General features: G+C 41.1%; 5 protein-coding genes across 9 annotated transcripts; 4 read left to right on the top strand and 1 right to left on the bottom strand.

Moving 5' to 3' along the window:
- The first annotated feature begins 9,015 nt into the window (after positions 1 to 9,015).
- Positions 9,016 to 12,448, top strand: cplx3b (complexin 3b). Its single transcript, XM_078258172.1, has 3 exons — positions 9,016 to 9,173; positions 11,898 to 11,985; positions 12,224 to 12,448. Exons 1-3 carry the CDS (start codon positions 9,016 to 9,018, stop codon positions 12,446 to 12,448), a joined length of 471 nt encoding a protein of 156 aa, XP_078114298.1.
- A 3,746-nt stretch (positions 12,449 to 16,194) lies between these two features.
- LOC144519952 (growth arrest-specific protein 1) lies at positions 16,195 to 19,965 on the top strand. Its single transcript, XM_078253501.1, has one exon. The coding sequence runs from the start codon at positions 17,248 to 17,250 to the stop codon at positions 17,998 to 18,000; it is 753 nt and encodes a 250-aa protein (XP_078109627.1). The 5' UTR covers positions 16,195 to 17,247; the 3' UTR covers positions 18,001 to 19,965.
- Positions 19,966 to 23,395: 3,430 nt separating this feature from the next.
- On the bottom strand, positions 23,396 to 42,019 carry ulk3 (unc-51 like kinase 3). 3 transcript variants are annotated; one of them, XM_078253473.1, is made up of 17 exons: positions 41,705 to 42,019; positions 40,845 to 41,010; positions 40,069 to 40,209; positions 39,606 to 39,726; positions 39,221 to 39,316; positions 38,737 to 38,880; positions 38,031 to 38,113; positions 36,757 to 36,912; positions 36,422 to 36,527; positions 36,239 to 36,279; positions 35,946 to 36,048; positions 33,729 to 33,793; positions 33,273 to 33,351; positions 31,292 to 31,332; positions 26,153 to 26,200; positions 25,855 to 25,918; positions 23,396 to 24,611 (listed from the first exon to the last, which is right to left on the bottom strand). In XM_078253473.1, exons 2-17 carry the CDS (start codon positions 40,947 to 40,949, stop codon positions 24,595 to 24,597), a joined length of 1,410 nt encoding a protein of 469 aa, XP_078109599.1. In that variant the 5' UTR covers positions 40,950 to 41,010; positions 41,705 to 42,019; the 3' UTR covers positions 23,396 to 24,594. The 3 variants fall into 3 exon arrangements, with proteins under 3 accessions (XP_078109599.1, XP_078109615.1, XP_078109605.1); XM_078253489.1 differs by having other exon boundaries at positions 40,845 to 40,989; XM_078253479.1 differs by having other exon boundaries at positions 40,845 to 40,950.
- Positions 42,020 to 42,673: 654 nt separating this feature from the next.
- On the top strand, positions 42,674 to 58,102 carry tars3 (threonyl-tRNA synthetase 3). Of its 3 annotated transcripts, none has more exons than XM_078253453.1 (19): positions 42,674 to 43,021; positions 44,070 to 44,156; positions 44,846 to 45,030; positions 45,323 to 45,446; positions 45,664 to 45,788; positions 46,101 to 46,218; positions 46,555 to 46,619; positions 46,728 to 46,806; positions 47,017 to 47,163; positions 48,421 to 48,519; positions 50,709 to 50,875; positions 50,970 to 51,132; positions 51,284 to 51,421; positions 53,430 to 53,507; positions 53,599 to 53,699; positions 53,828 to 53,932; positions 55,739 to 55,811; positions 55,947 to 56,061; positions 57,556 to 58,102. In XM_078253453.1, the coding sequence occupies exons 1-19, from the start codon at positions 42,701 to 42,703 to the stop codon at positions 57,702 to 57,704; spliced, it is 2,439 nt and encodes an 812-aa protein (XP_078109579.1). In that variant the 5' UTR covers positions 42,674 to 42,700; the 3' UTR covers positions 57,705 to 58,102. The 3 variants fall into 3 exon arrangements, with proteins under 3 accessions (XP_078109579.1, XP_078109587.1, XP_078109571.1); XM_078253445.1 differs by having other exon boundaries at positions 42,675 to 43,021; positions 44,843 to 45,030; XM_078253461.1 differs by lacking the exon at positions 44,070 to 44,156 and having other exon boundaries at positions 44,843 to 45,030.
- A 644-nt stretch (positions 58,103 to 58,746) lies between these two features.
- On the top strand, positions 58,747 to 67,426 carry tm2d3 (TM2 domain containing 3). Its single transcript, XM_078253433.1, has 6 exons — positions 58,747 to 59,057; positions 61,440 to 61,541; positions 62,450 to 62,610; positions 65,189 to 65,363; positions 65,872 to 65,947; positions 66,087 to 67,426. The coding sequence occupies exons 1-6, from the start codon at positions 58,952 to 58,954 to the stop codon at positions 66,250 to 66,252; spliced, it is 786 nt and encodes a 261-aa protein (XP_078109559.1). The 5' UTR covers positions 58,747 to 58,951; the 3' UTR covers positions 66,253 to 67,426.
- Positions 67,427 to 70,781: the final 3,355 nt, after the last annotated feature.

Raw genomic sequence — 70,781 nt, 5'->3', positions numbered from 1 at the left:
CACTGTCTATTTGTATTTTATATTGATGTTCTTACCATGCTTTTATGATCTTAACTGTAGCACTTTGAGATTTGCTCCAAATGTAAAGTGCATTACAAATAAAATATATTATTATCATTATTATTCAGTTCTAAGGCTATAGTGTTTGCTAACTTTAGCCACCATAAACTCTGACCAGACCAAGTAAGGCTGGAGCAGCAGAATCCATGAGAGTATTTAATTGATCAGGGGGGTTTTATTGCTTATGAATTTCACTTTCCGGACTTTTGAGTTATTTCTTAAGTTAAGTTAAGTCTCACAATAAAGACATCACCATAGCAAATGGATGGACCCAAAAGGAAACATGTCTTCTGTGAGATATGAAATGTTTACTTCTTGGTTTACCGGGATAAAGCCACTGAAATGCAGTCAGTCAATCAGTGACATGCTAAAATATGGTGTAACAGTAGCACAAGTAGAGAAACAAACCTGACTCAATAATGTCAGTTACTTAGCAATAGTAATCTAAAGTTGGCTAACATTATCTAACTAGCTAATCTTAGTTTAAAAAAAAAAGAGGACAATTCTGTTTTATTTTTTTAAAACATAGTCTCACTTCGACTTTTTACCAGCCCTAATTTTAAGGACAGCATGTCAAACACAGCCAAACACGCATCACATGTTAAAGGACATTAAAGACATTTACCAGCTAGCTAAACACTAATAGCCTCCAACCTGATGCTCTGTTGGCAGCATTTGTGGATGTCGGCAGTGTGATTCCATGGTACGTGAGGCTCTTCACCATCTCAACTGGCTCACTGTTGATGGAGATGTGGCAGTGGGGGGTACTGGGTTTATTGCAGGTTTCGATAAGGACTTCCTTATTCCTGGTGACATTCAGGAGTAGGTGGTTCTCTGTGCACCACTGAGTGAAGTGGGAGATGAAGTGCTGATAGACCATGACTGAGTTATTGTCCTTAAGAACTGCAAGTATGGCTGTGTCATCTAAATATTTGAAATACATTAAGTTAGCTTTAAATTAAAGTGGATGGATTTTTTAAATGTATACACTATTAAAACTGCAGGGTGTAGAAATTAGTAAGAGACTGTGTCCTCTCTTAATATGAAACTCAAAGCAGAGTTATTTAAAGTTTTTACAAATTAAGGACCTTTCTCCTAAAAACACCACATAGGCGTACACAAGTATGGGATTATCTACAGTATATTATGAAACCACAAATGTCACGAAACAATTTGTTGTGAAATGGCTTTTTGGAATTAAAAACCTTCATCATTCCCTGTCACTCCCTGCCGCCCCCTCTCCATTGACCTTCACCCCATCTCCAGCCATCTCAGCAGCCATTTTTCTCCTCTTACTTCCCAGCCTGCTTTATCTCATCCTTGTGTCCTTCGTTCACCCTCACACTGCCGATTGTTTGCATCTATTCATGAAATTTTCCGGTTTTCTCATTCCATTTAAGCTCAGCCAGCACTAACCCATTGTGCTCTGATGTTCCTCTCAGGCAAAAGGTCTAAATCAGGCAGGGATGACGGGGGAGGGATGGAAGGATGGAGGAAGGGAAGGAAGTAGGCTTGGGGTGAGGAAGGAGGATAAGAAGGAAGGGTTAGAAGAGGGGAAAGGCAGAGTAAAGCAAATGTGTGAGAGCAGTGAGGGAGAGGTGTAAAAGAAGTACGAAGGGAAAGAAAAGCTAAACAAGCAGAGACATTACAGCGCCTGAGCAGGCTGAGCAGCCAGCCATATGCTCATAATGTGGACTCAAATATCACCCATGACCTTTCCTGCTTGCCATCTTCCCTCTCCTGTCTCTCTTTCCTGTCTACTGAACTAAAAATGTCTCTTGTTAAATGACAATTTTTCTTATATACAACATATTAACATCTCTTTCACTAAAGTGTCATTCATCTTCACTCCCTACTACTAGTTGCTTGTAATTCTTCTGCTGGATACCAGCTGTGGCTAAGGGTCCTTTTAACCACTTATTTAAATGTGGATAAAAATCCCCTCATAATCATATGACGTCCAGCACACAAATTATATCACAGACTGTCTGTGTAGCAATTTAGCCCACTTTGTAACCCAGCGGGTACAGCATGGCAATAAAGCTGCAATACTTAAAAGGTTTAAACCCACCAGAGCTACTTACACTAATACAAGTTCATGCATTTGAATGCACAGAAGTGGAGCACGCTAATATTAATACTAGTCTGTGCATACATGGAGATAGGAGCTGCATTTGACGTAGGCTGGTTTCTTTAAAGGGGTTTTAACAGGTTGGCAGCAGTTTTACAGAAAATACAGAACACTTAATGCACTGTGTGTGGATTAAACAACACTTTTTGCATGCGTTAAGAACAGAAATATTACAGAGACAGATGTGTGTGTAAATGAGAGTATAATAAACACTCCAGTTTGCTGGAAAATTAATTAAATCAATGGCTGACATGGTGGCACACAAGATAAGATGTATGAATAATGTCTCTATTAACAGATATCTGCATATGAATGCAGATAAATACATTTCAAAAAGCTAATAAAAAAGCTATATCGTTATCAAACGATAGCCGATGGGTTCTGATATTACATTTTGCCGAATGCGTCCTGCATCTTTTGCTTTTCACACGGACCGTTTACCTGCATGCAACCAAAGCCGGCTCAAATGTGATTGGTCAATATTACTCAGACTACTGAAACCAGAACACTTCCGCTATCAAAATCTTGCCTACAGATTCTACATTCATATACAGATATCAGTTTGAGATTATAACAGCCTCTGCTCTTTGGAACCTAGATGCTGACTTTTGCTCTGATTCAGCCACAGGAGCCTTGGTGAGGTCGACCGCTGATGTTGGACGATAAGGTTTCTCTGTTGTGTTGGATGGCGGTCAGGCCTCTGTGCAGCCCGGCCAAGTTCTTCCACACTAAACTGTGAAAACTACCCTTTATTGTTCCTCAGTTTGTCCATTAGGGCATTGTCATGATGAGGAAAGTGCCGTCCCCATTTGGAAAAAAATATCACGGCATGCTGTAACATTAAGAATTCCATAAAATAAAAACAAGGGGCCTAGCCCAAACCCGCAAGGAGCCCCACACCTTAAGCACATATGGAAATGGGGGGTCCACAGCTGTTACGGTTAGGACCCTCCCTATCTGCTAACTCCCTGGTAAGCGTAGAATTTGTGTTGGTTCTTAAACTAGATTCTGTCTTTGGAGCCTGGTGAGAGGAGCTTCAGTTTGTCCTGAATTAATTTAACTTTATATCAAACAATTATGTTTGATATCCTGTTGTTAATTCTCCATCTTCTCTTGAGGCTTCTTCAGCAGATGGTGTTGTCCTCTCTGAAGAGTTTTTCAGTCTTAACAGCTATCAGAAACAAAAGTGTATTGTCTTTGTACTCAACAGCATCATGGAGAAGGTGATCATTCCACTTTGCGTGTTACAGCTTTTAACAAAAACACTGTTTAGCAAGTGTGCAAAGGACATACTGCAGTCTTACGTGTGCATTGTGTGAGTTCATGGCAAACATGTCTATCAGCAGCTCTCACCATTTATTTCAGTAATGACTTTTCTTTCAGATTTTTGCATTACACTCCCAGACACGTCTGCTTGCAATTTTGAAGGCAACTGTTCTGCAATGTTTCTGACCATTTCACAACCTATTTTAGCCAATTCTCTAAACATTTGTGTTTCATCTTTCTGCACGTTTTTTTCTGCTGGGAAATCTGTCGCTGAGTGTGTCTCTTAGTAGCTTCTTTTCACACTTTCAGCCATGCCAACATGTAATTCGAATCACAGTGTGGGTTCCTGTTTTCAGTTACCAATTTTTTCCAGGAAAGGCATTTTTCCTTTGTTGAAAGACAAACAAAGATATCGATATATGACAGCTTTATTTGCCTAGGTTTTAAAATATATGTCTCTTGAGATTTCTGCCAACACTCCAATACAATAGAGGGGGAATATAATTTAGTTTGAGCTGCTTGAAACACATCTTTTTCCAGAAACCTGGATAATCCACAAACCTCATTGTTTTAAACTACTTTCTACTGAAGAAGTAGTCCCTGTGAAAGTGGTTGACAGTTCTGTGGATTATTCAGACTAACTGGGACACAAATTCTGGGAAAACATGTAGCTGTGCATTTTTAAATGTAATTATTTCAGTATGGTGGTTTTATTTCTATTTGGTAACCAAGCCTTCAAGGGCAACAGAAAAACCTTTTTCAGACCCAGTTTAATGCAGCTTTAAATATCAAGTTCAAAAGTTTAAATGGTCTTCTTTTGCTCTGTTGCAGGGCCATAATATTCAGCTCATGAGGAAGTAGTTGATGTTAGCCGGGGGGACAGTTGCCATGCTGACATGTGGTGTAGTTCAACACCTCCTAGACAGCCTGCAGGGCATCAAACCACCGCTGCTGGGGTGACTCGCTTGCCACCATATGGTGCCGTGCTGCTGTGACCGCACATGTCTGTTCGATCTCTGGTCAGGACCTGACGCTGGCAGAAATAAATCTCAGCAAATCATCAGCATTGCCAAATGGCCTCAGATTCTTTCTTGATACAAAAACTAGTTTTGTCATTGAGTACACAGAGCACTTTTCACTTCTAATGGGATTAGCGTGATATTTTGTCATCTCACAAGGGGGGCACCACTCACACACTGCTTTCCTTAAGACAGGCATCCCAGTGACTTGCTAATGGCGCCATCTCCTCCTGTGTAAATTTAAAAAAAAACTCCCTCAATGCACATATTGTTTCCTGCAGGGCACATTTGTTTGATGAGTCTAATCCCTTGACTAAAGAAACAAAGGTGTAACATTTGATGATGTACATAAACCCATTTCTCCTAAACCCACACAGGCTCCTAATCCTAGAAGATCAAGTGTAATCAGGCTGGAAGTGTGACTGGGCGGGAGCCAGCATGATGCTTTTGCTTACGTTGACTCACTCTGTGAGCCCTCCTGCCTCAAAACAACCACAGTATGTCATGCTTCTCTAACCTTATGTTGCTTTTCAAACATTTCTCTTATTTTTATTCAAAGGCCAAATGTTCTCTATTTTTAACGCACAATATTTATTTGTCATCATCGTCTTACATCTGCAATGTTTCCCTACATTATTCATTACTTTTTTTCACCTATGATATTTTGACTGATGGCAGAAAAAAGAAAAAGAAAAAGAAAAACTTCTGAAGGCCAAACAGATGTTTATGCAATAAGGGAAGGTAACGTGTCAGGTTTGTGTGCAACCATGCATGGTCTTTACAGTAAACATCTGTGTGAAGGCTTTGCATGCACTTTGCATGCTTCATATATATGTAACATAGACCTTAACTGTTAATTTTCACAGTGCCGTGGGCAGTAAAGATTAACTGAGCACAAGCAAGAGCCAGGGAGCATTGACATGAGCCAATTTCTAAATCAGGTACTGTGAGTAATGTTGTTTTCTGTATTTGACCGTGAAGGTCTCATTTTACTGCCACATGCTCTTATTTAACAAACAGCAGATTCCTCTGATGTTCTCTTTTGCAAGAGAAGAGCTCAAACATATCCTGTAATGTGGAAAAATGTTACTGATTGTGACAAATTCTTTAGAGACTTATTCTTATTGTGTAATGGTCTGCTATAGCTTTCATTAGGCATTCATCTCTTGTGGAGAATTCACTTGCATTCACTTGACTTGTACTAAGTATGAATTGAAAATGTAGTTTTGAAATGCAGTGGAATTTTGCAGATATTTTGCAGCCCAGTATTCATGTTAATTACGCCTTGCAGTGGGTATCAGACTGTGCTGTCATAAATCTACTCAGGTGGTTCTCATGAACCATTCGTAACATAAAGCTACGAAAAGTAATGCACTATAATTCGTATTCCACGTATTTTTTGTCGTCACGTGACCGGCCGGCGGTCGCTGTAATATCGTAGGATATTATATGAATTGTTGTGCATACGTTTCCGTACGATATCATACGAACCCGTTCACGAGAATGAGTTAATCTACTGAGCCCTCTGACAGGCGACGCCATTCTCTAACCCTGACCTAAAACACCTTTAAATTATTTTTTCAATTCTATTCTCGCCCAAGCAAAGTACTTATATCTACATTAGATCTCAGCTAACCTACATTGGCTGGCCCTCCTGGCTTGATAGGCAGTTTCTTCTGAATGCTGAGTTGCCCAGCCTCCATCAATGATTATGTAGTTCCACTAGGCTCATAAGTGGCCCCTATTTAGCATCTCCTAACACAAGAATTGTGTCCCTGGACCTGTCTTACAAAAGCCAAACACTCAAAACTCTAAAGAAAGCTACCACTGTCCAACATCAGTCTCTGAGCCACATGCAACTAAACAGCATGTTGCCATTACAGACCAAACAAGCCTCCCCAGCACACAAAGCATACAGACTGTAATGAAAGGATCCTCTACCTCGTCATTATCGTTATTGTACTAAGGCACCATTAAAGAGACCACATTAATAAAACAAAAAATGTTTGAAATGAGGATGGCCAATTACTTCATGTCCTATGGTCCTGTGATAAGGTCCAGGAATTTTGGACTGGGATACATGATAACCTATGTTGGACTGCAGGGACCCAGGTTCCATTCAGCCCAAGATTATTTGTTCTGGGAGATTGGTCTATCCTAGTGGGATGGATAAGCACATAAGAAGATGGGTCCAGATTAGTTTAATGATAGCCAGACAGATTATTTTTTAAGGGGATGGAAGAATGAAGGGGTGCCGTCAATCCAGGAGTGGGCTCGTAAGATGGCTAGGGTGGCGGGGTTTGAAAAGATGTCATATAAACCGTTTGCCAGGTTGGACGTCTATACTAGAAAAGGGGGAAAGTACCTGAGCTTTCTGGAGGCCTCCTGAGAAGCTTTGTGCTGGGGAGAGACGCGTATGATGGGCTTATGGTGTTGTCATTAATATGTTTATTTGGTTTATTGTCTATTTTGTTGACTATTGTAGTTACTGTGTCATCTTTTGTTGATTTTGGGTGGGTGGTAATGACCAGGTTGTTAGTTTGCAGGGGGGGAGTGGTGTTCATGTTCATGTATGTTTTGTATGTTGTTTAAAAAATAATGTTGTAGAATTTAAAGAAGGGGAAGATTTGAGTGTGTCCAGGGCTTGCTCTGTTTGTTCATACCTCAGCTGATGACAGAGATGTCGCGAGAAAGGGGGTGGATGTATTTGTCATAGGTTTGGTGCCAATAAACACACAACACCTCTGTGTTAGAAGCTCTAACTGAAAAAGGACTTTCACTTTCAAGGCCTATTCGATTGTTCTGTGAGGCTCAACTGCCAGAACACGTCATCATGTGAAGGCTGCAGTCCTCTTTTCTGAAATGTATGAATTTAACCATTAAACTGCTGTGTGTATTTGACATCATCTTGGATTAAAACCTCCTGCTGTGTGTACCTGCTAGAGCACCTGTAGTCAGGGCTCAGTGATAATCCATAAAAATAAAAATAAAAGTGAGTGAGACCTGGGCTGGAAACAGATCCCATGGGGGTGAAAATCAAAAGCGAAAAGATATAATTTGATGTTGAAACATGCTGGTTAGGCAAATTCTTTCTTTTTATTAAATTTCACAAAGATTACAGTTTTGATCTTATTCACCACGTTATGTTTCAATCTATTCACCGGTGGCAGCTTTGAAGTTAGAAAGAGATTTTAAAAAGCAAGGCAGGTATAGGCTAAAAGGGCCTCGCTAAGCCTGTGACAAAAAGACACTGAGACGCTCTCTGTCTCTCCTGATCCACAGGGACGGGGAAAGTAGGCCAGGCTCTGTGTCAGACTGCTGCGAGGATCAGGATGCTGAAGTTGTTGACTTGTAATCAAAGTTCCTTTTCACACTGTGGATGTCAAGAATCTCACAGAGAGAGAGAGATTTAAAATATTCCTCAAACACACATACATGTAGGTCATATTTTTTTAGAAGTAAGGCTTTCCAGCGGAACACTGTCACAGTGTCATCCAGAACCACCCAGCCTTTTAATAAATCATCTTTTCTCGTGATGGAAGTTGAACTATTCACCCGCCTACCCCATGAAACTGAAACATGAGAAGAAATAGCACAGCAAATCCTATAGGAGGCCTAATAAGCATAAGATACTAATATTATAAATTCCACTGATACATGAGTCACTACAGGAGCATTATGGTGATGCAACTGGAGACAACATTTCTAATTTTAGTATATCGGCTCCAGAATGTTAGGGGCAGAGAATATTTACAAGGACATTAAATGTGCCTGGAGGATGAGGATGTGCTCAGATTGAAAGATACATTTACTTGCACTGCGCACACGCTCCATAATTTCGGTAGAAATGAGCTTGTTTGTGTACACCAAGCAAATCCTACTAGGGAAGACAGCGAATTTTCATTTCTAAGTGATTAGGCCAATAAACAGAGCTCATGCCTTGGGTTAATAGACAGCCATTTGACTAATTTGCAATTAGGACGCTTTTTGTGTGTTGATAAACTATGTGTTTAGGCTCCAGCGCGTAGATGACCCTGAGAGAGACAGAGGCACCAAAACAGCCAGGAGACACTGAGGCTCCTCACGTGTTGTTTGTCCCTCTGACTTCATCGTGAGTTATAATCAGACGGCGAATCACGGAAGCAGCCCACGATGCCGACGCGCGCCATGCAAGAGCACACTCAGTCCGGCGGTGCCTGTCTGGGATTGGGTGGAGGGAGTGGTGGCTGCGGACGGAGTCACAGGATTGGTAGAGTTCAGCGCCAAACTTGTTGACTCATAACTGAGCAGCTCCTCTCTATTCTTCACGGCGCGGAGCTGTCCAGGGCCAGTGGTGCTGAAACTGCCAGCTTCCAACGCGCCGTTGGAGTCATTTATTCCCCCCAGTTTGATTGCCGAGCCGAGCCTTTGAAAGTTACATGCGCTTTGGTTTAAGCGTCACTTAACGGATATTTATCCACCGTCACTGCTCTATCCAAGAGCGCATCAAAGCCTTCGACTTCTCAGCCGATCAATTAGAGGACTCTCCGAGGCGCAGCCATGGCTTTCATGGTAAAACACATGGTAGGAGGACAGCTGAAGAACCTGACAGGCGGACTGACGGAGGAAAAACCCGAAGCAGAGAAATCAGATGCCGCTGCGCAGGGGATGACTCAAGAGGAATTTGAACAATATCAGCAACAGTTAGAGGAGGAAAAGTAAGCCAATGATTGAAGATTGTGATTTTGAAGTTGTAATGAAAACCTATGTGTCGGGAAAGCTTGGCATATTTAAACAGTGCATTTGTGTGTGTAAATTGCAAATCGCTCCCAGTGCGCCGCGCGCTTTTTTACGCATCAATGCAATAACCCGAGCGCTCCACACACAGCTGCTCCTCTCGCCCAGGGAGCTCTCAGTCTCTTAGCTTCGGTAAATTGTGTAGCGCCGTTTTTGGATTCCTGGAATCATTCTTCCACGGAAATGTCTACACGGATTCGTGCCTGGGGCAAAACACGTTCCGTCCGTGCGGGTGAATAATGAATCAGACTTTGTGGTAAATAAAGTGTTTTTCCCCTTATTAGCATACTTTTATCATGCACATAATTTACTACTCAAGATGGTTGCGATTTATTCACATTATAAAATGTAAGGCCTCTATTATATCTGTAATTTAGTTTAGTTACATTATATATATATATATATATATATATATATATATATATATATATATATATATATATATATATATATATATAGCTGTGCACCTTTCAATTCTTGCATGCTTGCTTTTATCTCTCCTCTCTCCTGCAAAAGTGAATTATTTACATGTTAATGTTTCGCACTGGGGGACAATATAAGGGAACAACAAGGTCATTTGGCAAACAGAGTTCACCCAGCAGGCAGCAGCTCACTATTGACTAGTGTGATTGTTCCCTTAGAGCAGGACTCCACATGCATATCAGATGTTCACAGTCCTGGTCATAGATAAGATAATGTAGATTAATAATGTACAATAAAGAATTTAGACAAGAGTTTTACAGAAAAATGATAGATTCTGATTACATATTTTAGTAGTTACACAATAGGCATCTAAAGCAGTAAATGTGCTCTTTGCTGAGGAGCATACATATTATAAAGACACAATTTATCCGATTGTTTCCCTTCCCTGGTTCATTCCCATTAACACATTTGGATTTGATGAACACTTTTATCCAAAGTGCCTCACATACATTGTAAGCATGAGTGGGAAGTGAAGTCCTAACTCAGTATTAACACTCAGCTCAGCCCACTAAGCTCTACAGGAGGCTTGGCGAAAACACTCTGCCATCGTAATGTGACCTTCAGTAGAAGTGAGTTATTAGTCAGAGCTGCTAAACATGAGCATAGATCACCGAGAAGCCCATACTGTTCAGATTAAAGCAGAATAAGGTTGGGGGGGGGGGTTAGGGGGAGTGAAGTCCCCCCCCCCCCACTGGCATGTCACATGTAGACATTTTATCCCCCTCAGCAGCACCCGGGCCACAGTGACAATCCTGGTCATCTGAAGACATAAAGCTCTGCTCATTGGCTGCAAATGAGCGCTGCATTGGCCCATGTGCCATTCTGCATTTGGCCCACTCATGTTAAAACAAAGTGAACTCAGGCTCACACGGACAGCACCATGAATGCTGCATCTCCAGTTAAAACGCCCTTCCCCTGACACATTGGGTACAAACACTTGGTCCTCCAGTGTCCCCTCCGCCTTTTAGAGGGTGCTGCTGATTTGATCCTTCTGGGCGTGCAATGCAACCTCTGCCACTGTAGCTTTGAAGAATATCCTATATGGTGTTTGTTTTTTTAATCATAAGCACCTACTGTATTTCCCTGACTCTAATAAAATGTAGTCTTATGTCACTGTATTCATGCTATGTGTGGCCTCAGGCCATACAAGCAAGTTTGTTAAGCATTATGTCATGTTGTTGACTCATGATGTTTGAGGCATTTCAGCAAATTTAGCAATTTACGAGGGACAATTATGAACTACACTGAAGTCATAAATATTCCAGTGACAATGAGTGGAGAGAGCATTGCCAGCAGCCTATTGTCTGCCCTCTGCTGGAGGCATCAAATACTGTAGGATGGATTGTTTACAGTGAGTAACATTTGGTTTCTCCAAGACAGATGTGTAGAATAAAAAAAAATGCCTCAATACCTCCTGGGTATGCATTCAGAGTCAGACTTAAGGCAATTATGAAGATGGTATGAGTGTCATCTTTTATTTCTTAGATGGTTTGCCTTAAACTGCCCATTTTGCAAAGCTCTTTTTGAGGGTTTACAGCCTTAAGGGAGCTATGGAGGCAGACTGCAATGATGTGTGGGATGAGTTGACAGTAGGGGAGTAGTTGTGAGTTTGCAGTTAGTAAGTTACCACTAGTAGTCCACATCCCAAGAGGACTACAATCCCTCAGAGGAGCGCTGGACTGACAGGATGCTGCATCTGGGGCTCTTAAACATAAGCAGAACATCTCTTCCTGTCCCCCCCCCACCCCCACGGTATCACTGCTGCTGCTCCTTCTGCTGGCTCGACACTCTGTAGTTAGAGTTAAGATGAGACAGGATAATGCTAAGCTCCAAGGCCTCCAAGGTCCAAATCCAGCAGGAGCCTCATGATGCTCTTAAAGTAGAGATGAAACTGCACATGGCAATAATGAACATAGGTTTTCTTCATTTTCAGATACTATGTTTTGTTTGTAACATTTGGGGGATATTGACCTTAAATGAATGGAGCTTGGAGTTAGCGTTGCTATTCCAAAACTTCCCATAGGTGAAAGCGTGCACAGTTGGTTAAAAAAGATATTTACTAGCCGGCTTTATTTGGAAATTGAGTTGAGATCTAAATTTGTATTTTCAGTGACACTGAAAAATTCTTGCCCAAAAAAAATATTTTTCCTACTTTCTTGCAGACAAGAACGAGAAGCCAATTTTGCCCAGAAGAAAGCTGAGAGAGCCACCATTAGAAGTCATTTCCGGGACAAGTACAGACTACCAAAGGTAAACAAATCCAGCTAAAGCTCTGCTTTGTTAAAGAAAAGCAAAGGGAATGCATCTTTTGGATTGAAGGGCAGACCATGTCATAAAACACAAAAATGTCTCCTACAGGATCACTGCCTTTGTAAAACCCACACATTATTACAGCCAAGTACTATATTTCTATAAACAGTGGGATATAAAAACCTTGTTATAAATGTGTTGTCCTTCTTTCTCCTGTCCTCTTGTGTGTCTACCGCAGAACGAATTAGATGAGACCCAGATTCAGCAGGCGGGGGACGATGTGGTGTTGCCCACAGAGCTGGCCAAGATGATCGCTGAGGACAACCAGGAGGAAACGCACAAGCAGTCGGTGTTGGGCCAGCTGTCCAACATCCAGAACGTGGACATCGACCAGCTGAAAGACAAAGCCCAGGCCACACTGGACGACCTCAAAAAGCAGACAGAGAATTGCAGTCTCATGTGATCTGGCCAACTCCAAGTCCCAGAAGATTAGAGTTTTACTTGTACAAATATTTTTCAAAGGCAGAGCTGCTCTGGAGGTAAACATATTCTTATTGCTTTAGTGGAATGCCAGTTGGCAGTGCCACATAACAGTTTTTATAGCTGCGCAAAGTTAGACAGAGGCCCTGCAGGAAAGAAAGTAAAAGATGAGGAAGCTGAAATCTGAGGCTCGTCTTACTTACTGGAAAGAAAGAATTCTTGCCATAGCGTCATCGAGGTGAGCTAGTTTAGTTAGCTTTCCTGTAACCTTCAAATATCCTAAGAGTCATGAATGTCATCCATATTTTTATTGGAATTAGCTAACTTGCACTCTGAAAAACTTATTTGGCTCTTCCCATTAAGATTTAACCAATGAGATTATTTCCGTCTTTAGAGCAACTCCTCCTCGGAGAAATATTCCTCTATTTGCTTCCTTCATTCCCTAACCTCCCTTACTCTCTGTACCTTACATGACCAGTGATAACACAATAGGATTCTGCAACAGAGGTTTCAGGTGTGTGTGTGTGTGTGTGTGTGTGTGTGTGTGTGTGCATATGCAGGTTTTCATTGCTTGCCAACACACAGCAGATGATTTCACTGATGAACACATGGAACCTTCAATGAAATGAGAGAGGATCACTGAGATCAGCTGCTTAGTGGGAATGAAAAGTTTAAACACATACACACGGCTGACACTGGCTCATGTGAGGAGGCCATATGTGTGTTATGTTACATTTGGGAAATATGGAGGATAAAATGAAATGATGGAGCCATTCATGGGGGTGTTTTTATTCCACGTACAAAAGCACAAAATCTTAGAAATAAGCAATATCTATTTAGAGCAACAAATGAGGCTGTTTTTTTTTGTCATAAGTAGCTTACTAATGTTGGCCCCTTGGTGCCCTGATTAAAGCTTCCAGTGAGCTGCATTCATTTTAGTTTTAATCTTTTCCTAGACATATCATTATATAGGCTTTTCTTTATTTATTTTTTTAAAGCTTTTTTCGTACTTCAGCGTGCCTTGGACGTCCGTACAAGGTTGTCTTCTCTAGAGCCCCAACATCTTTAAGCTACTTTTACAAAGATGGGCCTTCTTGTTTGGTACTGCGGGAGATTTCTTACTTTTAGTTTTATTAAAAGCAACAAATTATTTGTGAGCAGGCAGAAATCATGCCTTAGATTTGCTGCAATTTGTAGGTTGTAAGAATTTACAGTTAAAGTGTGTATAATAATTTTGCTCCCAAATTTTAGCATCAACTACATATATAGGGGGCAAATCTGTGTTTGTACTGCATCCAGAGGTTTAAAAAAAGCAGCGTAGATGAGAGTAAATGCTTTTGAGTTATATGCCAAAGCCTTTGTTGAAAACACGTTGACCAACATAAAGGAAATGGCACAAATGTTTCAAACTGTAACTGGTGTAAGTATAAATCCACATACAAATATTTATGTTGTAATGTAAAGATGTAATGTATCTGCTGTTTGCCTATACTGTCAACAGCGGGTCGTTTTTGGCTCCGTTTTCATCGACTCCCTGTAGTGTTGTCACATCACGTTTGACCTGTCATCCATCTCATTGACCCTTGCGTCTCAGTGGTGCCGTTTTTGTGCTGGTGGATTTGTGTTGTTTAGCCGATGTGATACGTCAAGTGGTGTCTTTGTAAAAACTTGTCCTGTGGCTGAGAGTCCTGGTCGTACTGTTACACAAGACACAGTCACTGTGGGCTTCACGGCGTAACTCAGTATTCTGTCCATGTTGTTTTTCTAGCCAAATGTAAGTGAAGGCGTCGGCGAATAAAGAGGGGATGTTGTTGATGTTGTGTTACATCCATATACGCTACATTTTGACAGTGTTTGCTTTTATGGAGCAGTGGTTCTGTGGGGGATGTCAGCATTGATCTCATATATGTCCCCGCTTTTCTTTGGGTACTTTATGATTATAAAAGTTTTGCATCTTAAGAACACACATTTTATTTTAAAAAAAGAAATATGGGCAAATAGTTAGACTGTTTTCTCTAAGAGGAGTTGTAATTTTCTTGCTGCAGGTGCCACACTACTGCTGAATGAAAGCCTAGGAAACACTTAAACATTTCAGTATGGTAGTTGTTGTCATGTGATAGATGAACAATACATGCATAACATTTCAATAATATAAAGCAGAGGAAAAGTTGCAATAAGTCCTTTTATAATAGAGCTATTAGAGTCTGTCATGTTTGATCATGAAATAGTTGGAACAGAAGCCATAAAGAAAACTGTTTACTTTGTTTGAGTGTGTGTGACTTGAAATACTAATTTAATAACTCAATAATAACAATAATAATAATAATATACAAATGTTTTTTTGTGTTGTCATCTGTGGAAATGATTTTTCAAGAAATGGCTGCCATGACACGCTGTTTCTTCTTGTTCTTTGGCCATTTCTTTGTTTAACAGTATCACTATCATTCTGTCTCTGAAAGTATTTCAGTAATTTTTGAGTTTTAACTGCAATAAATTGATTTTTAGGATAATGAGCTTGCTTTCTGTTTTGTGTGATTTTTTTTTGCACAGTGCTGCGACTGTACGTGGCGAGTTGTTAGTGGGCTTTACATTTGCAGCAACCAGAACACCAGGTGGAGACAGAAACACAGTCACAAGTACAGAAGCACCCAAAATGGGAGGCTACAGATACAGACTGATAGATTATGATTGACATGTACGCTATGGGATGTTGTGGTCAGTTAGTATTAAAACGATTAATTATACAATTTAACATCCCCATCCTGTGGCAACAGTGCAGTGAAAGAATGAGCCAAATAACCCACATATACCAGTGTGTACTAAAAGCCTACGTTAAAAGAAATATTTAATCATGCATGTTTGTACACTCAGTGGTCACTCTTTTAGGTGCAGTCTGTACAATGTGTTAATGTGGTGGAATTTATGGCAGCGCTGTTGTATCAAAATTGCAACAGATTGTACAGGTGCACCTAATAAAGTGGCCACTGGATATAAAAAAGATGGACAAAATGATACAGTTCAGCCCTATAAAAAAAATACTGCTCTGTGACGCTTATAATGTTGAGACTGTAAGACAGAATTTAACAGTGTTTATTTTAGAAGCTGTGGTGTTAGATCGGACTTCATTGTCTATTCTGGTGTTTCTGTCATTTTGTCCACCTGGTGAACATACAGCACAGAGACCCTTAGTTTATACCCATGTAACACTGTATTATACATTCTATAAGTGTTACCAGTAGCTATCTGTCGTATTGATCTCAGGTCGGGCATCCATCTGGTTTTGTGCAGCTTGTGCAACACTGACACAGCCTCTCGGTGGGGGCAGACCTGAAGCTGCTTTGGGGAAAAAAAAAAAAAAAAAAAAAAAAATCTAGTTAGTAACCATTTCAATAATAGAAAAGCCTGGCTGTTGGTAGTTCTCAAGTGTGGTGTGAAAGGGTATAGCTGTAAAATATATTGATGCTGAAACCCCTCTCTATTGATAGGCTGCAGTGCGTGGACAATCTTCAGCCTGGAAAAACACTGGGCCACTGCATGGCCAATCTGACACAATTGGGGTGAAACGGTCCAGAAAATACTATTCTCTCCCATTCTCCTCTATCAATCGGGGCTTAAAAAAAACTCTGCAGAATGAGAGGCAGGACGGGGAAAAGGGGAAAAGAGTGACAATTAGCGAGAACCTTTAAGTGCAAATCCTTAACGGCCAGGCAGTTATCACAGAGGTTTACCTCTGCTCTGTTTGTGGCTAAAAAGGAACAGATTTGTTTTTCCGCGCTGAAAATTGGAGCAGTGAAGTTGCAGATGTGAGCTTCTTGCAAAGGAATTCGTTTTGCAAGCCCCTCTCTGCCTCCCTCCTTTCACTTGTGTTTTTCTACAAGAGAAGAGGGGACCACACAGATCCTGGGTTTAATGCAAGGAAAACCATAAACATTTTTAATCCAGCCTATCTCGTACTAATGTACTGAGAGGTTTTGTGCGCAGAGCTGTGCTGCTGTAGGCCTGGAAATGGGTCCCACGGCTGACTCCTCAATGACGACCAATCGGTGGCCAGGATTGTAAATGAGAGAGACGGATAGAGAGAGAGGGGGGAAGGAAAACTTTTCTTTCTTTTTTTCGACAGAAGGAGGGGTGTTGTGGGGAAATGATCGGCGGACCGTGAAGCGTAACAGCAAGAAGAGGGACAAAGACGCACATAGCGGGACAAAATGCGACGGACAGAAACCTCTTCCAACTAAAAAAATGCGTGGATGGATGTAGTATGGATGAAGTAGTAGAGCTGGGAAAAGGAGTGGAAACCGACAATGGCAAAAAAAAGATGAGTTCAAGTGTACAAACTGAGTTGTGGACAATAACTGGTTAGAGTGCGCGTTTTAGTGTCCACCTCAGATCTGCACCGGACGAAGGGAGCAGACACTTTGGACTATGGTTTCCCACTTTTGAACCGACATGCTTCCCGGAATGACTGATACTGAGTCGTTTCTCTTTTTTGCAGCCACACATGCTGATTTCCCCAAATCAGATCCTGACTACAACTGTTGCAAAGCTCACCAGGAGGAGGCAAAGTTAAGTTACGTGCAAGTTCGGGGATAATTTATTACGGACCAAGCGTATTTTCTTTGAATGCGTTGCTAACAAACTGTTTGGTTGCAACAACAAAAAAACACGCACGGATGGAATACTTATGAACTCCAGTCTGTGAGATTCAGTGTGTACCTACAGTGTCCTGATCCTAATGCGCTGGTGGAGAAAGTGCACGTCACCGAACTAGAACTCCATCCAAGCATGAAATGTTGGTGCAGCGCCCTGGCACTTCTCCCATGGGTGCTGGTGGCCTTAGATGCACAGCTAATCTGCTGGCAGGCGCTCCTTCGGTGCCACGAGGAGCCCGAGTGCGATCTTGCGTACAATCAATACTTAGCAGCTTGTGAAGGTAACATCAGAGGAACGAGGAGGCAGTGTCCGAGCCACTGCATCAACGCGCTGATACGACTGAATCACACCCGCAGCGGGCCAGACCTGGAGACCTGCGACTGCGCCCAGGACCTGGAGTGCCTCAGCGCCAAGCGAGCCATAGAGCCGTGCCTCCCCCGCAGACACCCGAGCGATGCCGGGGGGATAGGGTGCATGGAGGCCCGGCAACGCTGCGAGGAAGACAGCAACTGCCACACCTCCCTCACGGCCTACTTGTCATACTGCGGGCAGCTGTTCAATGGCAGGAAGTGCTCCTCCAAGTGTAAAGCCACCATTCAGCAGATGCTGTTCATCCCAAATGGCATGCTGCTGAACCGCTGTGTTTGCGATGGGGTGGAGAGGCCTTTCTGTGAAGTGGTTAAGGAGAACATGAGCAAACTTTGCGCCATAGGAGACCACATTGTTATTTCAGACCAGCCTGATGTGGATGACATCTACGAGGATGAAGACTATGACCCTAGAAATGACAGAGAGGAGGCGTATTCTGATAATTCCTCTGCTTCCCAGAGGTTGCCCAGCTGCATGACGCTCCAGTTTCTTCTTCTAGCACGGATATTGTACTGAGAAAATGGATTGAAACAGTGTGAAGAAAAAAAAATCTCTGCTCATTTGAGCCCTCCAGGAAGCCGAGGGTCCAGCTGTAGTTGGTATGAGTTCAGCATGGCTTGCTGGCACAGGACTCAAACACAGGTCTGCTGGATAAGGGAAGCTATTTTTTCACCTCCGGGCCTCCCTGCCATTCCATTTTAGTTGCAGGGCGACAGTAGTGATTTGTGTATGCTTTCCACAACCGTACAATTTGCATAGTAATTCTTCTTTGAGCACATCTCACTCAAGAAAACTGCTTTTTTTAAATGTGTTATTCAAATGTTCGCATAAATGGCCATACAGTGCTCTGAGTGAACTTCTCACTGTTTTTGCCAAGTTGAAGCCTGTTGACAAAACCACTTTCAGGTGATGATGAGAGTAAGTGAACCACAACAGACTTTGTTGCAGGGCATTGCCAAGTTGAGTGCATTTAAACAGCTCCTGTTTGTTTGGTTTCAATGGTACTTGGAGTGTGGCTTTATTAAGACCTTAGACAAACATTGGACCCATCCAGTTTCTGTTTGCTCTGCTCTCCATTTCAGGGGCCTCTGCATTGTTGCAGCAACCACACTTCAAATATTTGTGGGAACAGTCAAAGCGCAGGCAAGGGAGTGGGATCAAGTACTGAAATTAACTGAAGCGCCTCTCCAGCACTCTGTCTGGGGCCCCTCCCACATATGAGATTGTTTTATTGAACTTTCCCTGTGACCTATCCCCCCCCCCCCCCCCCCCTCTTCCTCCTCTCTACTGCCTGCCCCCTTTAACGCCTTTATAAAGACCCCCCCTGTCTTTATTACCGCTTTCACACTGAAGCAACAAGCCAGGGAAAGCGTTCTGTTGCTGTTGCGAATAGGTCAGCTTACACCTGGAGTTTGTTCACAACACTGCTCATGATAAAGAGGGTTGACACTGCTTGGCCTTGTCATATATGGGTGAATACCATTTTAAACAAACTGTGGGATTCAACCGGAAGTTGTTGGAATACGCCTTTTTGAGGTCAAACTAAAAAAAAAAAAGTACATTTTATGGACATTAAGAATACTTTGCCTTATTAAATCTCAAGTGGAGCAACACTGCAGCAACAGCCCAACACACAGTGGATATAGGAGTAGTTACAACAGGAACAACAATGTCTTCACTCATAAGTAGTAGTCTGGTATGAACGGTCAAACATGGGTTGAATGTATGTTAATTACTTTGTGTCACACACTGTTTGGTGTGAGTGTTGCTAACTAAACAAGAGGTATACTAGGCTTAAATGTAGAGCGCTTTTATAATGCAGGATTGTCACTAAGTACTTTCTAAAGAAATGCACAAATACAGATGAAACTATTTTAAAAACAGAGATTGAGCTCAGTTCCCTACCGTTTGTGCTTTGAAGGCTTTTATTTTGTGTGTTTTGAGATTGAGTATTTCAGAACAATTCATCACATTTGTTTTGGTAGTTGCTTTGTTCGGCTACTGAGCAGCTAACAGGGCTAACGTTACCTGTCCCGAGGTCCACGCCGATAGTCCAGGGATTCGAACCAGCAGTCTTTAAGTCTCACTTCTTTTGTCCACTATTCCACATTAAGCAAAAAGGGAAAGTAAAAAGCTGTATTGATCATCTGTAACAAAGCTACCAATTTGTGTCTTTGCCATTTGAAATTATGTCAAAACTAGTCTTGAAAACGTCTTGAAAAATGTTGCTAAATGTTAAATTATGAAGCTAGAATATGAAGAATGTGTATATATTTTACAATTATATGCAGTAATAAGTAATAAGCCAGTGTCTTCCCACATTCACTTACGTACATTCAATACAACAGAAACACACAAACACCTTGACATGATTTAGAGTTTTCAGTTTTTCATCTCATCTTGTGGGAACATAGCAGTTAACACTTCAGAACAGTGTCTTGCATGTGGGAAGGTGAGTTTTATAATAAAATGTTTGAGTTAAAGTTGTGTAGTGATGTGATTTGTCCGCAGAGATCAAGAAAAAGATCAGTTACTTTTTAAAGACTGATTTTCCTGTGAGTGCAGTTATAGACAGACAGACAATACTTCCCAATATAAGATGTACTTATAAAATATGTTTACATTGCTTTTTAGGTGCAATATACAGTATCTGAAAGCAAAGAAAGCAGGTTATTGTTTGAAAATGTCATTCTCAAGTCAGCCAAGTGACTCCAAAGTAAGCACTGACATGTGGCCATGTTTCACCATCTGATATTTAAGGGATTAGGTCAGTGTAACTGAAACCTGGTGAGGAATTTTAAGTGCCCTTAGTCCTTGCGCAATCCATTCTCATTGTAGCAAAAAGACATATCAGGATTCTACTTACAATTTAGACTCAAGTTGTAATTAAACCACCATGATTTTTAGAGGCGGAAGGCAGAGAGCCAGTAAATGAAACATGTCAATTGATCCAACTGAGCTGATATTAGGACTTTTCAGTACATTTACAATCCTTGCTAAAGACCATACATGTAACTCTAATGAACCAACTGTTTAAAAGCAAGCAGCCATTTGGGGCTTGTTCCATACTTATTTAGGAATTTACAAGTCATTAACAAATTGGAAAAGAGTCATTTAGCATCTAGGTGTGAGGTGTACACCTGCTCTGCAAATGGAACTTTAGTCACATCCAAAAGGTACAAAAGTGCAGTGGCTGGCAGCAAGAGTAGAAAAGTGATTGTCTGTTAAGTGTTTCATTTCAACACACCAACTGCTGCCACTATCCTTTGATAAAATGGGGTTTTATGACCCATGGGTGGCAACTTTCAACATATCCAAGCCCGGAGAGAACATCTGCTCAGCTTCTCCTGATTTTCTGTTAACTGCAGGAATCCTCAAGCACTACCAACTGTCCATTGTGTCATAAAAACAGTGAGATCGAGAAACAAAGTGGCCCACAGCTACAGTATAGCATGTCTTTCTCTAGTTTAGTTAGATTATCTTTTGGTCTTAACCATTGCCATGCATCTTAACGTCCTCTAACATAACCACCCCACCCCCCCCCCCAATTCTGGGAGCAAAATCAAAACAAACATGAGCAGAGAAGCCTTGGGGAGTTGAGTGTGTGGAGGGAACAGGGATACAGAGGCAGCACTGTGCTGGAGCCCATTTTCTAAATTATCTTTATTCAACATTTCTCTGAAACAACCCTCCCCGCCCTCCTCTTCAGCGCTCCAAAGTGGGAGTGACCCGGGGATTTAGGAGGCTCTTGTCTCTCATAGGTACAATGTTCCATTCATGATAGCCATCGAGCCACAGTGAATGGCTGACCTGCTCTCTGTTTTCAGTGCATGGGGGTGCTGGAGTCAAGGGCACCCAGTTCCTCCTAGGTCTAGAACATAGAAACCCCTCTTCATGGGTGACATTGATGCCAATATGACTTGACCGCTGTCCCATTAACAGTATCAACAGAGCCAGAGAAAGACGGGAAAGGGGGGGGGGGGGAGCCTGGAAGGGAAAAGGGCAATAAGTAGTGTTGTTGGAGCTACACCAAAATGGAGGCCAATTAAAGCCACAATGCCGTAGGTTGTGGTTAGGGAGAGGAGACTGGGGGGGGGTGTCTTGGATGATTAGGGTGGTGGGTTAAGGTTTCCATTTCAGAATCTCACTTTCTGGGTTGCATTACTGTAAGGACATTCTATGCAATTTTTAGGGGCAATATAAATTGGCAGAACTCCCAGAAACAAGCAACAAAGCAGGCACAAGGGTCACAACTGCATCCAAAGTTTTCCTGGCAGCAACCTGCTCATGTCATGATTAAAGCAATGAAGCCGAGCCAACACCATGGGGCACCGCTAGCCAATTAGAGCACCCTCCACAGCACAGCCACGAATGCAGCGCCCGGTGGTTCTCCGTCCTGTTGCTCCAGGACTCGGGGACATGCTGCTGCGGTTCTAACCGTACAGCGTGGACGTTATTTACACCTGACATGCCAGGTGAATGTGATTAACCAGTTGGTAGGGAAGAAAACAAACATTACATTACTGAGTCCTGGGCAGATTTGAAAACCACTTGTTAAACATCAGGCAACTACAGCCACACTGTATTTTACTGTTTGTAGGATAACTAGACATACCTTTCCCCAAATTCATTGAAACTTTTGCCTTTTGAGTCACTATTTCAAAAGGGGTCCTCCAGAGACATTTATTATTGCACTTCAATAAACTTGACAGACTCTCAAGAAACACATAAAAACAGAACGGTCCAAATCAAAGCAGCAGAAACAGAGATATCCTGATTTTTAGTTCCTAGTGTCCAAAAACACAGGCTCCTACATTTCCCATGATAGCATCTTTCAGTAGCACATCTGTCAAACTCCACACATCTAGTTTGCAAATATGGCTTCCTGTTATAAATATGTACTCTCCAAGCCTGCATTACCCTGATGACATCACTATGATGTGGTGGTAGTGGTGGCCTACAGGTTATGAAGAGAGCTTGTGACCGGAAGGTTGCCGGTTCAATCCTCAGACCGACAGGATAAAATCTGGGTGGGGAAAGTGAAAGAACTTGTCCCTCATTACCACCACTGAGGTGCCCTTGAGCAAGGCCCTTAAACCCAATGGCTCTAATGAAGCTGCTCAGTGGCCAGCAGATCAGACTGTGGTTGTACTGGGCAGCTTCCAGGTATGAATGTGGAACTGTGTGAATGTGACAGGTCGTTGTTGCAAATGAGAAGTTGGATAAATAAAAAAAAATAAGAAAGACTTATAAAAAAGGATAAATAAAACGGTTTTAGGACTAAAGCTGACTAGTAAACTGAACTTTGTGTCTAAAATTTATGAAGTGACCCTTTAAATCCAATTGTTTGACTTTACATTATCTGCTATTCCTAATCTTGTTGGCTCTAATCAAGTGAGCCTCCATCTTTTAAAATGGCTATATGACATGAGAAGCTTATTTCCACTTGAGGTTGCCTTCTCTCTTGTCTGGAGAAAAGTGCTTATTGGCTTATTATGAGCAACCAGTAGAAAGAAGTGCAACTGTTGAGACCTAGAGCTATCATTAAGAGCTAGAGCTATCATTAATGGCAGAAGCGGAAGGGGCAGTAAAAGGAAATAAAGATAATATAGCCTACTCATAATTAATTCTGTGTAATTCCCATAGTTTTTGAGATCTGGAAATTTTCAAATTCAGTTTCCAGTATTCCAGACTTCCATATGAATCATATAATTATCAAATGTCCTTACTTTCTTGTGCCTGCCTTCCTCTCTCCTCCCCATGAAATGAGCCAGCTGTCTGCAGAGCGCCTTCCAGATGATGAAGATGGCGAGGGACCAGCAGCATTGCTCCCACACCGGCACATAAATCTTTCCATAGGTTCTGAAAAACGAGCATTTGCCTCCTGCTGTTGACAAAACGTCTCAAAACGTTATAGAGGCTTCAGAGGTTGCCATTTTATTTTCCATTGAATTTCTCAATTAATAAATACATACAATATAAAATCACAGCTGTATAAACATTTAAATAAAAAAAAATAAAACACCACAGCAGTGTGGAAATCTCACCAGTAGACATATTTATACTTTTCTCCTGTTTCAGGTATGCTTTTTTGCCTTAAAAATTTGATTCACAAAGTAAGGCTCCCTTTTGGATATTCAAGTGCTTTACCTGTCTAAAATCATAACAGTGTGTGAAGACCTACAACAGCGACTGACACCGACTGCCAGCTTTTTACTCTTTCACAGAGGCCTAGTTATGAAGGCTTTGCTTGAGCGCTATAACTCACTTTATCCCTCAAATGCTCGGCCAGTGCCAAACCTAAGAAAATGCAAGTCTAGTGTAAATAAGGCAGAGGCCGCACCTCTCCAGTTTTCCCCTCATAGTGGTGGAGAGGGCTCCATCAGCGGAGAGAGCATGGTGAGCCTGTGGTTGACCCACAGTAAAGGCAGTGGGGAAGGGAGGGTGAGGGAGTATGTGCATGTTTGCGGAGGCCACGATGTAATATACTAAATACTATAGTTCAGAACTGATGTTATACTTCTTACTGTCACAGCTTCCATCTGTATTTTCAGGTTTTCACAGTTTTTAGGTGTGCAGCAAATACCGTTGAATGTTTTGCGCAACAATAAATGCAACCGTTTCTGTTTAACTCGTTTACCATGACAGTGTGGTATTGTCATACAAGCTGTCCAGCATTTACATATCAATAGTGCGTCAGGGGGAGGGATTTGAGGCTAAGCAGTGCAACAACAACACCGTGTAAGGAGCAGGGAACTAACTTTCACATTCACCAGTGTGCAAATGCAAAATTCAAGAGCTACTTTCAGTATTTTACCAGCTAGACTTTTTTTTTTTTCCCACCTCAAAAAGCATAAACACAAGTTCTCAAAACTGCCAAATCATCAACTTTCCAGCAACAAACCAAAACATTGACCACATTTGGCTGGAAACTGTACTATCCCACCCGGACAGCGTTCGGAGTCGGTTAGTGTGATGTGTGGTGCAGGTTTAATTTGGCCCCAACTGAAACCTGGTCAGGTTAAGGTTCTGTGTCCAACCTGAACACTGACAGGCAGTCTGATGCTCTGTGGGGCGTCCCCAGCCCAGTTCCCACGGTGACCATCATGCTTACTGCAAACAGCAAGCTGAGAAAACAGAAATGATTAATGTATGTTAAGCTTCACTTTTTCAAGATCACATTGCCAATTTTAAATATATACTACTATATTTTAAATAATAAAGTATGTTGCTGGAAATACCGCATCCTAGAGTTCTGAGTCCTTGCCCTCTCAGGCCCTTTCACTGATCATGCAGTTGATGGTAATGTAAGTCTGTGAGCATTTACTGCTTCAGGCTTCAGGGGGGGGGGGGGGGGCATCTTAAATTGTCTGAGGGTTACAGTGTGATGGTTCTCAGCAAAAATGTGCTGCTTGTTTTGGTGTAGTCTAAGGTCACCAGACAGACTTGGGTGTGGCTGCGACCCTCTCTAGCACAGCTGCTGTTGGATCAGCTCCAGCTAGTACGGCCGACTGTGGTGTGGTTTTATTAAAACAACAGCAGCAGAATAAGAAGCCACGTTCTTGAAACATGAGTGGCCTCTAGAGTCATTGGTGCTCTTCCGCCATCCCCATTTTTTTTAATTCATAATTCCCCAGGAATGTCTTGCTGAGAACAGGATATTGTCTGGGCTTTAGGTATCCACTATCCATCCAGGAACTGAGCCCAGAAAATACTGGGAATAAGGCTGTGTAGGTTACAGCTCAGGAAGTTCAAGTATATCAAAATGTAATTTATATCAACAGTACATTGCTTTTTTTTAATATAGTTTAGTAGAGTTTTAATATAGTGTACAGACTAGAGAGACTTTTCAGTATATCACGTTACTGATACACTGCTTTTATATTGTTAATGTTTTTAATTGTTACATTGTTTGGATTTGATATCCACTGAATGTAAACTGATTCCTACAATATATATGTAAAGCTAATTTACATGCGAGTATGTGAAAGGAATGAAGTGTACACGTGTGCTGTTGTTTCTGGCATTTGTGTGTTAGGAGGGTAACTTTTTGCTCTCACTTTCACAAGGTTGGCTTTACAAGAGGGCAGAGGACAGAGCAGCCCAGGGCTGCACTGAAATGAAATCAAAGAGCCAGACAGTCCTGCGGGGTGGCCAGCCCAGCAAGAGAATGGCTCATATTTTACTAGTGGAAAAACCTTTAATGAAAGGAAATTTCATTGCAACTTAAGGCAGCCATTCCTCACTTAACCCCCACAACTTCCCGTACCAAACCTCCATATAGTCACTTTTTCTCAAGGCTGCAAAGTTCTCAAAAACACACTCTCATGAGCAGACGAGCAGTTTATACAATACAGCAGGGAAACTCACAGCTTCTGACAGAGTCCGCAAGAGGTTCTCGATCCAGAGACACGTCCCGCTGATTCTCTTGCATCTGAAAAATAAACACATACCTGTAATCACTGAAAACTAATAACCAAACAACAACAAAACATGGACATTAAGTTACAATAATTTAGCAGTATCCAAAAATAAGTCTTATCCTTGCCTTCTACTCTATTTTTGAAATCAAACATATAGTGTGTTCTCAGTGGCAGATTTACTAATACAGCCTGAAGATGTGGTGCCTAATCCTTTAGTTTAATATTTGAAAGAAATGCATGCTTACCTTGATATGCTTTTTGAGGTATTCAGCTCTGGTCATGAGGCTTTTAATCTGGTGAGAGATAACAATAATGTAATTACAATTTACACGTTCAAAGCAAAACACAAAGTGTTTGCTAATGCTTTCATATATGCTGTTCATATGTGTTCCCCTGATGTTTTTTTAGCCACGCGCATTTTTTGTTAAATGTCTCTTTTGAAAGAATTGCGATGAAATTCGGTGATCCCTTAACTTTTCATGTATCAGCATCATGAAGGCAAAATTGTATTAGTCCAATACTTTGATTTATGACCAAATTCCTGCAAAAGTGATGACATTCCCATTAGAATCACACTTTGTGGTTAATGCTAATAGTTAGCAACTGTTAGCATGCTAATACGATAAACTAAGAAGGTTAGCATGGTAAACATAATACCTGCTAAACATCAGCATGTTAGTTGTGTTGTCATTGTGAGTATGTTAGCATGCCGACTTTAGCTCAATGTACTGCTGTGTCTGAGTAAAGCTGCACAGAGCCGCTAGAATGGCAGTACACTCATAGTCTTGTTTTATTTACTTTCGGGGGCTCTGGTGTACAGTATAATCAGATGATGATTCTCCCCCAAATTAAAACATCCATTACGAATATATTTTCGGAGCTGTGCTCGTTTACTCTAAACTGCGGTGTCGTGCAGCAGAAACCCCCCAAACTTTTTCTGATGCATGGGGACATAAACGCCATGTCAAAATCTGATTTAAATGATAAACTGTGCTGATGTGATTCTTGCTCTGCTATTTTTTGAGAACATTTCATATGGTACACATGTGCGAGTATTAACTGCTGTCATCATACGCTTGAGGGTGCTCTTTACTGTGGTAGTCAGTCCTCTGGTGATCAAGAAGGTTCTTGGCTGCACCTCATACCTAGTTATATCACCACTACGTCATATAAAGCAAGTCCTTTTGGGTATTACTGCAGTAACATCTGAGGGTCATAATCACAGGAGACCAAACTGATGGCTTCCATAATGTCCCTTTAAAACACCAATCTGTTGTGGTAAATAATTATTCTGACCACAGGTTTTTAGTATTCAGCCCTGACCCCAACCTTATATAGCCACAGCACTTGAATCACATTCCCTTTAATCACCAAGAACAACAAATGTGGAGGAAATCTACATGGGTGAGGATGGTTTAAGGGGTGTATTGATAACTTGCAGAGTTTTAAAAAAGGTACATATACTGAAACACAGGCCACAAAATAAAAGGACCTCGCGTTATGTTTATGTTTTATATGCCATAATGACATACCTATCAACATACACTGAATAGATCAAAGCTGTGGCTCACATATGAGAATTTGGGATATTGAATTACAGCTTTGAAAAGGCTGAAGTGTGCTCTACAGTAGATATGAGCGCACATGGAGGCCAGTCATGGCAGCATGTGTTGGCTCTTTTGGGTTCTCACATACACACATGCTTTCTATAGAATCCCCCACCCTCCGCCTCCCTTATGCTGTGTTAGATTATCACAGCCGCATCTGAATTTACTTAAGACAAGCACCCATAAAACTTCAAATAGGGAGGTCTATGAGGCCCACTCAAACCCCCATCCCCTTGTGGGGTTTGCTGAAGAAATAGGGTTGTCTTGTTATTGGCTCAGTTACTGCCTAAACAATGCAAAAAAAACAAACACACAAGGGTTTTGGAGCATTAATGGCAGTCCTTTGAATGGGTTTGTCAAAGTACAATCAATGCTACTACTCAGGGTCTTAATTCCTGAACGCAACAGCCAGTGAATTTACTGGACCATCAACATGTAGGGTTTTATTCAAGTTTGTTTGGGTTGGTGTCCAAAAGCATGCATGTAGTCTACAGGGAAGGTCTCATTTGTGCAACAAGACAAAAGAAAGTAAATGGCAGGACTTTGTTGGTTTTTATTATACTATAATTTATTTATTTCATTCGTTGATTGGAACAGAAAAGCTATTTTGCCGTCTAAACCAAAAACAAAATTGTAATGCTTATCAGATACACATTTCTAGTTTATTTTTTCCAGTTATCTATGTCTGTTAATTTCAATTCCAACTTTATATTATATTACGATGATTGTTAAAGCTATAGTGCGCAACTATTTTATATTAATGAACATCAGTTACATTCAAGCCATTGCCAAATGAGTTGATACAAAGCTAATAAAGCCTATCAGCTCCACAAAACTCTCTCTGTATTTCTCAGTATGGCTACGTTTACCAAATGATTTAGTCCGGCGACTTTCGTGCGCAGCAGCTCGAGTGATGCGTTTTACGTCACCGCTGAGAAAGGACAATAGCAGCGATCAGCTTTGGAGATGAAGACGACATAAAAAACAAAAGATAACTAGCCGCGATCTGTACACATAGGATTGAAGGGACAGTCGCAGCTAACGAAACCCCTAATGTTCACAAAAACGCATTAAATTGAAATCGGACACCATTGTTAGCTTTATAAGACCTTGGGGTAGATGTTATATAAGTGGCGTGACAAAATTCAAACTGTAATTAAAGCTGCAAGCAGTGTTGGACGGGCCCTCGCGCCTCTGCTGAGTTCAATGATACCTCACACAAGACGCTACCTTAGATGGGTCAACATGTATGAAAGGGGGCGTGGCTAAACATAGGTGGCGGGCCAAACCATCACAAATGAAGAAGGAAGTCTCTGCTGAGTTCAATGATACCTCACACAAGGGTCTACATCAAACAGGTCATTAGTTATAAAAGGGGGTGTGGCTAAAGCTTAGGGGTGGGGGGTCAAACCATCACCAATGAAGAAGGAAGTCCCTGCTGAGTTCAATGACACCTCACACAAGACTCTACCTTAAACGGTTCAAATGTTATGAAAGGGGGTGTGGCCTGATAAAGGGGGCGTGGTTAAAGTATAGGGGGCAGCTCAGTATCACATGTAGACCACACAAGTTCCATGTAAATCGGATGATGTTTGTCATATAAAGGCGCATTTCCTGTTGCCAGCGGGGGGCACTATGACCAAAAGTCAATTTTGGCCTGTAGATGTCCTCAGGCCTGGACCCTTGTCAATCGTGAGAAATTTCGGGCAGATACGACAACGTACACTCAAGTTACAACAACTTCTTTGTTCATCACTAAACACTCAAAATTGCCGCCACGCCCACACCGTTCGACGAAAAGTTTCTTTTAATAACTTTTCATCTTTAAGGTGTTCAGATGGTACAGACCAAATTTGAAGTCCGCTGAATGAAATCTCTAGGAGTTCGTTAAAGTATAGCACCTTGACTTTAAGGCCTACTTCCTGTTGCCACTAGGGGCGCTATGACTTTAAGTAAATATCGGCCTTTATTTGTCCTCAGAGTGGAGTGTTATGAATCCTGAAAAGTTTCGAGCCAGTTGAACAATGTACACTCGAGTTACACCCACTTCCTGTTTCGGCGGCGAAACTCACAAAATGGCCACCCCGCCACGGCCACGCCCTATGACGAAAAGTTTTTCTTTTAATAACTTTTCATCTTTAATGTCTTAAGATGGCACAGACCAAATTTGAAGTTGATCAGATGAAATCTGTAGGAGGAGTTCGTTAAAGTACGACATGTGGAAATGGCCAAAATCACACTAATTTCAAACTTTGAAATCAAAATGGCAGACTTCCTGTTGGGTTTAGGGTATGGCTCCAATGAATGTTTCGTGAGTCTACGATAAACGCACTGCAGGGGCTCAATTTTTTAAGTTTTGTAGGGGGTGCTAGCGAGCCATTTCTGTGCGCCTATTCCCGAAACCCTTAAAATACGTACATTTTCACCAGACTTGATGCGCCCGCCAATTTTGGGGAGTTTTTGAATATCAAAAAGGGCCAGAAATTTGCAGAAAATAATTCCTTCAGTTCCAATAGGGCCTTCGCTGCTGTCGGCGCTCAGGCCCTAATTAGCTCTTCTGAAGAGTCCGTCTTGTTGTTTTTAATCCTCCGTGTCCTCCTTGATTTGACGGATTAAACGCTACTAGCAACTGTGTGGAGGAGGGGTGGGGGTGGTGCGCGATCATCGAAGGCTTGCGTCATGTGTATGTGACTACAGTGTTGTTGTCATTACTTAAAATTTCTCATGAAACTACGCACTATAGCTTTAATGACAGTGACAATCATAAACTAGTTTAAATTTTCAAAAGTGCTGCTTTAGTGCCGTTACAGTCATTACCCGACTGCAACGATGGTACAGAGATGCCGTGGGCACAGATGCGAAGACCCAAAAACACTGACCAGTTTTTTCGCGAGAGGGGCTTAAAAAGACAGGCGCTTCAAGAGAGCGTTTCAGAAAGAGGGTGAATACAGGTATATTCAGACAGGCAGTATAAAGAAAAATGATGTTTTTGAACATTAAAGCATGTAAACATGTTCTAGTAGAATCCCAAAGCATGAACCTGAAAATTAGCTTAATATGTCCGCGTTAGGTTAATATGGCAAACTTGTTAGCAAACAGTTGCTTATTTACACATCCAGCCGATACAGAGCAACATTAGCATTCATTTGGAGTCATTTTTAGGGCCATCTGATGAATGTAATATTCAGGTAGTCACTCTCCTTTTAGATCTTTTTGTTGGTTTCCACCAAGGGAAATATCTGACCATTTAGCTGCTAAATGCTCCACTGTGTTCATCAGCTAGTCGCTAACCTAGTCTCTCTGCTGTTTACTGCTGGGCAGGTAGCATAAGGAGAGCCAATTGGCTGAAGAAAGCTGTCTGCTGTGGCTAAAAAACAACGATGAGAGCAGCAACCGAAACAGTAAAGTTGTGGGCCGTAAAACAAACCAATGAGCTGAAAGACGTTATAAAACCTTGTAGAGTTGAGGGATAATTGTCTTGGTTGTCACTGCGTGGGACTCTTTTCACATACAAGTGGTCATATGATCCATCGCTTTAATCCAATTAAAGCCAATCATAAAGTGGACAGTGATGTATGTGTATGTAACAGTAATATAGATGACGGATTACGTTATTCGGCCTCTACCACAAAAAACATGCACGTGACTGCAGGAAAAAGGCTCATGGGCCACGTGATGGAGCGTCTACTGTGCTAGGTGATCGGCCGAGGGCTCGATGGAGGTGACAGTCATTCCTACCGTGAGCACTCAACCAGAAGCCGTTCCTCGGCTACTCACCTCGCTGTGGAGCAGCTCTCTCCTGCGACCCTGGGGCTCGGCTGGCTCACAAGGAGAAAAAAAAAAGATGGAGAGAATAATGAGGAGAGGAAGGGAGGAGAGAGGCCGCTACCTAATCGCCTTGTTTGTTCAAGAAGAGGTCAACTACTAGATTGGATTTCTTTAGTGTGTAGACTGAGGGCTCAAGGGCTCTAATGTAGGCCAGTGTTTTCACAGACATCGACCTTTTCACAGTCAGTCGTCCCAGAGGGGAGAGCGACAGAGAGCTGTTAGCCAAACAAAGAACCAATGTTTTCAACAATCTCCCTGGTGGTATCCAGACCTGTAATAATTATTAAATAATTGTCTAATCGCAATTTTTTTTTTACGTAATCGCAGTTTCTTTGTTTAACCGCAATTAATTGCTAACATTAGCTACAGTCTTCAGGGTGACTGTTGATGGTTATTGATTTTTCTTAGATATGCCAAATTGTAATTACATAATTGATTATTGGTGCTTTGTTTTGTTTTTTATTGATGATGATAAATGTACTTTATGCAAGAAAATATGCAATGCTTTATGATAATAACAAGGCATGTTTTACTTCACAGGCTTTGTTATTACATTATCTGGGTCAAATTACAGATATAACCAAAAGATGTATCCTGGGATTCATTCAAAAGTTTAATTTGTTTTTAAAAAAGTAATAAATAAATAAATGAATAAAATGTTTAAATTTGCCTGAAAGAGACAATTATATTGTTAATCACAATAAATATAAATAATATAAATAAATTTGGAATTGTTACAGCTCTAGTGGCATCTGCTGTGCCACACAACGAGGCTCCGCGACACTGGAGAGAGAGAGGCTGGTTAGGATGGCATGGGATTAGTTGGACCACTATATCATATGTTACTCATCCACTGAAAAGATGAGGTTGTAGCATCTACAATCTATCAACTCAAGTCGAAAGGCGTCAGTGTTTTAAACCCTACTCGATGAACCTTCAATAGCTCTTGCTCATTAGAGATAATAGTTTTTATTTGTTTCCAGTGTGAAATAACACAAAGAAATGAAGTATGCAGGCTCAATGTGAAGCATATGGCAAGGCTCTCATACCACACACACAGGGTGCTGGCACAGAGTCTCATCCCGGCTCAAAGCCACATCTGGATCACTCTATCCCACCTCTTCCATTAGGCCGATCTTCCAGATGAGCTCATGAGCCCAGCTTAATGGACGCCAGGCAACAGAGAGAGTCTCCTCTGTAGTGCCTCTCTCTGTTTGTCTGTCTGTTGGTCGCGTATTAAGTGTCCTCATCTCTCTCCAAGTCTATTGCTTCACTCCGTCTTTCTGTCAGTTTGTCTTTTTACACTTTCTAAACAACCTTCTCCAAGTTATTTTCCATCTCTTTGAGAGTGAGTCTTTTTAAATATTCATCTCTTTTAATCTCTCTCTGTCCCATTCAGTCTCTCTCTGTTTGTCTCTCTTTCTGTTTCCAGTTAAGTATCTCTATAGCTTTACTCTCTCTCTCTCTCCAAGTTGTTTTTGTCTCTTTTCCTGGAGTATCATTTTCTTTGTTCAGCCATCTCGACTTGTTTTATATTCTGGCAGTACCCTCAACTCTAAATTAATTTCTCTACATCACTTTATGTGCCCTTATGCCCATCTGCCTTTCAAAATGACCTTTCCGTCAAATCTCTCTCTTTTGGTTTCTCTAATAACAAATGTGCGCAAACACACACACACACACACACACACACACACACACAGCCGCCTGAGCTCTGAGGTGATGTCTCTGAATGCAGAAGAAGTATCAGATGTGGGACTACAATAGGGTTTAAATATTTTCTTCCTCAGTCACCCACTGCTGCCAAAATGTCCTTGAGCAAGGCACTTAAACCTTGGCTCCAGTGGAGTGGCTCAGTATCCTACAGCAGTAAGGGACAGGATAACTGTATAAAACCCATCTTGTTTGGAAAGAAAGGAGGTTTGTGTACCTGCTAGTGCCAACAGTAGTTCTCCTAAGCACTGTTGGTACACATCCAGGGCCTCATGATCATCCATTCCACTCTCCTCCTATAATGGAAGGTTGAAAATGAGGCAAAACATTGCTTTATTTCTGACAAGAGACACTTGGGCCACCCTGTTAGTTAAGATATTTCAGTCTGTTAGCACTGCAAAAAGGTTATTCATTATTGTTCACGTTAAAAAAAACGTAGCGGCACAAATATTCTTTTTTGCATGACTAACCCATTGTCAGACGAGCAAAACCGCAGAATAGATGTTTTTGGTTCACCAGTGATCTTAAAAGATGTGGTTTGGAAAGTGATTTATGAAAGGGTATTGGTTTGTACCCTGCTGGGTTTTATTTTCTGTTGTATTACTTCTGCTTCACCCTGGCTTTGTGTGCATCTTTATAGCAGTAGCATCATCCAGCAGTACCCCTTTCTAACCTTAGCAATGGCAGCAGAAGCCACCTCCAGAGCAGCCAGCAGTCGTGGTTGGTCTCGAGACATTTCTGGAGTAGAAAGAAAACAGAAAACACTACTTTGAGTCCTACTGCATAGAAGTCTAAACGCACCCTCAATGCAGGCTCCTAAAAAATATGCTGAAAGCTTTGTAATCAGCATGCCCCTGCCGTATCTTAAAGCTTCAGTGCGTAACTTTTTGATATTAATGAACGTCCGATACATTTAAGCCATTGCCAAATGAGTTGATACAAAGCTAATTAAGACTATCAGCTCCGGGGCGGCCTCTAGCTCACCCAGTAAGAGCGTTCGCCCCATGTTGGCGAGTCCTGCAGCGGCCTGGGTTCGAATCCGACCTGTGGCCCTTTGCTGCGTGTCATCCCCCCTTCATGTCTATCCACTACTATAATAAAAGGGAAAAGCCCCAAAAAAATAATCTTAAAAAGAAAAGACTCTCTCTGGATTTCTCAGTATGGCTGTGTTCAGACGCTAGTGTCGTCCGGCGACTTTCGCGCGCAGAAACTCGAGTGAAGATAATTACCTCTTCTGAAGAGTCAGTCACGGTTTTTTTTTAATCCTCCGTGTCCTCCTTGGCTACTAGCGGTGGGGACGGTGCACTGACAGTTTTGTTGTCATTAGTTAAAATTCCTCACGGGGGCGACAGAAATTACACACTATACCTTTAAGACTCCAGTATTGTGGATTTGAGATAAGATTTTGATAAAAGATTTTATAATACTGACTTCTATTAACCTAACAGGTTAATAGAGCATGTGTGTTCTTGAGCAAAACACCAAATCCCTAAGAGACCAGAACTTCCATTCTGTAGCTGACCCTGACCTCTGACCTCTGGGGCAAGGGAAAAGAACATTTCCTCACAGGATTCATTAACCCTCATGTTGTCTTGGAAGTAGTGAAGTATGACATGAAGTATGGGTTTCTTTTTAACCAAAAAGTGTACAATTGCAAGTACTTGACCACTACTTTCACTGAATTTTGGGTATTCAATTTTAGAGCATTTGAAAGAATTGAAATGGTTTTCAAAACAGTCTCCTGACTAAACTTTGACATACTGTGATTATCCAGTAACATAGGTTCCTCTAATATTAGTCAAAATAACTGATAATTTCAAAATTAGGTATAATTTCCTATAAATGAGATTTACTGACCATGAATAAGGGTAAAACTATTGGTAATAAGTTGGCGTTAGTGAAAAACAGTGTCAAAACCGTCGAAAAAAGGGACAAAGACGTGGAAAAAGTGGAGCCCGGAGGACAACGCGTGCATGGTCGACCGGAAGACAACACAAGGGTTAAAGAAGAAGTACAAAGGATCAAATACGGCTGGGTACTTCTAAACTAGTGACTCTAAAATCCTTTTCCTTTTAATTCCCCTGTTATAGGTTTACGTTTATTGCATTTGATCTATTTAACCAATGCTTAGACTGATGGAATAAATGTCTTGGGACGTAGGTAGGGTGAAGGTAGTGAGGGTTTGTTCTTCTTGTATGTTGTAAATGACATTGTATAATACAGGTTTCCTTTTTTATTCAAACAATATACTATTTATAATGTGTATTCTTTGCTAGTGTCTGGGCCCCTATATACAAGCTTCAAAAAGGTTACCAGGGTGTCACATTTCACATATTTGCATTATGTCTTTTAACTTTTGTGAATAAACTGAACTGAACTATCTTTGCTATACAGCGGTTTAATGCAATTTTCCATTACTGAAATAGCACATTTTTGAAGATGTATGTACAAGAACATGTGTACATAGATGTCATGTACAATCTCATGTACAAGACATGAAATGTCTGTCCAAAATCCTGAAAGGTTCTAGTGCACAGATGATGACCGATTGGAGTGGTTGTTAAAATTTAATATTTATAAGTTGGTGACTTTTGTTTCTGAAGCTTGGCAAAAAAGACTAGAAGGTTTATTTGTTTAGGGTATGTGGTTACCTTGGCATCTGGTCCTTTGTCCTAGGTAATGGTGTCTTGTAAGCCCGTGTGGGCTGGGCATATTTTATTGTATGCATGACACAATAATAAAAAAATTCAATTATATTTTCATATTCATATACAGTGGAAAGAAATGACTAAACACCCATTACAACACACGTATTAGTCAGACTCCTGACCAGACAAGGCTAATGCCAGGATAGAGTGGCCCTGCCTCTGCACTGAGATATGTTCTTTACCTCGGAGGACATCCCTGGACGTCCGGGCCTCCTCAAAGCTCAGTCTGTTGTCTGAGGCCACCAGGGCTTTCAGCTCCTCGGCTCTGGACACATACTGGCTGACCTGCGGGAAGTCCTCTTACATTGACTCAACTTAATCATGTCAACCACTCCATATGCTCTCCATTCACACCATATGGTATTCATAGAGGAGAATTCACTTCCTAGTGAAAGCCACTGGAGTGTGACAATGAAGACCAATTGGAAATAGAAAGTAATCCAAATGTGAATGCTGGGAGTGTTTTCAGACCTACCTTCTGCCGGAGGGCATCTTTACGTTGTCGGTCTGTCTCGTCTGGGGAGTGCGGAGAGAAGAGAGGGCTTGGTTTTACATTTGGTGCGTTTACTTTGCCCGTTTATTGTGGTGGAACAAAAGCGGTGCATTGTTGCAGGGCTTAAGCCGCAGACAGACTATGAGAGTTCGTTGTTGCGCTTACAGTGAATAGAGGGGACAAAGTGCTCCAGGGCACTGCAGTAAAGAGAGAGAGCAGCAGACCTCTCCCCTTCCTGGTCCTTCTGAACGGCCTGCAGGACCAGCTCTTTCTGAAAAGAGGAAATAGGAACTGGCATCACTGAATGCAAACTGCCACAACTCTCCATTTCTTATGCATGCATGTAGAGTCATGCATGAAGGCACACGTGGGGTAGGCGTGAGCATAAACCTACTAACACATGTGTACATGTGCTCAGCCAATTACACGCACATTATTCATGGTCATCTAGAGTAGACACACATGCCAGCGTATACTTCCCTTTATTCTTATTCTCTTACCGCTTTCACTAGGCTCTCTGCACTTGGCATATGCTCCATATCTACAAAAGGGTGGGTGAAAAACTCTGCAAAGGTGATCCGGGCATCTGGATTTCTCTCTAGCAGCCGCAACAGAAGGTCCCTGCAGTCCTTGGATACCCTGGCCCCAGGAGGGAGCTGATGCACAAAACATGACCTTATTATGTTGCATTCAATCCACAGGACAATCCCAGAGAAAAAGGACAGACAACAGACCTTCTAGTCTCACGTCGCTATTTTCTTTTAATCAAAAGATGACCTTATAACTCTGTGAATCCCTGGTTAATGGGCCGTATGCTGATGCTATCCATTTAGCTCATGCCTAATGTTTGACACAAGCATTCAGGTATTTTGAAAGCCCACCATCATTAAAAGTACAGTTATCCTTCACTGTCACAATGGTAATTAACATTTGGTCTGTATATGCAGCAGGCATTATCAGGACAGAGACACAACTAGGAGTTTTATTTGTGAGCAATAAGGAACGAGACAAAACTACTCCAATTAGCATTTCTACCACATTAATTACAGGTGATTTTACACATATATCGTTAATTCAACTCATAGATGAGACATTAGCATTTTAAGTTTTTTCAACTTAAAACTATTGTATAGGAGTGTTTACAAACAGGTCAAAAAAGTCTTCATTTGTATTTAATTTGTAGTGGGATACAGGTAAAGTGTGAAAGTGTGCCATCTAGTGGTTTAATGGTGAAAATTCACAGATAGTGAGAAAAAACTAAAAGCTTAATAATTAGTGAAAATGTGTTTAAATAAACTAAGTGCTCTTATTCAGTGTGAGCATTCAAAACTTAATTACAAGGAAAATATGCTAACAGGTGAATTCAGCCTCTAAAAAATGTTTTTAAGTTCTCCAATTCCCATGTTGTGATGGTGTACGCATATTTGGATGATTCCATTTTTAAAAACGGTTACACCCCAACAACATTACTGAAACAATCACTGAATGAAATACAGCACTTCATGCGCTGACTTTTGCTGCAGTGGCAAACTGACATCTAGTCACTTTCGTAAAAAGCAACTACATCATGTTATTCCAAACATGATTCAGTACGTGACATTTGGAGTATGCTCAACATGTGCATCCATCAAATGACAAATATGTACCACAGTGGAGCACTATTTTAGAGCACCAGTGCGAGCAGTGAGTCATTTTACTTATTTATTCAAGCTGGATTGCTGACTGTCTCAGTCCAGCAACTCACAAATGAACTAATGTATTGCTCAAAACTTACCTCAATAGGTTGGTTACTCCGGATCTTCTCCTCCAATTCAGCGTATGATCTCGATGCAAATGGTGCCCGCCCAAACAGTGCCTCTATATGCACACAAACAATGTTGAGTGGCCTATTCCAAAAGGATAATCTGCAGTGATGAAAACTAATGCCTGACTGTACTTTACTTCAGTTTCAGGTAAAGGGTATGCATGCTTCACATGCTTATACTGCATTCAAAAATGATCTTAGTTTAGCTACCTTAAATATGTCATGCATTAAACTTGTCTTTGTCATGAATGATGTTGGTCTTTACAGGACTAACAGTTACAAGGACTCCTCCCATTGTGTATTGTACATTGTCACTCCACACAGTGCTATTACTGTTGTGTGCTATTGCACTATTATTAGCATTACCAGGCTGCCATTTTATGATTAATGGCAGAATTTTGTTTGTGACCTGCTTTTTTCAAACCTGCAGGGCCGGTCAACTGATTGGCCTTTAGATGTTGAAAAAGAAGTAATGTTAGAAATGATTAAGGGGAACTCCCGCTACACTGCATAAGAAACAGTTACAACGGATTCTGTGCACGGGAATGCATTTTGGTCCCCTGAATATATAATAAAGCAGCATTACAATTAACAGATTATATGAAGAAGTGTGCAATTCATGTTGAGGGTATTCCATGTTTTAAAAAAAGAAAAGAAGAGATGAACAGGTACTCACCATAGAGAATGACTCCTACTGACCAGAGATCCACCCTGGAGTCGTACTGGCGTCGGCACACCATCTCAGGAGCCATATAAAGAGGAGAACCTCTTAGGACACTCTGCTCATCCCATGGTGACATGTACTGGGCGAAACCAAAGTCTGAGAGCAAATCAAGAGTGTTTTTAAAAAAAAAAAAAAAAAAAAAAAAAAAAAAAAGATGTTCACTGCGACAGGTTCCAATGGACACAATCCTCCTAAAACTGATGTGTTTATAACGCCAAATACACAAAGGGGTGTTGTTTGAAGCCACAAGGTTAAGGTTGTCAAGGTTGAGTTTAACAAGCAAATGTGGCCTGTGGCCTGCAAACACAACAGCGCACTCGCGAGATAATGATCACATTCTTTTGGTGTCTGCCATGTTGCTGAAATTATCTCCGTCACCTGCAAATAAATATGACTTTACTTGATCGTTTGACTGTGTGAGTGAGTATGGGATCACCTGCGAGTTTAAGGACGGAGCCACTGAGCAGGATGTTCTGAGGTTTCAAGTCCAGGTGGGAGATGTTTCGCTCATGAAGAAACTGGAGGGCACAGGCTGTTTGTGCAGACACACATGCAAATCCACACAGTGATACTAAATCCACATCATGCGGTGCTAAAGTTTGCACTAAGCTCAAACTCGCATCAAATAAGAATATGTTATTTCTACCAAAAGAGTGAGTTACTGTCAAGTTTTCCAACCAATTTACATGTAAGCATGGCTGTCAAAACCCTAGATTAAAAAAAATATAATATAATAATAATACTACTAATAATACTAACTGTTACACAAAGAAGTTGTTAACATGAAACCAATGTTGATTTCTTAAAAATGTATGACTCACCTATCTGTTGCAGGAAGCGCCGGGCCACCCTCTCCGGTAAAATCCTGCGGCTGCGAATGAAGCGGCAGAGATCTCCACCAGAACACCACTCCATGATCAGATAAATATTATCAGCATCCCACTGATGAAAAATAAGAATTCAGACAATCAGGGAAGGATTTAAATGTATAAAGATTATAATGTATTCCAGAACATACACATATATATTTCTTGAACAGAAAATTTGTGACCATCTATACCGAGAAAGTAATGTTGTTTTTTTTTTTTTTTTTGCTGTGCATTCTAATGATGTCATGGCCTCTTTAATCAACATATAGCTTGCACGGATAGATACACACCATTGTTTAATTTACAGTAGGGCATCATTTCATTAGATCTTATGGACTGGAAAGATTGTATTTGTATTCACAACCTATTCCTTGTATGAGCTACGCCAAATCTAAAAAGCAATACATGAGCTTACCTGAAAGTCTTTTAGCTGGACTATATGTGGGTGACGCATCGTCTTGAGGATTTCAATCTCTGTGAGCAGGTTTTCTGTAGATGCCCTGTTTAGACTCTTCTTCCCAACCACCTTCACTGCCACCACCTCTCGACTGTCCCCCTGCAACATCAGTCGAGGACTTATCTCCAACTTTCACTTTCGCTTTTAATGACACAACTAGACCAGGGATCTTCCACGTTTTTTAGGCCAAAGACCCCTTAACTGAAAGAGAGACGGCGTAGAGACCCCCCTACTACTTTAAATATACTGTATAAAATGGAGTTGAATGTTGAACTGGGCCGGATGGATGAAAATGAATGGCTACATATTATTTTATACATCATGTTTTAATGTTAAACATACATGTGGAAGGCACAGTGAATCCTTAAGCTTGACTGTATGGCTCCCTTACACATAGTAAGCTTATCTGCAATGTGTAAATGGGTTTGTTTTTCACAAATAGGCCAATTTATCTTTGCTAATAATAGGTTGGATTCATATTATTGTATATTTTCAGACATAGTACTATATATATATATACACACATATATATATATATATATATATATATATATATAATAGTAGGCACATTTAATAATATATATCTTTCACATTCATTGCTACATTCTAGTTTATTATGTATGGTAAGCAAAGTAAAGTGTACACAGGGAACCTCACTCACAAACCTTGAGATCAAATAGAAACATGACATGAAACATGTTTGGACATTTAGCTTGAGACCTCCGCAAACCCACCTTTCTGTAGGCTTTGTAGACTGTAGCATAGGTACCACTGCCCAGCCGCTCTGTGAGGATGAAGTCGGACAGTTTTGGAGGAGCAAAGCTGGAGTTTGAAGCCATGCTGATGACAGAAACATCAGATTTCCTTAGCAGGTCTGGGCTGGAATGTAAGGTCAATATGCTATTTAACACACACACACACACACACACACACACACACACACACACACACACACACACGTTGTGCGAGCTGCAGAATATTGATGCCTTTGACATGGTGGGACACTAAGGGTTCCTCGTCTTGCACCATATACACACACATAAATAAATATATATATATATATTTTTTTTTACGTATCTATGGTCTTGCACAAGGAGGGGATGCTTTTTAACAGGAGTAACGCTACCTGGACCTTCTAGTGTCCATCTATACCAGTCTACTCTGAAACAGTTACATTAATCATTTCACCACTGTGTCGATTATTTACAGAGTGTAATGTTTTTCGATGTAACTTTAGGTGCGGCTCCTATTCTGATGTTTGAAGTATTAAACAAGTTCAAAGTTTACTGAATTAGCTTACTTTGTTACTGGCGCTCACGTATCCCGATTACACGCCGAATTTCAGACAGGCTCGTTAAATGTCTAAGCCGTATTCTGGTATGCATTTGTCTCCCTAATAACTAAGGAAACTGACTGAACTAAATCTGGTGTACATCAGTTTGGGAGCTAGCTAGCGTTACAAGTTCTAGCTAGCTAACGTAGCACTTGCTGTGCTGCTGGCAATGCACAGATGTAGCTAGTGTCAGTCAACCGTTAGCAAAAAAAATAAAACAGAATTAGGTTTTTAAAATAGATGCAAATAGCTGACACTTACCTGAAGGCTAACAGATCCACGTCACATGAACGGAAAGTCAATGTTTAACGTTACATTGCTGACCGCTGTTTCACAGTCGGCTGTACTGCAGTGGTCTGCTGACTTAACTGTATTACTGACTCCTAGCGTCGGTACTCCATTACTGCAAAATACTAGCTATCTATTCGGCAAAAATATTTGAAAGATCCATCTAAAAATAAATAAATCATAAGTTTCTGTTTTTAAAATAGCGTATTCATATTATTTGATGTTCAGTTAAGTGGATTTTTATTCTGGTTGCTTGCTTAGCCATAGATAGCGATTTGTCTTCTTTCTTTCTTTTTTTTTTTTTTTTAAAAACCCTCACCGGAAGTACAATCCTCACTTTCCCGTTTCCCCATCAGCTGTCCTACAGGGGTTACGTTACTTTGCGTAAGCATGGACGCCTGGCCAATAGTAGTGTGTGAATGCTATTAAAGGGCGGGTCTTGGCGTAAATAAATTTTTCCCATCACCCTTGAAGAGGAACACACATTACAAGAATACACTTTTGTATAGGATTTACAGTACTATAGCTAGTTATAGAAATACTTAAGGCTAAAATAAATTCAATTTAAAATGATGAACGAGATTTACCCAATGGTTAAACTTTAACGAACTCATTTGGATGTTTGTGCTTTCGGAGACACTGAAATTATGGAACATACGTTTTTTTTTAAAGAGCTTTTGGGATGCTTTTTAAAAATTTCATTATTTTGGCAAACTATTTTATATGGAAACACTATACAAAAATATGTAAAGTGTCCTAATTCCTGACTGACCAATTGTGTTTTTCTTCTTTTTTTATCGATGTCTTTTTATTTTTATTTTGTTTGCTATTGATATCGCTCGCTCGGTTGTTTTTTGCTTGTTGTAATGAATTCTGTCAAACATGACGTGCCTTTTTGAATGTGCAATAAAAAAATTAATAAAAACTCACCGGAAGTTAGCTGTCAGTGTGGACGGTAGTCATTTAAAGATGGCGGAGTGCTTGGCCGCACGTTTGTCCGCCCAGGAGGAGCAAATTCGGCTCCTCTCCAAAGAGATCTCCACTCTCCGGGATGGATTGAGCCGAGGTCTGGATGCCGTCTTTGCTGCGGGGGTCTCCCCAGAAGTGGAGAGCCTGCGGACCGAAAATGAGAAGCTGAATTACCGGCTGCTGCACCTCCGACGGGCTCTGCGGGCGGAGCTGGAGCAGGAGGAGACGCAGGGAAAGAAACAACAAGGAGTGAAATGTGGCAAAGCTCCGGAGAAAAACCACAGCAAAGATGAGCAGACCAACAACCGAGCTAATAAAAAGGTATAATAGTGGCACTGGCCGGGTTAGCTCAGTTGGTAGAGCAGCGGCCGCGGGTCGACTCCGACATGCGGCCCTTTGCTGCATGTCATTCCCCCTCTCTCTCCCCTTTCGTGTCTTCATCTTTCCTGAGGAAATAATGGCCTAAAATGGCCCAAAAAATACCCCCCAGGTACTATACTATAAAACTAAACTATAAAACACCTGTTAAACAGCACAGGTGTTTTAGCAGGTTCATAATTAAGGACATTGTATGGGGAATTTTAGGTGGTTTAGCAGGTGGTTTTGCCCTAAAATAAAATGGATGCATGCATGTACATTGTATGGAACCTATACAACATATACATCCATGCGTCCATGTTCTTCGCAGGTAAGATTAAGGATTACTTCCGTTGAATTTTGGTTGTTTTATTTCATTTCATAGCATTTGAAATGGTTTCAAAACCGCATCCTGACCAAAACTTTGACATAAACCAGTCTGTGATTTAATCAACATCCTCTGATCTTAATTATTCTATTAGTCCAAAAAATTCATAATTTCTGCTTTTTTTTTTTTTTCCAAACTCAAAAATTAGGTATAATGTTAATTAAAATAGGTTTATTTACCATGAATAACAAAAGCGTTGAAAAGAAGGACAAAAACTTCAGAATTTTTCAATTTTGACCCAGAATGATATGTTCACGGACGATGGTGAAGACAACACAAGGGTGTAGGCTATGGGGAATTTGGGACGCTAAACTGCACGTGTACCAAAGTAAGGTATAATAAAGACTGTGACAGAACAAATTACCCAGTTTAAATTCGTAATATGATGAGAGGGTTATTATGAGTAGTGGGCCTGTGCCCAGTGAAGCCAAATGACAAACTATACTAACGTTACACCCCATTTCCATAAATAGCTGCCCTACTCAGTATCACAGTGTGTGCACGCTTAAAATACTGAACATGTTCAATGACATTAGTAACAGGCAAATAATGTGACTCAGACACATTAGCGATGTAAGCTTATTGTAAGTCAAAAGACGCACACGCGCCTCTGTTTGTGGACAGGTGGCAGCCCTGGATACCAAACCAGGTGACAAAAACAAGAAGGAGAAGAAGCAGGATAAAGGACAAGGAAACGGAGCTGTGAAAGAGGTGATTATTATTCATATTTTTAAAAAAAAGTTTTAAAGGGCGTTGGAGTTATCCTGCTCCCCCTCTTCACTCAACAGGAACAACAACTTACACAATTTCAAATGATCATGGACAACAAAGAATGTTTTCACCATAGCCACTGCCTTTCACAAAACTTAAAACGGTGAACTATTAAAGGTGCCGTAGGTAGGATTGGGAAGATCCAAAAAAATTGAACATCGACAACTTCTCAGTCCCTCCCCCCTTTCTGCTAAAGCCCAAAACGGTCTCCTAAGCCACTTTCCCCACAAGGGAGAATAAATGTGTGTGCATGAGCAGTGATTCACACGCAGTTAGACCCCCCCGGCCCTGATTGGTGCATCTGTACAGGGAGCTGTGGAATTGCACTACAGGCTGTAGGGGGTGCCAGAGGAGCCAGATTTATTTTGTTAAATGACCTGCTTCATGTAGTTCTACTGGAACATAGGGTCAGTTTCAGCAAATATGACAGAAAGTTAGTTTTATAAGTCTTACCTACTGCACCTTTAAATACTCTGGTGGTTTGTATGACAAAACAACATGCAAAGCTCTGGTGATGCTTTAGTTTTTTTTCCTAAGTGTATTTACAAAAGTAAAGCAATTTCTTGACTTTGGTTGCTTTTTTTTTTTTTATTTTTTTTTTTTTTAATAAATATTTTCCACTGTAGCAGAAGTTGTTGCCTGGATACGTTGCTGAGCGTCTCAGCCTCTACGAGGAGCTGAAGAGGGAGAGTGATGCCCTGCTGGCAAAGAGAGCTGCTGGCAGCAAGCCCATTACCGTGGAGTTGCCAGACGGACGTACGGTAGCGGGCAAAGCTTGGGTCACCACACCATACCAGTTGGCTTGTGATATCAGGTTAGTATTGAAACAGTTGGCCAGATCCACTATTTTTTTTATCTTCAGTGTATTGCTGCCAGTATGATCAAATCATTATTTATTTACCAATAAAACACTAAATTGTCTGAAGCAGACGCCTTAGAGGGAGAATCGACTCTCTGTTTCCTACTTGACTTTTCCCCCAATATTGTTCTTAATTGTCCTTTTTATTCAGTCAACGATGGAAATAACTCACATTTCAATAAGTCCAAATTGGACACTTTCAGAATTTGGCATTTCTGAGGCAATTATCTTGCACTTGCTCTTTCAGCCAGGGCCTGGCTGACAACGCTGTGATTTCTCGGGTGAATGGGGAGCTTTGGGACCTGGACAGACCACTCGAGCGGGACTGCTCTCTTGAGATCTTGCGCTTTGACAATGAGGATGCTCAAGCTGTGAGTACATCAAACTTTTAAATTGATTATTGGAAACCCATTTCAACACATGGCTAGTGGCTACAGAGGAAAACCTGAGATGTATTTTGTTGTACACCAATATCTGTGATCTGCCAATCTTTTGATTTACTATAGTCATTGAATTCATTGTTCTTTTTTTTTGTCAAGAATGAATATATATATATATATACACACACATCATCACCTTGTTTCCTAGGTGTATTGGCACTCCAGTGCCCACATTTTGGGGGAGGCAATGGAGCACTTTTATGGAGGATGTTTGTGTTATGGACCCCCCATTGAGAATGGTTTCTATTATGACATGTTCCTGGATGGACAGAAGTAAGCAAGTGTTTTTTTTTGCTATCAGTGTTTTCTCTGCTCTGGCCATATTTTCTTATCTATTTGAATTCATCTCGAATATTGTAATATTCAGACATGGCTTCTAGTCTTAAAAAAAGTTGATACACTCCAGTGTTTATCATTGATTCCCTGCTTTGCACATCAGTTGTTGATGGTTTTTGCTTTGTGTGAGAGACTGTCTTTTCCTTTTTAAAAAGTGAAATGCGCGATCATTCCAATATGTCAAAAACTATTGGACAGAAACGTCATGATACTTGTCGGAACAGCACTGACCATGTTTGCTGTTTCCAGGGGCGTGTCCAGCACTGAATTTGGGGATCTGGAGACTTTGTGTAAGGCTGTGGTGAAGGAAAAACAGCCCTTTGAGAGGCTTGAGATCAGCAAGGAGACTCTGTTGAAGATGTTTAAGGTGAGAGGGAGAGAGCACAGCCTTCTGCTGAGATACTCTGCTTGTGTGAATTATGATTTAATTATGGCATATTTGTTGTCCAGTTTTTGTAAAGTTCAAAACTGGAAATATGTGAGGGGCTATTTTTTCCTTTTTGTTGCACCTGTTCCATGAACTGATGAGTAAAATGTTCACTAGCCATAAACTGACCAAGCCTGGTTTATACGGTCTTGCCTAGTTGTATTTTTATTATTTGCATGCATGGAATTTGGCACATTTCGTTTTCCGCATGCATGCATGGATTATTCCTCCACCCAGGATAACTTTTAACTAACCCAAGGTGTTTGTATCTTTCAGTACAACAAATTCAAGTGCCGCATTCTGAATGAGAAAGTCAGCACCCCCACTACTACAGTCTACAGGTACGTTGCTTATTAGAAAGAAGAAGAATTATGAACTGGATGTGCCAGTTATTTTTTGGTCGTTGTAAAACTAACCGTACTAAACTGTAATTTATGAATCCTGGTTAGATGTGGGCCCTTGATTGACTTGTGCAGAGGTCCCCATGTCAGACATACAGGCAAGATCAAGGCCATGAAGATCTACAAGGTATGTGGAAGTCCAAAATCCAATAGCCCCAAACCAATGAATGCTGTTCTCAGATAATGATTTTTTTTTTTTTTTTTTCCCAAATGTTGTCATCTTTCAACTTAGTTTGTCTAACAATTTAACATATGATTTCCCAGTTTATAGCTCCTTTTATAGTCTGTAATGTTGTGCTAACGTGTAAATATTTCTCTTTTCTGCCTCTGTCATCAGAACTCTTCAACCTACTGGGAGGGCCGCTCTGACATGGAGACTTTACAGAGGATCTATGGGATTTCCTTCCCAGACTCAAAGATGCTGAAGGAGTGGGAACGTTTCCAGGAGGAGGCCAAGAATCGAGACCATCGCAAGATTGGCAAAGTGAGTCACTGTAGGCAGTCAAGTTCGAGCCCACCCAGCTGGCTGTGGCCTAAAACTGCTGACTGAAATCTAGCTCAAAGTGAATTTTGATTCTTAATTGTATAATATGATGGCTGACGCATCTCCTTTTGAGGTCTCTTTAGGAGTTTTTCCTCATGAGAGTCTGTTTGTGGTTTTATGGATGTGGTGAAACCCTGAAACGAACCTGGATCACAGTTTCCAGGGAAACATGAATTGTAAAGATGCATGCAACAATATACAACATTACGCAGAGGTTAGGAATGGTCAAACCGTTGTTTACACTGTCACCAGGGATCACATTTTGTTGCACTTTGGACATGGTTTTGTTTGCATTAAATCATCATTGCTGCTTTATAGCAGCTGAGGGCGCTGTGTTTCCTCATATTGGCACATTTGGGAGCACTGTGAGTCATCTGAGCACCCAAGCTGTTTTCCCAGCCTCAGAGACACAGATGCCAGCACCTTAATCAGCACTGATAACAACACAGATCTGTATTACACCCCAGAGTCAAGATATTGCTGTAGAAGCCAGTTGGAGGGAGGTGACAAAAGTAACACGTTGTTTTAAAGATGGTGCCCTGTGGCATGATTCTAATCATTTGCATAGTGGGTCATGAAAGCCCATTTTGAAACATTGTTTCAATCCCATCAGGTGCATCAGCAGTGATTTGCGTCTGTCTCTCGCATCGATTTTAATAAAATTGATCAAACATGTTGTACCTCGCCAGTTTAAAACGTATCTCCAGAGGGGTGTTTCATAAAGCAAGATTACTGTTAAAACCATGCTTATTTGTTTGAAGAAATTCTGTTTCGTAGCCATAACTATGATGGGATGTAAAGATGCAAAGAGGTGAGGTGAGGGCTGTTTATAAAGTCACGTACAAGGAGACCATTTGTCTCGATGCTGTTGAAATAAATGCGGTTTACCATCACAGGGTAGTTACGGAAATCCCAGGACCTGCTGACACTGTTTATACTAATGTCTTTTAGTCATTAAAAGGGGGGGGGGGGAAGTGAATACGATAACAGCTGTTTGTCCTGCTTTCCAGCTTCCAGGGCTCACTGGTTCCTTAACTCTGAGTCCATTGACCTTTTTTGTTTTTCTTCAGCAGTCAGTCTTCTATGTAATGATTGGACAACTCCCCTACTGTGTAAGGAGGGGTTTCTTCCTGGCTGTATCTGCAGTTAATATGAATATGTGTAGTCATTAAAAAGTCTTCTTTATCTGCTTCATAGGATCAGGAGCTGTTCTTCTTCCATGATCTCAGCCCTGGCAGTTGTTTCTTCATGCCGCGCGGAGCCTACATCTACAATACACTCACCGAGTTCATCAGGGTAGGAGTGGTGGCGACCAAACGCCGACCAGCGCCTCTTTTGTTTACACTATATTTGACGAAGGCCTTCAGATAAAGACCCCTTTCTTTTTCAAATTTGTTTCTTAGGATAAACCCCTTGAGATGTATCATCTCGTTTTCGAGGGGGTCCCAACATATAACACAATAATTGCATAACAGAAGTGAAAAATCTGAACAAAACGAACAACAACCTGCATATGTTCATCAATACATTACAACCACCAAAAGGCCAAGATGGCCAATAGTAAGTAAATAAGTAAACAGTAGAGTGAGTGAATTTCTAACTACAGTCAAATATAAACATTAGGTATGGACAGTAGACATAAAAATAGCATGCATCTTTAATAACAGAGGCCGCTTATCTTAAAGTGAGCAGACAGGGTTTAAACAAACCAAGTAAAGAAATTGATCTTATTTCCACAGATTATTCCAATCTTTTAATAGAGTTTCTGTTTAAACATTGAAAAAAAAAAGATTCAAATAATATTCATTTGCATATATTATCATATCATTACTATAGCCAGAATGAGTAAGTACAGCTTAGAGAGACGTGAATGATGTATAATTGTACGTTTTACATCCTCCAGGATGCTCAAGAGGCAATGTGTTCATTATGTTGTTTTCAAATTGTTACAAACTATTCTTTTTCACCTCAACATAGCAAGCTTTGGTTTCTTTTTTTTTTTTTTTTTGTGATGCAGCAAAACATGTCTTTATCATAATAAGCTTTGGTTAAATATTTATTTTGGGATCTCAATTAAAGACATTCTGTTAGGATCACTGAACAACAATTTATACAAAATCCACAAATGTCATTAAAAGTGTGTTTTATTGTTTTCAAGAGGCACTCCAAAGATGCTGAAACACAAAAAAAACTTAAAACCACTCTCGATCCTAGTCCATGAGGCTCAGGATATGCTTAACTTGCAGTGGTTTCCAGCTCATTGACATGCAGCCCGCGGACTCTTAACTTTTGCAAAACATGCAATCACCAAGGAGCTGGAAGATAAGCTGTGAGCGCAACAGTGACCTGAATATTTTAGTTTCTCTCAGTCAGTTTAAATTCTGCTCCGAGCCCCAGAAAAGCTCTGGCCAGTCCTGACTGCTGTATAAAGTCTGAATTACGGCGTGAGTTTTTCAGTCGAGCATCACATAAGTCCGATGTGTGTCCGACCAAAATGTTTTTTTCAAGATTTTCAAATTGTGGTCACAATGAGCTTGTCAGCAGCAAAGCAATCTTCAGGTAATTTTTCTTGTTTAGTTTAAAGATAGTCTATATCGACGACGGTTCATTCAGGGGATTGCTCTGGTGCCGCCGGAAGAGCTGCCGGATGTCCCTCACCTTCCGCTTTCTTTGTGTTTTTGCATTTTAAACTCCAGTGGATTCATGAGAACTATGGTTAACTGCTCCTCAGATCTCTGCAGGATAGCTAGACCAGCTGTCCAATCTGAGTTTTCTGTTGCACGACTAAAACAACTTTTGAACAAGCACGTTCCACCAAAATGAGGAACCGTTATTGCGTTCGGCGCTCAGCGCCGGCCAAGACGATTGTGATCGGTTTAAAGAAATGCCAGCAAACCAGAGCACGTTCTCCTCCTCTCCCGGAATGCTGTGTGGACTAGCCAGACCTTCCTCCGCAGCGCTGTGGAGGAAGGTCTGGCAATGCGAGACTAGTTTAAAGACAAATTACTAGTGTTTGGAAAGCCACCAAATTGCCACATTTCAGTTAAGAGCAGACCAAAGTTGAGCAAACTTTAGTGTGACTGTACAGGAACTTGTCTCTGTGACGTATCTGCAAAGATGTGTTGACATCTTGAAAACTTTCACAGCACACGCCAACACACCGGACCAAGCCAAGGAGACCTCACATACATTGCACAGAAACAGTGCAAGATCATTATCACGTCTTGAGCATGCATGCATGATATTTCTTTTTTTAAGCGCCTTCCTGTTTCATATTCACAGTTTCACATATTCACGGTTGAAATCCTTCCAGTAACAACAGGAGCTAAACAGCTCAACTGGACATTAAAATGTTTTTCTTAAGGAAAACAAACACCCACAGGATCAGATTTCCATTGCAGTAGTTGGAGAGTCATGATTAAAAAAACAACCTGTGCAGTCCCAACTGGCGAGTGGAGCTTGTTTATGTTTTGTTGTTTTTCTAGGATGAGTACTGGAGACGAGGCTTTCAGGAAGTAGCCTCCCCCAACATCTATAACAGCAAACTGTGGGAGACATCTGGCCACTGGCAACACTACAGCGAAAACATGTTCTCCTTCCCCGTGGAAGACGACATCTTTGCACTCAAGCCCATGAACTGCCCCGGACACTGGTCTGTTTACTATTGTTGTAAATCAAACTGTACATACAGTATTTGAAAGTGTGTCAGAGTCATTTGATTTCCTGCTCCCCTGGTTGTCCTGTAGTCTGATGTTCAGCCACAGGCCTCGCTCGTGGAGGGAGCTTCCTTTGAGGCTGGCAGATTTCGGGGTACTCCACAGAAATGAGCTGTCAGGAACACTAACTGGGCTGACCAGAGTGCGGCGTTTCCAGCAGGATGACGCTCACATTTTCTGCACCATGGATCAGGTGACCACGTTGTTTTACAAGCGGGGACATTTTTAGGTCTTTGAACATGTAAAAAGCAGTTTAGAAAAACGAGTAATAACTTATTATGAGTCATTTCCTAAATTTTGAATCTTCTGCGTTTCTTTTTTCTTTTCTTTTTTTTTCTCTACAGATCGAGTCCGAGATGAAGGGCTGTCTGGACTTCCTCCGCTGTGTTTACGATGTGTTCGGATTCTCCTTCCAGCTGTACCTCTCCACTCGTCCAGAGAAGTATCTGGGTGACATCGCCGTGTGGAACCAGGCTGAAAAGGTAAACTGCGTCGTGCGTCGCAGTGATGATTTATGGTAGAAAATTCAGTCTAGGTACCAGACGAACTCTGGTTGATACTCAGCTTAAGATCTGACTTTGTCTTCCAGGTATAAGACCCTGCTTTGGTGTAAACCTGTTTGAGTCGTGACTCACTCAAATCTTTCACCCATGTCTTTAAATTAACTCATGAGTCGCGAGTCTCTAGTATCATTAACTCGGATCAGTCCTACTACAATTCAATCTAAAATGATAACCGCGCCACACACAAACCTCTTGCAACATTAGCTACTACTATTCCTGGCCATCTTAGCTGGCAAAAGCTTTAGAACTTACAATTTCGTAGGCAACCACAAGTCAACTCGAGCGACTGAGTGAGCAGAGAGACAGTCCGAGACAGGTTATAGGAACTTCCCGACCCGCAGACTCGGAGCCGGAAACATTGCAAGCTCGCAGACCATGGGACTCACTCGAGGAGAGACTCGGGTCGGTTGGTCGGCCGGCCGGCCAGCCAGCCAGCCAGCCTCCCTCCCTCCCTCCCTCCCTCCTCGAGTCAGGGTGAAAAGCAAATCCACAACAAAAGCCATTCTTTCACTTCTGAAATAACATACAATGTTCTGCACATAGCCTAGGCCTACTGTAGGTTTGGTGTATAAATGTAGTTTATTAAAATGCAATCGGCTCGAGCAGACAGTCCATGACATTGCAAGCTCGCCTCGACTCGCAGACCATGGGACTAATGAGTCATCATGACTCGTGAGTGAGTCAGTCAGTCAGTCGCACGAATCAGCCGGCTACGTTATCATGAGTGGATCTGTAGCGGACGAGCGAGTGAAGTCTCTCCTCGAGTCAGGGTGAAAAGCAAATCCACAACAAAAGCCATTCTTTCACTTCTTAAATAACATGCTTAAAAAAAGTACTAATATTCACTGCGGGCGTTTCTCCGTTCCTGTTTCTATGTCTCCATTGAAAGCCTATATATCGGATCTGAAATAGTGAGTCTGCACCGAGTGAATCCACAGAACTTCCTACTACGTTAGTGGCTAGAGACAGTGGGCTAGGACTGAGTTTCCTTGGCGATTTAGCAATAGTGACTCAAGTGACCGTATTAGGTGTTACCTACAATTCCAATAGGTCTTGCTCTATAAGACCCAACATCTCACTTCATGTCTAAACAGTTTAAAATGAGGGTAATAGGCAGGGTATTAACTTCCCAGGAGATGATTAGTTGTTGGCGATATTAGGATCCCGGAGACGTCTGTATAGTTTCGCTTGAACAGCAGTGTCCAAAAGCGCTGCGTAATTGTTATTTATTCACTTTCCACCACTCTCCAGCATGCCACGCACATATGCTGAATATATTTACGTAGGCTATTAAAAGATATTGCTCCTGGTAATAAAATAAAATCCCTTCAGGAGTAGTTCAAGAAACTTTATTGAAATCAACCCACTGCATGTAGCTACTGATGAAAAGCTTGCGCGCCTGTTGACCCTTTTTGTATATATATATTTTTGTTCTGTTCCCATCATTCTTTTGGGCATCTTGCACTAATAAAATGATAAATGGGGGATGTGCATTTTGTGTCTGACGTTTTGCACTTTGATTGTTAAAACACACCAATTCAACTGCAATTTGTTTTCAATTTATATAGAATAACACAATCTGGAAGTTGTTATTCCAACTGGGTGGGTGAATAATAGGTTAAATGATGAGGCTCCAGGAGTAGTATCAGATCTGTGAGTCATTGTGAAGTTCCTTGAAATTCTGTAGGAGGTGTGTTGTCAATGAAAAATTGCTCATTTGTTTGACTTATTTTCTATCATAAATGTTGCACAGTGGGAAATTACATAATTAAGGGCATCAATGTAACATACAATGTAAATGCAGAATTGCATCAGGCAGTGCAAACCAAACTGTGTGTTCTGTACTTAATCTTGTACCGCAGTTTGACTTGACCTGCTTCACAGTAATTGCTTTTAATTGCTTTTAATAAACTCCCATGTTTGACAGCAACTGGAGAACAGCCTGAATGAGTTTGGGGAGCCATGGAAACTCAACCCTGGAGACGGTGCTTTTTATGGACCTAAGGTCAGAACATTTGATATTTCCTGCCAAACGCAAGATCTTTTAAATTTTTCGAGTTGTGTAAAGTCCTGTGCTCCTTTCTGTGCTGCTACAGATTGACATTAAGATCAAAGATGCAATTGGACGTTACCACCAGTGTGCAACCATTCAGCTGGACTTCCAGCTGCCTATCCGCTTCAACCTGACATTTGTGGGGTGAGTCACCTAATCAAAACATCGGGACACTACTGAGGCTGTGTGCTTTACTGCACCTAGGGCTATACAGTATGTTTCGCACATTTCACAGGAACCCGCAGTATTCTCTCTGATGCAATGTCTTACAGGAAGGATGGGGATGACAAAGCCCGACCAGTCATCATCCACCGTGCCATCTTGGGCTCAGTGGAAAGGATGATTGCCATTCTCACAGAGAACTATGCAGGCAAATGGTGAGGTGCTTCCTGGTTGCTGTTGCATTTAAGAGCTTCAATTAAAACAAAACAATTAGAAATAAAAAAAAAATAATCCTCGATGCCCACTGCTTTGAGCACTCCATATTCAGTAATGTTTCAGAAGATAAATCAATCATCATTATTCTAGATATTTTGTGTTGCAATACAATTTTTAGGGTGGTTATAAGTAATGTGCCATGTTAACTATATGCTCTGTATTGTTAGTAACATTTTAACCACAATAGAGAGGCGAAGTCCCTCCCCCTTCCGGTGGACCTCATGGGACCTTAATTCGGAAAAAAATATGAATGGTAGTGAACGGGGAGCGGCAAATAATTTTTTGATCCCGTTTGAATTGAGCCATGGATTACAAATATGATGTTCGTCAATTTAAGAGTTTTTCAACCAAAGAAAGTCAGTTAGCCGTAGGTTTGTCATATGACCACTTAGTTTTGTGTGAAACCGCTCATTGAACTACATCTCTCGTCTCACACAAATAACGTCACCTAGCTTGATGCTCAACTTGCTCGCTCGCTAGCTAGCTTAGCTCTGTTCCACAACACATGTAACGTTATCTTACCTGATGTGTTTTATCAAAGAATTTCTAATAAGGGAAGAAGTTCCACTCTCTCGTTACTTCCGGCTTCTGAACTTGTTGCAGTTCCACTCTTCGTTTCATATAGGGGGCGCTCACAGGCGAGTGCAGAATGAATGGGACTCTATGGAGCTATACCCCTCAAAATCCACTTTTCTCAGGATATCATTTTTTGTCTAGTAATTTGAATGTTGCATTCGAAAGGGGAGGCTAAGAAAATACACACTGCTGGGTGTTTAGCTTTTTTGTTCTAAAAAGCCTTTTAAAATGTCAATGACGTCATACACATATACGGCCAGAGATACTGCTTTACGGCAAGCTCTGAGTCGCTTCCTTTTTTCTCTCGAGGCATCGACAACACAGCTAACAGGTGACAGCTCTCCCTGTCAATACACGTGCTAGAAAGAGGTTTGCTAATGTTTTAAAGACCACGCCAAAATATTCACTCTGACATTCTGGTTCTGCTTTGGATGCCGTCAAGCGGGATCTCCGATCGTAATCAGTCCTTCACTGACCAATCAGCATTCATTAGCAGAATGCTAGCGTGTTATGGGCAACAACGACTCAACCTGTAAGAACTCAAAAGGACATAAGTACTCGTTCATTCAACTTTTGACCTATAATCCATGTTGAACTTGCAAAAACTACAATCAAATCTGAGATTTCTCAACGACAATCAGGCGAAAGAGACAAATTTAGCCGTCTAGCTCCATAGAGTCCCATTCATTTAGCACTGGACCGCGATCACCCCCAGTGGAACTCTGGTGGAACTGCAACCAAAGTAGGTACAATGGGGCTGAATAGGGAGTGGAACGGCTTTCCGTAGACGGGCTTTGGTTTTATCCAGTGAAGTGTTCCGGTACGATACACACAGACATCGTAGCTTCAGTGAGACGTCATCCATGCGACACTGAAGTGTGTAGTCTTTCTAATTACATATTTTCACAGTCTTATACTTCAAAAGTTTAACAATAAACTGACAAACATATTTGTAATCCATGGCTCAATTCAAATGGGAGAAAAAAAATAATTTTCACTCCCGTTCATATTTTTTTCGAAAGCTAGGTCCCATGGACCGGAAGTAGAAGGGCGTGACTGTCATGCCCAGTAGTTCCTTTTTGTCAGGGAGAAATGTAGGTGGTAAAGTTATCACACCAGTATATCTTTGTGAAGATAGTTTCATTACAGTCTGTCCGTCCTTCCAACAGGCCTCTGTGGCTCTCTCCACGTCAGGTGATGTTGGTGCCTGTCAACCCTTCCTGTGAGGATTATGCGAAGAGGGTAGGTCTTCCACTTCCCCATCTTGACCACATTTAATTACAATCATATGAGTGCAGACAATTATCTGTGGCTTTCAGATTTGTATAATGCGGAACCATAAATGTTTTTTTTGGGGGGTTTTTCTCCACTTGTCAGGTGTGTAAGCAGTTTACCGAAGTTGGTTTCATGGCAGATGCTGACCTAGACTCCAGCTGTCTTCTAAACAAGAAAATCCGCAACGCTCAGTTGGCCCAATATAACTTCATTCTTGGTGAGAAAATGTACTGCCCTATGTGCAATTGGGAGCGCTGACTTACCTCCGATTCCTGAACATTTTCACCCCATTTTGCTGCTCTCAGGATTGCCGGCTGCAATCACTTCAAAAGTACATTTCATTTGTTACTTCCACTGCGTGCAGTACCCCCTCAGTCGCAACAGCGACGTCACATTAAACTGCTGTGACTTCATCAACGCGACACTTGCTGAATCCTTTCATCGACAACGACGTTTGCACTTTGTCAATTTCTTAGGGAAGTATACGACGAATTTCTGTTGGCTGCCATTTGTATGCCACCGTGCCAGTGATAGCCGTGGAGGCGTTACCTGTTGATGTCCGTGTCACTGTGACCCATTGTTTTGGCCATAACTCAAGTACACATACCCGAATTATGACATTTCACACATTAATTAATTTTAAATTTAATGTATTACTTTTTATGTACACTCTGTTAGAAATCACTACACACAGGCCTGAAATACACACAGGTCCTATACATGCACAAATGGAGAAATGTAAGTAGGCTGCCTCGCTACAGACTGAGCTACTGCCACCCCTACATGTATAAAAGGATAAAATGATCAAGTGATGACATTTCATACCCAAAAGTCGACTTCACTTAAACATCTTTTCTGGCCGTTATTGAACGACATAACTCCGGAACAGAAGCAAAATTTTGGTCAGATACTGAATTGGTGGCACAAATCTTGGGTGCCCACCGTGATACTGTGGTGATTGTATAGATCTTTCTGTTCTGCCTGGTTGAAGATGTGCGTGAAGCATGCATGTTTGGCAAAAAAAAAAAATAGGCTTAATACTTTTTATTAAATTCCTTCAAATTATTCACTACATATATTATGAGTCTGGACAGACATGGACGTAAACTGCAACTTGACTGGTCGGGGGAGGCATGTAACCACAAGGCGGTAATTCTAGTTTAAAATCTGGGTCGAGTGAATAGTCACTACTCACGATAGCTTGGCAATTTTAAAAATGGCAGGTTTGGTCACCAAAAAAAGTACCAGGTACGATTTACTTTTGCTAACCTAACAAAAAATAAATAAATTAGAATGTATTTTTCATCATATCTGCTTTTTAGTTTTCTTAAAGTTACATTATTGTTGCATCAGAAGCACTGCAGACTTTTGAAAATCCATCTGCAGTTCCAACTATAGGCATTTTTTTGAAGACAAATGAAATGTCTTCAAAAGAATATGTGATTTGTAGTAAATAGGCTAAAACATGAAAACAACTGCTATGGTCCTTTTAGACTCTGGGGCTGTCAGTACACAAAATTGGAATAATAATGAGTCAAAATAAACCTTCTTAATTGGTTGACTATAAAGCAAGTGGACCTCCGAGCTGGCTAACCACCCACAGTTGTCGAATTTAGCGGCGCAAAGCGGGGGAATGTGTTAGGGTAGCTGTATTTGTTTGTGGTGTGACTTGGCCAATGTCAAGCTGTTGTGTCTCATTGTGTCTTGGCAGTGGTCGGAGAGAAGGAGAAGATGACTAACGGCGTCAATGTGCGCACGAGGGACAACAAAGTCCACGGAGAACTGTCGGTGGCCGAGGTGCTGGCTCGACTGACCCTGCTCAAACAATGCCGCTGTCCAAACGCAGAGGAGGAGTTCTGATCAAGACCGAGAACAATCCAGACTCAACCACAGTCAGATGAGCAGAAAAGAGACAAGTGATGGCACATGCAAAGATGGTACAGTGAAAGTGTAGTACATAGAGCAGAAATCCGACAGAGGAACTGATGAGCTGATATTCTGTAAGTAAACGATGAATAGGACTACAAAACAACTGACATGCCCACTGCTCATGTGTGAAGGGTAGAAAGGGACAATATGTGTACTCACTTGGTGTGGGTATTAAATGATGTCAAATGTCAGTCTATCTGAAGGGAAGTTACTTGATGAAGATTTAATGAAACAATGGGCTTGAAGGTTATGTGAATTTGGCACAGATTTTTCACAAAGGTATGTCTCTGTGGGGAACCCCAGAAATAAAATAAATCTATTGATTGCGAGTGTTGTTTTTTTTAACCCTCACAACAGAAATGAGTGTTTTTACAGTAATTACATGTCATGATAAACAGCAGTATTGTTATTTTGTAGTACAAACCAATCAAGCTTGACACGTCCTTGGATGGCTGCATGTCTCTACCTGTAATGACCGATCCTATCACTATCAGGAACAGACTGTATGTCAGACAGTGAAATGTATTTCTCCCATACTTCCTGTTCCCACAAATGTGCTTATGAAAGGACAGTGTTCGTGTTTGTTAGTGTCGTCCACAGAATTCACACCCTGTAAACGCCAAATTAAATGTGACGTTACAGGAAAAAACGTAAATAAATGGTTAACATTTTATAATAAATAGATCACAGGGTTTTGTAGGTGGAACGCAGGAAGTTCTGCGCTTGTTCTGCTGCGTTTACCGTCATGGGAAAAAACCATGGGAAAGTGGGGTACAAACTATTTTCAATATCTTTTGGTCTTTATTGTGATGAGAATAATTACTATAAAGATTTTGAGGTTGATGGGTTTTTTTTTGCTGGAAGGTCTATAAACGTCAATTTGCCAAGTGCTTAGATCTAATCTAGGCTAGGACGCATGTGAATGGTGGAATGTAACAAACGGTTTATGAGCAATTAATGTCAGCCAACCAAAGACTGTTTGGTGTCAGCTGAATACTTCTTTCATGACATCTTCCACAACCCATCTTCACTTTAGTTAGATGATCAAACAACCAAAGAAAGGAAAAAAAAATCAGACATATTTGACTGTCTATGTTAAAAATTGACTCCCCAGACTAGCAGAGGATTGTTTTTTCCTACATGACCTGAATGTAGCGTTGGCTTGCTCTGCTGCAACAATGGCCACTATCTGTCAGATATGGAGACCGGACCGGGGACGGTGCTTCAAAACCTCTGGAATTGTTATCGTTTTGTTTATGGACCTGGTCTTACAGTGTGTTAATGGTATGTGTATGTTACAGATTTCAACCAGCTTATCTCGCGTTCATGGTTAGCTTACATTTGTCGTTGTCGTACTAGCTTCCTCCTTCCTAGCATTAACGTTAACTAGCCAGCGAGCTAAAGCTAGTGCACCTAGCTAGGCAGCTATGAAAACATTTGATGCAGTGAGTAACTTAGAGCTTATTGAACAGTTGATTGTCTAATACAACAGGCATTTTGGTTAATTACATAACGTTAGTTTTTTATTTTTTATTTTACAAGAAGTGTCCCTAACGTTAGCCAGTTAACGTTAACGCCTCGCTAAAGTTAATGTTACTGTTAAGCATTAGCGATAGCTAGCTTAGCTTAACGTTAACGCTAATTTAGATGTTTTATCAAAACAAAAATCTGCATTATTAATTACTAACACGTGTACTGGACTTTTTTTAAATTTATATTTAACCATACGTTGTTGGCGTCTCTGTCTCGTAACGTTACCCTAATGTACCAAACCTTAGTGGTGGTCATTGGGCTTCTTAAAGCTTAACGTTTAAAGATTTTCATTTAAATTAATGTCTGTTAAGTCACTAACTTGATCTATCCCTGAAGGACGGAACACAATGGTGATTGAGCATATGGCCCACTAATGAAAGTGTCGTAATATTTAAGTCTTTGCAGTAACTGGGTGTCTGATGTGACATCTGTATTACAGTTTTCTTCCATTGTATACACGCAAAAAAATGGAACTATGCACACCATTCAGAAAACTTGAAGCCCGACAACAAGACTCCAGACCATTAGGGTGGGAATCGCCACAGGGCCCACGATATATTATCACAATACAATCTTATTGCGATTTAATACATATTGTGATATTCTGCGATATATTGCAATTTATTACCTTTTTTTTTTCCAACCTCAAATTATGTCCCCAAAGAAAAACGTTGTCAACATCCGTTTTATCTAAAAATATAAATTTTTCTTTTCGTTCATCTCACTTCAGTATTGATTGAAAAGGAATTTATTTTATTATTCTAGTACAAAAAAGTGAAATTCTCATGTGTAATTTATATAATAAAAGATCGATACATGGCGTCTGTGTTGATACAGTATTGCCATGGAAAATATCGCCATTTTATGCTGAATAGATTTCCCCCCCCTCCCCCCACCCCTAATATTAATATAAAGGAGCTGGGGGAGAAGGGTAATATTTAAAAACAAAACAAGTTCTTTTCTCGCAAATGTATGACTTTATAATCTCAGAATATGCACATTTTCTCGTACAATTTCTTGTAAATTTATGACTTTAATTTCAGCTTCAGTTTTTTAATCTTGGAATATTACCGTCGCTCCGTTATTTTTTTTTCTACAATGGCCTAATACCTCGCCATAGATAGCTGGTGCCACGGAGGGAAGCCGTTCATCTGCACACACAGCGCCATGACAGAGCTGGTTTAAAATTGGCAAAATATGTATTTAATATAAGTGTGCGCTATATTTAGAATATTAATTCTTTACATTGCAGTCAGACAGGGAACTGCAGCCTTTATCTATGCTCTCTTCAAAGCCCCCAGTCTCCGTTGACAAAACAGTAATTTTACCTCAGAAAATGGGAGTTGCCGTTCTACTGCTACCTTGATCGGTTAGTTGCTGGTCTACTGCTGGCCTCGATCAGTTAGTTTGTGTCATACTGTGCCTTTCTTTAGAATTAAGCAAAATAAATACCCTGTGCTAGCTGCTAGTGTAGGCGAACGTTACCTGTGTTGCGTTTCTTAGCAAGCACCTCGGTATGTGCACGCAGCCAGCCAGCTAGGTCTGCTCCATTATGGCAAAAATCCTAATCACGATTATTTAACACGATTTACTCATTGTCTTTTGGAAAGATGTTTCAATTATTGAACAAAAAAAAACAGTGAAACAAATCAACAGTGAAAACACCTTGAGCTGTGAAATTTCTGTGAAATACTTTTGCCGTTTAAACATTTTTAATTCATTCAGAACACAGGACAAAATAAGAGTTTACTTGCAAAATGTATTGTGCAAAATCATCTTTTTTTTCGATTAATTTGTTTTTGTGATCATTAGGAGCCGAAATCGTAATCGCGATAAAAATTTAAATGAATTGCACAGCCCTACAGCTAGCGCAGGAGGGCCTATTTTATGGTGAACATGATTATTTATTAATAAACATCTATTTAAATTGGAAAATTGACTATAGCTTTCATATTGCCATACTCGATGACATTTTATAAAAACAAAGGCTCACGAGGGGTCGTCGTGCCGAACAACGCCCCTTAGCTGTGATATAACCCCAACATACCACGGCCCGTTGTGAGCTATTGCTTAGGTATTTCCACAATCAGCACATGTATCGTTCATAAACTTGGTTACCTGGTTGCTTGTCAGGGTACCTGAGCTCTCCTCACGTTGGCCAGGAGCCTCCCTACACCAGAGATGCCCAGCATGCACCTGTCATCACCAGCCCAGTGGTCCCTGCTGTAGCCTCAGGTAAACACATCAGTTATTAATCAGCATTACTCATATTGACTGTGACTGACTGAGTTTCTTTTACAATGAACACATTGTTTTTTAGCACATACCTACTAAGAACTACAGCGCTATTGAGAGTAGTAGATAACCTAAGTCTCTGATTAATTACATATTGTTTCATATTTGAAATCATACAGACAAGCATTTTCCTACATGAGGGGGGTGCTACAGAATAGCAAGAAATTTCTCATATATAGCCTAGGATTATTAACTGCAAATCTGTGCATATCTCTCTCTCTCTCTCTATACCATATAGATAGATAGATAGATAGATAGATAGATAGATAGATAGATAGATAGATATCTGGTTATGTAACCTCTGTAATGTAACACAGTTATCTTTCTAAAAACTTAATTTCTCTATGTTATCACATACAAACAAGACCAGAGAAACAATGGCTTATTCAGGTAGGATTGGTCAGCTTTCAAATGCCTCTTTATGTTTTAGGTTTTCCACCTTTTATAAAATATTCTTTCTTAGCCTGTTCACTTCAAAGATAATATTGCTCTCGTGTTGTCTAGGACTCGAAGAGTTAATTTCTTTTCAACAGAGCAACAACAGTTTTTCTTTTTCTTTTGCTGGCCAGCAGGCAGCCTTAATGGAGCAATCAGGAGTGAATGGCCTTGCTCAATGATTCTTTGTTGGTCTTTTTGTGGAGGGCAGTGTTAGTCATTTACCTCCCACAGCCTTATTTTCTTAATTTGGCAAGATATTTAGAGGGCTGCAGTTACAAGTGTATTCCCAGACCCATTCATGATCCCTGACATAAAGTCATAAAATTAACTTTCACCAAAACTTTGTTACATGAGGTTGATTATTCTGGCTAGAAATTAAAAGGAAACACTTCATGTTTTCCACTCTGCAGTGTCTCCCGCAGATGCAGAGAGCTACGCTTCCAGGTGTCCTAGTGGGGGTTTGTGTAGTCGCCTGCCAGCTGATTGCATGCACTGCAATTACCAACACAACTGCACCTACAGGAAACCAGCTTCCTTCACTTGTAAACCCAAAAAAGGAGTTCACTGTATTGTGAGTAGGAGTTCATCTTGTGATAGATCTATTCTGCATAAAGTTAGAGGAAAGGTGTGTCATGTTTAGCTCATTGATAAAAGGGGAAATGAAAAAATGGCTTACAATGTCATGTTGTGCTTGTAGCATTTGTGTCAGCTATGAAACTGGAAGTGATTTAAATGTTGCTTGACAAACGTCACCAAGCCGTCTGTGTGAAGGTTACAAAGACGGAAGGGGAGGACAGAGTTGTTGCGCCTTTAAGCCGGCAGCGAAGGTATTCACAGAGCCGTAACTAGAGCTGGGCAATATATCGATATTATATCGATATTGTGATATGAGACTAGATATCGTCTTAGATTTTGGATATCGTAATATGACATAAGTGTGGTCTTTTCCTGGTTTTAAAGGCTGCATTACAGGAAAGTGATGTACTTTTCTGAACACACCAGACTGTTGTAACTGTTCTATTACAGTGGGGCAAAAAAGTATTTAGTCAGCCACCAGTTGTGCAAGTTCTCCCACTTAAAAAGATGAGAGAGGCCTGTAATTTTCATCATAGGTACACTTCAACTATGAGAGACAAAATGAGAAAAAAAAATCCAGAAAATCACATTGTAGGATTTTTAATGAATTTATTTGCAAATTATGGTGGAAAATAAGTATTTGGTCAGTAACAAAAGTTCATCTCAATACTTTGTTGTATACCCTTTGTTGGCAATGACAGAGGTCAAATGTTTTCTGTAAGTCTTCACAAGGTTTTCACACACTGTTGCTGGTATTTTGGCCCATTCCTCCATGCAGATCTACTCTAGAGCAGTGATGTTTTGGGGCTGTCACTGGGCAACACGGACTTTCAGCTCCCTCCAGAGATTTTCTATGGGGTTGAGATCTGGAGACTGGCTAGGCCACTTCAGGACCTTGAAATGCTTCTTACGAAGCCACTCCTTCGTTGCCCGGGCGGTGTGTTTGGGATCATTGTCATGCTGAAAGACCCAGCCATGTTTCATCCTCAATGCCCTTGCTGATGGAAGGTGGTTTTCACTCAAAATCTCACGATACATGGCCTCATTCATTCTTTCCTTTACACGGATCAGTCGTCCTGGTCCCTCAGAAAAACAGTCCCAAAGCATGATGTTTCTACCCCCATGCTTCACAGTAGGTATGGTGTTCTTTGGATGCAACTCAGCATTCTTTCCCCTCCAAACACGACGAGTTGAGTTTTTACCAAAAAGTTCTATTTTGGTTTCATCTGACCATATGACATTCTCCCAATCCTCTTCTGGATCATCCAAATGCTATCTAGCAAACTCCAGACGGGCCTGGACATGTACTGGCTTAAGCAGGGGGACACGTCTGTCACTGCAGGATTTCAGTCCCTGGCGGCATAGTGTGTTACTGATGGTAGCCTTTGTTACTTTGGTCCCAGCTCTCTGCAGGTCATTCACTAGGTCCCCCCGTGTGGTTCTGGGATTTTTGCTCATCGTTCTTGTGATCATTTTGACCCCACGGGGTGAGATCTTGCGTGGAGCCCCGGATCGAGGGAGATTATTAGTGGTCTTGTATGTCTTCCATTTTCTTATAATTTCTCCCACAGTTGATTTCTTCACACCAAGCTGCTTACCTATAGAGCCAGAAATCTTGCTTGTTTGTAGGTGACCAAATACTTATTTTCCCGAGGAATTTGCAAATAAATTCATGGATTTTATTTTCTCATTTTGTCTCTCATAGTTGAAGTGTACCTATGATGAAAATTACAGGCCTCTCTCATCTTTTTAAGTGGGCGAACTTGCACAGTTGGTGGCTGACTAAATACTTTTTTGCCCCACTGTATTTGCCTTTACCCACTTAGTCATTATATCCACATTACTGATGATTATTTACCAAAAATCTCACTGTGTAAATATTTTGTGAAAGCACCAATAGTCAACACTACAATATCGTTGCTAATTGCGTTGATATCGAGGTATTTGGTCGTGATATTTGATTTTCTACATATTGCCCAGCCCTAGCCGCAACGGCGTTGAAAGCATGCCTGTGTGAAAGGGACAGCCGGCATAGCGGGGCCGCATTCAGTACGATGTGCGAGACGACCCACTAGCAGGTCAAAAAAGTGACAAAGCAGCGTTTTGAGTAGCCAAAGTTATTAATAACTTACAAAAAACATTGAGGTCCACCTTCTCTTCCACTCGCTCTCTGCCTCTCTCAAACACACGCGCTCGGATGCTGCGGCCATCTCTGTCCTTCTCTCTTGTGCTACTATAATGAATAAAGTTGGTGGTTTGTGGGTCCGGTTGGGTTCGCGTGGTTGATTAACGGTGCGGTTCGGCTCACACACACTAGACGCTGTTGTGTTACACATCATGCCACTGTTGCTGCCAGAAGGCCGGCATGCTATGTGAAAGCACACACTGGGGCAGCATTATGCCACCTTTGCTTGGTTCTGTGTGAATCAACAAAGTGGGCATTACGGCAGACCTTTATTGTGGCTGTATTGCGTAATCTCTGTGCGAAAGGGGATAGTGATTTTAAGAACCGGCTGTGGTGCTTTAATTTGGTAATGTATGTGTTTTGACTACCTGTTTCTTTGTATTTGTAGGTAGAGTCGGGTCAGCAGCAAACCAACTTCTCTCTCTCCATCACCTGTCAGTTCTGCTGGCAGCTGGACCCGTCTCAGTACCGCTGCTCAAACTCTAACAACTGTATGACGGTTTCCTGCCCACGCAAGCGCTACAACGCCACCTGTGACGTGTTAGAACATGTACATTGTTTAGGTATGATAACGGCACTGCTGTAAAGCCTGCTTGGTTTCTTTACCTTCAGTGGGGTAACTGTGTCTCAGTCAGGCACTGTAGACCGGAGAAAGTGAGGGTGTACAGAGTTTCTCACCTAGTTAAAATTTACAAAATGACCCTTTTGCCTAGAACAATAATGTGAATTGTTAGCCATTCATGGTTGCCCTAAAGTTTCCTATGCAGGGTTAGGCTGTCTGTTAGGTGATAATAAATGTAATCTAAAAATAATACTTTCAAGTAAATATGGCCTTACAATTTTCAGTCCTCGTCCTCAGGACAGGAGGACTATTGCAAATTGCAGTCTTAAGGTCTTCCAGATGTAAATCGGGCATAAATAAAAAAATATATATATATGTATACTGTATCTGTCAATATAGCTACATATCATACAACAGCAGTATGTGAACGTCCCCAAAGAAGTATTTTTAATGTTTGCCACCAGCTGCCTGGTCACTTGTAAAACAGTCACTGTCTTTTTCTTCCGTAGGTAAAAGACATTTCCAGAAACGTTTATTTTGTAACTGGACAGGTGGATACAAATGGTCAACGGCCTTAGCACTCAGGTAAACCCGCCACCAGTATCACACGAGTTCTAACCAGCTTAGATGCTGGAAACTGTCGACAAAAATGGATTTGAATCAGGATGTGTGACCTAATAGCATTTTGACTCTGTTGTGCGTTTTCTCTCGTGTCTTTCTGTAGCATCACGCTCGGTGGTTTTGGGGCTGATCGGTTTTATCTGGGCCAGTGGAGAGAGGGCCTGGGCAAACTGTTCAGCTTTGGAGGCCTGGGCATTTGGACTTTGATCGATGTTCTTCTGATAGGGGTGGGTTATGTGGGACCTGCTGACGGTTCTCTTTACATCTGAAGCAAACCTCCGGAGAGATGGCCGGATGGTTGGTGCCCTCTTTCCCCTCACACCGCTTCACTCTCAAAGATGGAAGATCTGAGGTGCTGTGTTCTCGGAACGATTGCCTGCCCAATCTTGCTGTGCAACACGTCCTCATCCCATCTGTTGACAGGCAGGAAGTGTTTTCGTCAGTGGCTCTACCCACACAACCATCAGATCAATCCCAATCATTCTGCGTCCGTCTCCTATTGAGATTCTGCGGATGGATCTGTGCAGGGGGATGAGGAGCTACTCATTATGTCTATCTGGTTGGTTTGACTTAACTGGTGGTTAGGCTCTGCCCTGCTGATATATAGAAAGGTTTGGTTTCCTGTGGAGCGGTGCTTTCACTGACATCCTGCCACCTTGGAGCCGTGTGTTGCTCCTTCCTTATTGCACAGCTGTTTATAGTGACACCAGACACAATAGACCAGCTGAAAAGTAGTAGTTATGTCCTGAAAGAAAGCATGATGCAGAAAGGAATTTGTGCTAGTATTTTGATTCACAGTTGGTCTTGTGGATGTGTTCGACGGTTATTTTACACATTCTTTTTTTCCCCCCACTACATTGAGTCAGTCCACAACTGTAAGAATATCGCCTTAAGAGCGAGATAAATGATACCATTGCTTAAATCAAATGTTGGAAATCTTGTTGATAACGTCCACGTTGTAAAACTAAATACAAAAAAGCTATTGTATCTTCAAACAGCAACTGGAACTGGTCGAGAACCGGAAAGAAGTGCAGACGCATGAACTCTTAATTTATGTCCTCGTCACTTACTGCAACATGTAGTCATATTTCTTTGGAAACGCAGAGATAATAATCTCTAACGGTGTATGTTTGTACGTGATTGATATTGAAACACTTTGAATGTGTTGCACTAGAAACTGCTGTTGCTTGTGGTTTCCCCGTGTTGGAGATATTGGGAGATATCCCGTGCATTCAGCTGGTATTTTTCCTCACTCATCATTCTGCTCCTTTGTAAAAAGAATTCTGTGTAATATCTTTGCTTGAGACCGTGTGCAGCACAAATGGGCTCACCCTTCACTTCATGTGAATACGTTTTCTGTTTTCAGTGTCAGGTCATTTGAATGTTTCGAACACTGTAAATGACGTTTTTTTTAAGTTATGTAAATAAAATTGTGGAATATTATATGTGGTTATCGAATTGTACTTGTAGTACTAACAGGTTGTCAGTGGATATACAAGAACCACAGCATAACAATTTCATTCACTCGTTTAATGTTTAGCATTTAATGGGGCCGTACTGCTCCAGTGCACAATCTGGTCAGGTTTTTGCTAAAAGAGAACTGGATTTTGAAGGCATAAGAAAGAGTGACCAAGCCATCAGTTGGTGAGACGAAGCACAATTTTGACTAGCAATTTTATGTTGAAAAGCCACATACTGAAAGCTAAGACATTTCAATTCTAAAATTCAGATTAGCAGAATTTAAATGAGTTTAAATGACTTTTTGTTCATTTGCAATAGACAAGCAGCATTGTTTCCATAGTTCCACAATCATCATTTTTATTCTGACCTGCTCAATCCTTTAATAAGAGGTCAGAATCATCTCAATATGGGACTTGAGCAGGACAAGGGGCCATTAGCCTGGGCCATCTATTTGAATGCTGTTCCCCTCACAGCCTCTGATTGGAATCCTCTATTATTAGCTGAGGTCATTTTCACAGATATGTGCTTTTCCTCATATTAAACACAGAGTTGTGCCAGAAGCCTGTGTTACCCACAGGCGTATGACAGAAGGAGGGGGGGGGGGGGGGGGGGGGGGTCAGGAAGGTGACCTAACGGCTGAGGAACACTCCCTAAACTGTTTAAGGGCTTTTGAGCAAGGCACCGAATTGACAGAGGCAGGGGTTAAACATTAACAGAGTGACAGGCAGTCAGGGAATCTTTTGTCAAGTTTTTACATTGTATTTAATTCAACAAATCATGTCCTCAGGTTACATAATGTGAGGGTTAAAAAAAAAAAAAAAATCATTTCCTTTCTAGTAAGTTGTTGGTTTTTGTGTTGACTTTTCTGATTGGCTGCTTTGCCGAGACTGTTGTAAGTTTACTCCACCCTTATTCTAGTTCCTCAAATTTGTCGCCACCCACTCACAGCCACTACAGCTCCCTCCCACAGACTGATGCAAGCGTGTGTCATATTCTCTTGAGTAGGAATGGGAAATGCTCACCTATATTCTGCGAGAAGAAAATTGTTCTTCACCTTTTGGAAACCTGTAACTTAAATATTGTGTTGCTGCCAACTGCCTCAGCATGACGTCAGCTGTCTGAATCATGCTGTGTGGTTATGTGTATTCTATTACCTGTCACTGGGTATAGCATTTAAATCATACATCATTATTATATGGAACATGCATTTTAAACTGATAAATAATAATATCCTACTACTTTAGTATAACATAAAGCTGAATGTACATGACAAATCAACTAACTTCTACAATACTGCGCTCAAACACAGAGCTGGACAATCTCTGGAGTAAATGACATGCATGAAATAGCTGTTTATTCATACATCAATGGCTACTGCCCAATTACAAATAATGGCCAGAGTGGTATTTTTGCTGCGAGTAATGGTAATTATATAGAACTTCGTCTTGTGAGAATAATAAGTTAATTTTGTGGTACTTATCCCAAACAGTCATTATTCACAATGTTAGAATGAACAGTTATTGGGAGCTGAGCCAAAATGTTGTCTGTCAAAGGCAGATAAAGTCACGACTTACAGATTTTTAATCGCTAGTCATGCAAAAAGGAGAACAAATGTTTATTCATCCCTCTCTTACGCAATACCACTTGGTCCCATTGTAGCTCTGGATGTTGGAGCATCGGTTCTGACCCTCTGTATCCAGTGCTGTCTAACGGTGTGTGTCCTCCCATTAAATTCACTCCTACATGAGATAATATCTTGAACAAAAAGTGCATAAACAGAACGCTGCTGCATCCACTTGAATTCAGAAATCTAACAAGTCTGCAAGCATCCAACTGTCACGACAGAAATCATAGTGCCTGTAAATGTATTCACGTCCCTTGGGCATTTTTGTTTTGTAACACAACATTGACCCACAATGGAGTTTTTTTGTTGACAGTAATTAGCAGAGAGGACCATTTAATTAGTGAAAACCGAGCTCTACAATGTGATCTAAATTAGAACAATTGATTGCGTATGTGCTTATGCCCTTTGCTATGACATGCAAATCATCACAAGTGCAGCCAGTAATGTTTTTAAAAAACATATTATATTTGAGTGGAGATCACTTGTGTAATCAAGAAATGACAAGTGATTTTAAGATCAATACACCTGTATCTGAAAAGTTCAACAGCTGGTTAGTGATTTTCAGGGCAAAAAAGAACAATGAAAATGCTATTGAAAAGTACCAACCTGGGGAAGGATATTAGAAAATTTGCTTGACTAAATATCCTCAAAAGCTGTCCTAAAAAAGGTTTGTGTGAGAAGAGCATTAGTGAGCAGCCACCAAGAGGTCTATGGACACTGAAGAAGCCACAGGGTTCTGGTTCACATCTGGGTGAGCGTTTGCCAAAAGGCATGGTCACCATACATACTAAATGATATGCATATCAAATACTGCACATAAGCAGAAACACAACGCCCTGCAGCATATAGCCTGGTTGCAGCGTCATGCTGTGGGGATGCTCCTCTGCAGCAGATCCCAGAACAGTGGTCCCAAAGTGGGGTCTGGGGGACAGAGTCAGCAAAAAGGGTAATCGTTTATTTTCACTATAATTCCAACCATAAGTAACACAATGATAGAATGTATGACCATTTTGGTCATGGGTTTCATATACTTTCTGTAATAAAACATGTAAAAGCAAAAATCCTGAGGGGGACACTGGGATGAAATGGGGGTCCATGGTCTAATTTAGGCAGAGGGGCATTTTAGACTCTGTACATGGGGCGCATGCTCATCCAGCTGAGCTACCCAGGTGCCCAGTTCAGGGGGTTCTTGATGTGAAAAAGTTTGGGAACCATTGTCCTAGAAGGCTTATGAAAGGAAAGGTTAATCAGAATGCAACAAAATACTTACTTTCCCGCAAGACAACAACCACAAACATAAAGCCAAAGCTAGACAGGAATGTACTGTATTCAAAACAACAATTCTGTCCAATTCAGAATCCAAACCTCCATCCAACCCCCAAATTGAAAATTGCTGTTCCGTCTCTATGCAACGTGACAGAGCTTGGACAATGGATGTGCCTACCTATCCACGCAAAGCTGCAATTGCTGTCAAAAAAGGTCCCTCTGCTACATATTGACTGCAGGTGGTAAATACTGGAAACGGTTTATGTTGCGTTATACATTTATAGTCAAATCTGGATCATTTGTAAATATGACCGGTTTTTCCTGTTGATCGGTGTCAAAAAGCCAAATTAAATCCACCACTTTCAACATCGTATAACTAAAACATGAAAAGTCGAGGGGTGAATGTCTTGGCAGTGCAAATTCGAAGATACAGACAAATGGGATAAA

The sequence above is a fragment of the Sander vitreus genome, chromosome 1, assembly GCF_031162955.1.
Source record: "Sander vitreus isolate 19-12246 chromosome 1, sanVit1, whole genome shotgun sequence".
NCBI classification, from domain to species: Eukaryota; Metazoa; Chordata; class Actinopteri; order Perciformes; family Percidae; genus Sander; species Sander vitreus.
The sequence above is the reverse complement of the archived record's forward strand: the minus strand, read 5'-3'. Positions and strand labels throughout refer to the sequence as shown.

Bases quoted from the DNA above. Each gene is read 5' to 3' on its own strand.
- LOC144519952 (XM_078253501.1), top strand. From the start codon at position 17,248: ATGAAATGTTGGTGCAGCGCCCTGGCACTTCTCCCATGGGTGCTGGTG.
- tars3 (XM_078253445.1), top strand. From the start codon at position 42,701: ATGGCGGAGTGCTTGGCCGCACGTTTGTCCGCCCAGGAGGAGCAAATT. The intron at 47,164-48,420 runs GTGAGTCACTGT...TCTGCTTCATAG, and splicing joins ACCATCGCAAGATTGGCAAA to GATCAGGAGCTGTTCTTCTT. The intron at 50,876-50,969 runs GTCTGTTTACTA...GTTGTCCTGTAG, and splicing joins ATGAACTGCCCCGGACACTG to TCTGATGTTCAGCCACAGGC.
- ulk3 (XM_078253473.1), bottom strand. From the start codon at position 40,949: ATGGCTTCAAACTCCAGCTTTGCTCCTCCAAAACTGTCCGACTTCATC. The intron at 26,201-31,291 runs GTGAGTAGCCGA...ATCTCTCACCAG, and splicing joins GAGAGCTGCTCCACAGCGAG to ATTAAAAGCCTCATGACCAG. The intron at 25,919-26,152 runs GTAAGCATGCAT...TTTATTTTTCAG, and splicing joins ACCTCAAAAAGCATATCAAG to ATGCAAGAGAATCAGCGGGA.
- tm2d3 (XM_078253433.1), top strand. From the start codon at position 58,952: ATGGCCACTATCTGTCAGATATGGAGACCGGACCGGGGACGGTGCTTC. The intron at 61,542-62,449 runs GTAAACACATCA...TCCACTCTGCAG, and splicing joins GGTCCCTGCTGTAGCCTCAG to TGTCTCCCGCAGATGCAGAG. The intron at 65,948-66,086 runs GTAAACCCGCCA...GTCTTTCTGTAG, and splicing joins TCAACGGCCTTAGCACTCAG to CATCACGCTCGGTGGTTTTG.
- cplx3b (XM_078258172.1), top strand. From the start codon at position 9,016: ATGGCTTTCATGGTAAAACACATGGTAGGAGGACAGCTGAAGAACCTG. The intron at 9,174-11,897 runs GTAAGCCAATGA...ACTTTCTTGCAG, and splicing joins CAACAGTTAGAGGAGGAAAA to ACAAGAACGAGAAGCCAATT. The intron at 11,986-12,223 runs GTAAACAAATCC...TGTCTACCGCAG, and splicing joins ACAAGTACAGACTACCAAAG to AACGAATTAGATGAGACCCA.